The 70,795-nt window shown below is 46.8% G+C and overlaps 1 long non-coding RNA gene across 1 annotated transcript; it reads left to right on the forward strand.

Annotated features, from left to right (window-relative positions):
- Window positions 1-17,150: 17,150 nt before the first annotated feature.
- On the forward strand, window positions 17,151-30,582 carry LOC309621781. The gene is made up of 3 exons (XR_014240273.1): window positions 17,151-20,309; window positions 26,648-29,974; window positions 30,553-30,582. It is a non-coding gene; the product is annotated as an uncharacterized lncRNA (long non-coding RNA).
- The last annotated feature ends 40,213 nt before the right edge of the window (window positions 30,583-70,795 follow it).

Below are 70,795 nucleotides of genomic sequence, written 5' to 3' on the forward strand. Positions count from 1 at the left end.
CAAGTGAGTTTCTAGGAAAGAAACTCGGAGTGTGCCATTCTTTGCTGGTGCTCGTCCTTTGGTAATCTTCAGTGAATTGGCAATCCCGTTTGACCACTAGCCTCAAGCTAACGTTCCTCTTGTATCATGCCACTTGTTGGCATGCAGCAGAATCCATGTAGCGTTATGCAGTGTGGTTCTTGAGCTCTAGGAAGCATTCCAGGTCTCTTAGTACTGGCGGGTCGGCGAGAGGATAAGAAACGTACCAGAAGGACGGCCTGTGTGTTTGGGCCTTTGTGAGCAATGCAGCGTTGGGAACAGCTAGATGCCGAGCCAGGGGCAGTGAAGGGCTTATTTGGTTAAACCTCTAGATTGTGGCAAGTTGAAACAACGGAAGTATCTCACTTCTAAAGCACCTTTAACGGGTACAAAATAGAGAAAGAACTAGCAGGGCTAAGGTCTGAGGACCCTTTTGAAATAAGGCTTGAAGGGAAACTTTATTTTCCTCTTCGGGATTTAGAGAGTTGTGGGCTCAATTCCCCCTGAGAGACTCTTTAGTTGCACATGTTCTCTTCATAGCACAATTGCCTTTGTGATGACAAGTGAGTTTCTAGGAAAGAAACATGGAGGTTGCCATTCTTTGGTAGCTGCTCATCCTTCCGTATTCTGTAGTGAATGGGCGACCCCATTGAACACTAGCCTCGAGCTAAAGTTCCTCTTGTGTCATGCCACTTGTTGGCATGCTGCAGAATCTTTGTAGCCTTATTCAGTGTGGTTCTGGAGCTCTAGGAAGCATTCCAGGTCTCTTAGTACCGGCGGATCTGCTCTAGGATGAGAAACGTACAAGAAGGACGGCCTGTGTGTTTGGGGAGTGGTGAGCAGTGCACCCTTGGGAACAGCTAGATGCCGAGACATGGGAGGAGAAGGGCTTCTTTTGTGAAACCTGTAGAATGTGGCAACTTGAAACAACTCAAGTCTCTCCCTTCTAAAGCACGTTGGAGGTACTAAATAGAGAAAGAAACATCAGAGTCAGGGCTCTGCGGGCCATTTTGAATATAAGGCTGATGGGAATCTTTATTTTCCTCATTGGCATGTAGAGAGTTGTGGGCTCAGTTCTCCCTGAGAAACTCTTTACTTGTACATGTTCTCTTCATAGCACAATTGGCTTAGTGATGACAAGTGAGTTGCTAGGAAAGAAACTCGGAGTGTGCCATTCTTTGGTAGCTGCTCATCCTTCAGTAATCTGTCGTGAATTGGCGAGCCCATTGAACACTATCCTCAAGCTAACGTTCCTCTTGTTTCGTGCCACAGGGTGGCATGCAGCAGAATCCATGTAGCGTTATGCAGTGTGGTTCTTGAGCTCTAGGAAGCATTCCAGGTCTCTTAGTACTGGCGGGTCGGCGCGAGGATGAGTAACGTACCAGAAGGACGGCCTGTGTGTTTGGGCCTTTGTGAGCAATGCAGCATTGGGAACAGCTAGATGCCGAGCCAGGGGCAGTGAAGGGCTTATTTGGTTAAAGGCCTAGATTGTAGCAAGTTGAAACAACGGAAGTATCTCCCTTCTAAAGCACCTTTAAGGTACAAAATAGAGAAAGAACGAGCAGGGTTAAGGCTCTGAAGACCCTTTTGAAATAAGGCTTGAAGGGAAACTTTATTTTCCTCTTCGGGATTTAGAGAGTTGTGGGCTCAATTCCCCCTGAGAGAATCTTTAGTTGCACATGTTCTCTTCATAGCACAATTGCCTTTGTGATGACAAGTGAGTTTCTAGGAAAGAAACATGGAGGTTGCCATTCTTTGGTAGCTGCTCATCCTTCCGTATTCTGTAGTGAATGGGCGACCCCATTGAACACTAGCCTCGAGCTAAAGTTCCTCTTGTGTCATGCCACTTGTTGGCATGCTGCAGAATCTTTGTAGCCTTATGCAGTGTGGTTCTGGAGCTCTAGGAAGCATTCCAGGTCTCTTAGTACCGGCGGATCTACTCTAGGATGAGAAACGTACAAGAAGGACGGCCTGTGTGTTTGGGGAGTGGTGAGCAGTGCACCCTTGGGAACAGCTAGATGCCGAGACATGGGAGGAGAAGGGCTTCTTTTGTGAAACCTGTAGAATGTGGCAACTTGAAACAACTCAGGTCTCTCCCTTCTAAAGCACGTTGGAGGTACTAAATAGAGAAAGAAACATCAGAGTCAGGGCTCTGCGGGCCATTTTGAATATAAGGCTGAAGGGAATCTTTATTTTCCTCATTGGCATGTAGAGAGTTGTGGGCTCAGTTCTCCCTGAGAAACTCTTTACTTGTACATGTTCTCTTCATAGCACAATTGGCTTAGTGATGACAAGTGAGTTGCAAGGAAAGAAACTTGGAGGTTGCCCTTCTATGGTAGCTGCTCATCCTTCAGTAATCTGTCGTGAATTGGCGAGCCCATTGAACACTATCCTCAAGCTAACGTTCCTCTTGTATCGTGCCACAGGGTGGCATGCAGCAGAATCCATGTAGCGTTATGCAGTGTGGTTCTTGAGCTCTAGGAAGCACTCCAGGTCCCTTAGTACTGGCGGGTCGGCGCGAGGATGAGTAACGTACCAGAAGGACGGCCTGTGTGTTTGGGCCTTTGTGAGCAATGCAGCGTTGGGAACAGCTAGATGCCGAGCCAGGGGCAGTGAAGGGCTTATTTGGTTAAACCTCTAGATTGTGGCAAGTTGAAACAACGGAAGTATCTCACTTCTAAAGCACCTTTAAGGTACAAAATAGAGAAAGAACGAGCAGGGCTAAGGTCTGAGGACCCTTTTGAAATAAGGCTTGAAGGAAACTTTATTTTCCTCTTCGGGATTTAGAGAGTTGTGGGCTCAATTCCCCCTGAGAGACTCTTTAGTTGCACATGTTCTCTTCATAGCACAATTGCCTTTGTGATGACAAGTGAGTTTCTAGGAAAGAAACATGGAGGTTGCCATTCTTTGGTAGCTGCTCATCCTTCCGTATTCTGTAGTGAATGGGCGACCCCATTGAACTCTAGCCTCAAGCTAACGTTCCTCTTGTATCGTGCCACAGGTTGGCATGCAGCAGAATCCATGTAGCGTTATGCAGTGTGGTTCTGGAGCTCTAGGAAGCATTCCAGGTCTCTTAGTACCGGCGGATCTGCTCTAGGATGAGAAACGTACAAGAAGGACGGCTTGTGTGTTTGGGGAGTGGTGAGCAGTGCACCCTTGGGAACAGCTAGATGCCGAGACATGGGAGGAGAAGGGCTTCTTTTGTGAAACCTGTAGAATGTGGCAACTTGAAACAACTCAGGTCTCTCCCTTCTAAAGCACGTTGGAGGTACTAAATAGAGAAAGAAACATCAGAGTCAGGGCTCTGCGGGCCATTTTGAATATAAGGCTGAAGGGAATCTTTATTTTCCTCATTGGCATGTAGAGAGTTGTGGGCTCAGTTCTCCCTGAGAAACTCTTTACTTGTACATGTTCTCTTCATCGCATAATTGGCTTAGTGATGACAAGTGAGTTGCTAGGAAAGAAACTTGGAGGTTGCCATTCTTTGGTAGCTGCTCATCCTTCAGTAATCTGTCGTGAATTGGCGAGCCCTTTGAACACTAGCCTCAAGCTAACGTTCCTCTTGTATCAGGCCGCTGGTTGCAGGCAGCAGAATCCATGTAGTGTTATTCATTGTGGTTCTTGAGCTCTGGGTAGCATTCCAGGTCTCAGTACTGGCGGGTCAACACTAGGATGAGCAACGTACTAGAAGGACGGCCTGTGTGTTTGGGCCTTTGTGAGCAATGCAGCGTTGGGAGGAGCTAGATGCCGAGTCAGAGGCTGTGAAGGGCTTCTTTGGTTAAACCTCTACATTTTTGCAAGTTGAAAGAACTCATGTATCTCCCTTCTAAAGCACCTTGGAGGTACAAAGTAGAGAAAGAATCAGCAAGGTCAATGCTCTGCTGGCCCCTTTGAAAATAAGTCTTGAAGGGAAACTTCATTTTCCTCATTGGGATTGAGAGAGTTGGGGCCTCACTTCTCCCTGAGAAAGACTGTAGTTGCACGAGTTCCCTTCATAGCACAATTGCCTTTGTGACGACAAGTGAGTTTCTAGGAAAGAAACTCGGAGTGTGCCATTCTTTGCTGGTGCTCGTCCTTTGGTAATCTTCAGTGAATTGGCAATCCCGTTTGACCACTAGCCTCAAGCTAACGTTCCTCTTGTATCATGCCACTTGTTGGCATGCAGCAGAATCCATGTAGCGTTATGCAGTGTGGTTCTTGAGCTCTAGGAAGCATTCCAGGTCTCTTAGTACTGGCGGGTCGGCGAGAGGATAAGAAACGTACCAGAAGGACGGCCTGTGTGTTTGGGCCTTTGTGAGCAATGCAGCGTTGGGAACAGCTAGATGCCGAGCCAGGGGCAGTGAAGGGCTTATTTGGTTAAACCTCTAGATTGTGGCAAGTTGAAACAACGGAAGTATCTCACTTCTAAAGCACCTTTAACGGGTACAAAATAGAGAAAGAACTAGCAGGGCTAAGGTCTGAGGACCCTTTTGAAATAAGGCTTGAAGGGAAACTTTATTTTCCTCTTCGGGATTTAGAGAGTTGTGGGCTCAATTCCCCCTGAGAGACTCTTTAGTTGCACATGTTCTCTTCATAGCACAATTGCCTTTGTGATGACAAGTGAGTTTCTAGGAAAGAAACATGGAGGTTGCCATTCTTTGGTAGCTGCTCATCCTTCCGTATTCTGTAGTGAATGGGCGACCCCATTGAACACTAGCCTCGAGCTAAAGTTCCTCTTGTGTCATGCCACTTGTTGGCATGCTGCAGAATCTTTGTAGCCTTATTCAGTGTGGTTCTGGAGCTCTAGGAAGCATTCCAGGTCTCTTAGTACCGGCGGATCTGCTCTAGGATGAGAAACGTACAAGAAGGACGGCCTGTGTGTTTGGGGAGTGGTGAGCAGTGCACCCTTGGGAACAGCTAGATGCCGAGACATGGGAGGAGAAGGGCTTCTTTTGTGAAACCTGTAGAATGTGGCAACTTGAAACAACTCAAGTCTCTCCCTTCTAAAGCACGTTGGAGGTACTAAATAGAGAAAGAAACATCAGAGTCAGGGCTCTGCGTGCCATTTTGAATATAAGGCTGATGGGAATCTTTATTTTCCTCATTGGCATGTAGAGAGTTGTGGGCTCAGTTCTCCCTGAGAAACTCTTTACTTGTACATGTTCTCTTCATAGCACAATTGGCTTAGTGATGACAAGTGAGTTGCTAGGAAAGAAACTCGGAGTGTGCCATTCTTTGGTAGCTGCTCATCCTTCAGTAATCTGTCGTGAATTGGCGAGCCCATTGAACACTATCCTCAAGCTAACGTTCCTCTTGTTTCGTGCCACAGGGTGGCATGCAGCAGAATCCATGTAGCGTTATGCAGTGTGGTTCTTGAGCTCTAGGAAGCATTCCAGGTCTCTTAGTACTGGCGGGTCGGCGCGAGGATGAGTAACGTACCAGAAGGACGGCCTGTGTGTTTGGGCCTTTGTGAGCAATGCAGCATTGGGAACAGCTAGATGCCGAGCCAGGGGCAGTGAAGGGCTTATTTGGTTAAAGGCCTAGATTGTAGCAAGTTGAAACAACGGAAGTATCTCCCTTCTAAAGCACCTTTAAGGTACAAAATAGAGAAAGAACGAGCAGGGTTAAGGCTCTGAAGACCCTTTTGAAATAAGGCTTGAAGGGAAACTTTATTTTCCTCTTCGGGATTTAGAGAGTTGTGGGCTCAATTCCCCCTGAGAGACTCTTTAGTTGCACATGTTCTCTTCATAGCACAATTGCCTTTGTGATGACAAGTGAGTTTCTAGGAAAGAAACATGGAGGTTGCCATTCTTTGGTAGCTGCTCATCCTTCCGTATTCTGTAGTGAATGGGCGACCCCATTGAACACTAGCCTCGAGCTAAAGTTCCTCTTGTGTCATGCCACTTGTTGGCATGCTGCAGAATCTTTGTAGCCTTATGCAGTGTGGTTCTGGAGCTCTAGGAAGCATTCCAGGTCTCTTAGTACCGGCGGATCTACTCTAGGATGAGAAACGTACAAGAAGGACGGCCTGTGTGTTTGGGGAGTGGTGAGCAGTGCACCCTTGGGAACAGCTAGATGCCGAGACATGGGAGGAGAAGGGCTTCTTTTGTGAAACCTGTAGAATGTGGCAACTTGAAACAACTCAGGTCTCTCCCTTCTAAAGCACGTTGGAGGTACTAAATAGAGAAAGAAACATCAGAGTCAGGGCTCTGCGGGCCATTTTGAATATAAGGCTGAAGGGAATCTTTATTTTCCTCATTGGCATGTAGAGAGTTGTGGGCTCAGTTCTCCCTGAGAAACTCTTTACTTGTACATGTTCTCTTCATAGCACAATTGGCTTAGTGATGACAAGTGAGTTGCAAGGAAAGAAACTTGGAGGTTGCCCTTCTATGGTAGCTGCTCATCCTTCAGTAATCTGTCGTGAATTGGCGAGCCCATTGAACACTATCCTCAAGCTAACGTTCCTCTTGTATCGTGCCACAGGGTGGCATGCAGCAGAATCCATGTAGCGTTATGCAGTGTGGTTCTTGAGCTCTAGGAAGCACTCCAGGTCCCTTAGTACTGGCGGGTCGGCGCGAGGATGAGTAACGTACCAGAAGGACGGCCTGTGTGTTTGGGCCTTTGTGAGCAATGCAGCGTTGGGAACAGCTAGATGCCGAGCCAGGGGCAGTGAAGGGCTTATTTGGTTAAACCTCTAGATTGTGGCAAGTTGAAACAACGGAAGTATCTCACTTCTAAAGCACCTTTAAGGTACAAAATAGAGAAAGAACGAGCAGGGCTAAGGTCTGAGGACCCTTTTGAAATAAGGCTTGAAGGAAACTTTATTTTCCTCTTCGGGATTTAGAGAGTTGTGGGCTCAATTCCCCCTGAGAGACTCTTTAGTTGCACATGTTCTCTTCATAGCACAATTGCCTTTGTGATGACAAGTGAGTTTCTAGGAAAGAAACATGGAGGTTGCCATTCTTTGGTAGCTGCTCATCCTTCCGTATTCTGTAGTGAATGGGCGACCCCATTGAACTCTAGCCTCAAGCTAACGTTCCTCTTGTATCGTGCCACAGGTTGGCATGCAGCAGAATCCATGTAGCGTTATGCAGTGTGGTTCTGGAGCTCTAGGAAGCATTCCAGGTCTCTTAGTACCGGCGGATCTGCTCTAGGATGAGAAACGTACAAGAAGGACGGCTTGTGTGTTTGGGGAGTGGTGAGCAGTGCACCCTTGGGAACAGCTAGATGCCGAGACATGGGAGGAGAAGGGCTTCTTTTGTGAAACCTGTAGAATGTGGCAACTTGAAACAACTCAGGTCTCTCCCTTCTAAAGCACGTTGGAGGTACTAAATAGAGAAAGAAACATCAGAGTCAGGGCTCTGCGGGCCATTTTGAATATAAGGCTGAAGGGAATCTTTATTTTCCTCATTGGCATTTAGAGAGTTGTGGGCTCAGTTCTCCCTGAGAAACTCTTTACTTGTACATGTTCTCTTCATCGCATAATTGGCTTAGTGATGACAAGTGAGTTGCTAGGAAAGAAACTTGGAGGTTGCCATTCTTTGGTAGCTGCTCATCCTTCAGTAATCTGTCGTGAATTGACGAGCCCTTTGAACACTAGCCTCAAGCTAACGTTCCTCTTGTATCAGGCCGCTGGTTGCAGGCAGCAGAATCCATGTAGCGTTATTCATTGTGGTTCTTGAGCTCTGGGTAGCATTCCAGGTCTCAGTACTGGCGGGTCAACACTAGGATGAGCAACGTACTAGAAGGACGGCCTGTGTGTTTGGGCCTTTGTGAGCAATGCAGCGTTGGGAAGAGCTAGATGCCGAGTCAGAGGCTGTGAAGGGCTTCTTTGGTTAAACCTCTACATTTTTGCAAGTTGAAAGAACTCATGTATCTCCCTTCTAAAGCACCTTGGAGGTACAAAGTAGAGAAAGAAACCACAGGGTCAATGCTCTGCAGGCCCTTTGGAAAATAAGGCTTGAAGGGAAACTTTATTTTCCTCATTGGGATTTAGAGAGTTGCGGGCTCAATTCTCCCTGAGAAACACTGTAGTTGCACGAGTTCTCTTCATAGCACAATTGCCTTTGTGATGACAAGTGAGTTTCTAGGAAAGAAACTTGGAGGTTGCCATTGTTTGGGAGGTGCTCATCCTTCGGTAATCTTCAGTGAAATGGCGACCCCATTTGACGACTAGCCTCAAGCTAACATTCCTCCTGTATCATGCCACAGGTTGACATGCAGCAGAATCCATGTAGCCTTATTCAGTGTGGTTCTTGAGCTTTAGGAAGCATTCCAGGTCTCTTAAAACTGGCGGGTCTCCACTAGGGTGAGACACGTACAAGAAGGACTGCCTGTGATTTCGAGGAATTGTGAGCAATGCACCTTTGGCAAGAGCTAGATGCCGAGTCATGGGCAGTGAAGGGCTTCTTTTTTTAAACCTCTAGAATGTGGTAAGTTGCACCAACTCAAATATCTCACTTGTAAGCACATTGGAGGTGCCAAAATGAGAAAGAAACAGCAGGGTCAATGCTCTGTGAGCCCTTTGGAGAATAAGGCTTGAAGGGAAACTTTATTTACCTCCTTGGGATTTAGAGAGTGTCGGGCTCAATTCTCCCTGAGAAACACTGTAATTGCACATGTTCTCTTCATAGCACAAATGGCTTTGCCCTGACAAGTGAGTTTCTAGGAAGGAAACTTGGAGGTTGCCATTCTTTAGTAGGTGCTCATCCTTCAGTAATCGTCAGTGAATTGGCGATCCCATTTGACCATTAACCTCAAGCTGACATTCCTCTTGTATCATGTCACAGGTTGTTATGCAGCAGAAACCATGTGGACTTATTCAGTGTGGTTGTTGAGCTGTGGGAAGCATTCCAGGTCTCCTAGGACTCGGGGGTCTTCACTAGATCTGATACGTACAGAAAGGACAGCCTGTGTCTTCGGGGCGTTGTGAGCAATGCACCGTTGGGAAGAGCTAGTTGCCGAATCATCGGCAGTGAAGGGTTTCGTTGGATAAACGCCTAGATTGCGACAGCTTGAAAACACCTAGCTCTCAGCGTTCTGTTCATTCCTTCGTGCCAAACGTGTCTGCTTTTCTGCCTATCCCCGAGCACACGAAAAATATAATGATCCTACCCTTCCTTCTGGGAACCCACACGTGATGGAATCTACCCCAGGCAAGCCAGTGGACTTTAAGTGCAGCCTGAAAAATTACAGATTTTCCCTTGAAAGCTAGGTATTCCGGAGATACATTTTACACCCAATCCTCACTAACCTATGACTCTGTAATCCTTTCAGCACACTCACTACTCGCTGTATCGCAAAGTTTACTCACTAAAAGGTCTACTTGGTCACCTGAATGTCCAACAGGTACTCAGAAACTGCAGCATAAGATGCTGTGCCCTCCCCTTGGAGATTGAGGCTTGATGGGAAGTTGATTTTCCACATTGGAATGTCGACACTTGTGGCCTCTGTGTTACATGATAAACAGTGTAGTTGCCCATCTTCTCTTCATTGCAGGATTGCCTTTTCAGGAGAAGTGATTTTCCGTGAAACAAACGTTGCCTTTCAATTCCTGCTAGGTGCTCCTCACTCAGCAATTGTTAGTGAATATGCTGAGCGCATGGGACGACTGGCCTCAAGCTAACGTTCTGCTTTTGTCGTCACAATGGTAAGCAGGCAGCAGGTTCAATGCAGCTTTTGTCAAAGCAGTGCTTTTACTCTAGGAAGCATTTCTGGTGTCTTAGGACACGCGGGTGTGCACTAGGATCCAAGATGCACACGAGGGACTGCCAGTCTCTTCTGGGACTTGGGAGCGACGTTCAGTTGAGGACAACTCTATGCCAAAAAAGGGCAGTGAAAGGCTTCTTTTGTTAAACCTCTAGAATGTGGTAAGTTGAAACAACTCAAGTATCTCCCTTCTAACGCACCATGGAGGTACAAACTAGAGAAAGAAAGAGCAGGTCAATGTTCGGTGGTCCCTTCTGAACATAAGGCATGAAGGGATACTTTATTTACCTCCTTGGGATTTAGAGAGTTGCAGGCTCAATTCTCCCTGAGAAACACTATACTTGCACATCTTCCCTTCATAGCACATTTGCCATTGTGATGACGAGAGTTTCTAGGAAAGAAACTTGGAGGTTGCCGTTCCTTGGTAGTGGCTCATCCCTCGGGAATCTTCAGGGAATGGGCCACCCACATGGGACATCTAGCCTCAAGTTTACGTTCAGCTTTTCTCATGACAGCGGTAGGCATTCAACAGATTCCATGCAACCTTAGTGCCTGTGGTTCTTGAACTCTAGGAAGCATATCCGGTCTCTTTTGGCTCGCGGGTCTGCACTAGGTTTTGAAACGTACTAAATGGACTGCCTGTGTCTTTGGGCAGTTGTGAACAGTCTACCGTTGGGAACAACTAGATGCCAAGTGATGGGCAGTGAAGGGCTTCGTTGGTTACACACCTAGATTGCGATAGCTTGAAAGCAACACCGTTCTCAACGTTCCATGCCTTCCTTCATGCAAAGCGTGTCTACATTCTTGAGGAAACCTGAGCTGCACTGAAAAGCACAATTAGCCTACCGTTGCTTCTGGGAACTAATCCGTGCAGTCTGTCTACCTCAATCAGCAACTACACTTCACGTCCAGCTTCAAAAATTACAGGGTTTCCCTTAACTGAGAGGTAGTCCAGAGAAACATTGCCACCTAGGCCCCACTAAGCCATCAGCTTGAAATCCTTACACCACAATCACGACTCCCAGCATGGCAATGGTAACCAACGTCATGGTCCATTGTGTCCACTGGATGTGCCATAAGAGAGTCAGAAACGCCAGGGGAATATTCTGCTTCGTCGCCATGTATATTGAGGCTTCCTGGGAAAGTTTATTTTCCTCATTGCAAAGCGGAGAGTTGCGGCCTCAGTGTTACCTGGTAAACACTGTTGTTGCCCATCTTCTCTTAATTGCACAATGGTCTAGGTGAGGACAAGTGATTTTCCAAGAAAGAAACTTGGAGCTTGCCATTCCTTGGTAGGTGCTCATCCTTCGGTAATCTACAGTGAATTGGCGAGCCCGTTTGAGCTCTAGCCTCAAGCTAACGTTCCTCTTGTATCATGCCACAGGTTTGCAGGCAGCAGAATCCATGTAGCCTTACTCAGTGTGGTTCTTGGGCTCTAGGAAGGATTCCAGACCTCTCAGTACTAGCGGGTCTGCACCAGGAAGAGAAACGTACAAGAAGGACGGCCTGTGTGTTTGGGCCTTTGTGAGCAATGCAGCGTTGGGAACAGCTAGATGCCGAGTCATGGGCAGTGAAGGGCTTCTTTGGTTAAACCTCTAGATTTTGGCAAGTTGAAACAAGTCAAGTATCTCCCTTCTAAAGCACCTTAGAGGTACAAAATAGAGAAAGAAACAGCAGGGTCAATGCTCTTTTGGCCCTTTGGAAAATAAGGCTTGAAGGGAAACTTTATTTTCCTCATTGGGATTTAGAGAGTTGCGTGCTCAATTCTCCCTGAGAAACACTGTAGTTGCACATGTTCCATTCATAGCACAATTGCCTTTGTGATGACAAGTGAGTTTCTAGGAAAGAAACTTGGAGGTTACCATTCCTTGGTAGGTGCTCATCCTTCGGTAATGTTCAGTGAATTGGCGAACCCGTTTGACCTCTAGCCTCAAGCAAACGTTCCTCTGCTATCATGCAACAGCTTGGCATGCAGCAGAATACATGTAGCCTCATTCAGGTTGGTTCCTCAGCTCTGGGAAGCATTCCAGGTCTCTTAGTACTGGCAGGTCTGCACTAGGATGAGAAACGTACAAGAAGGATGGCCTGTGTCTTTGGGGTGTTGTGAGCAGTGCAGCGTTGGGAACAGCTAGATTCCGAGTCCTGGGAGGTGAAGGGCTTCTTTCTTAAACTCTAGAACGTAGTAAGTTGGAACAACTCAAGTATCTCCCTTCTAAAGCACCTTGGAAGTACAAAATAGAGAAAGAAACAGCAGGGTCAATGCTCTGTGGGCGCTTTTGAATATAAGGCTTGAAGGGAAACTTTATTTTCCTCATTGGGATTTAGAGAGTTGCGGGATCAATTCTCACTGAGAAACAATCTAGTTGCACATGGTCCCTTCATGGCACAGTTGCCTTTTTGATGACGAGAGAACTTCTAAGAAAGAAATTTGGAGGTTGCCATTCTTTGGTAGGTGCTCATCCTTCAGTAATCTTTAGTGAATGGGCGACCCCATTGAACACTAGCCACAGCTAACGTTCCTCTTGTATCATGACACAGATTGGCATGCAGCCGAATCTTATTCAGTGTGGTTCTTGAGCTCTAGGAAGGATTCCAGGTCTCTTAGTACTGGCGGGTATTCACTAGGATGAGCAACGTACGAGAATGACGGCCTGTGTGTTTGGGCCTTTGTGAGCAATGTAGCGTTGGGAACAGCTAGCTGCCGAGTCATGGGCAGTGAAGGGCTTCTTTGGTTAAACCTCTAGATTGTGGCAAGTTGAAACAACTGAAGTATCGCCCTTCTAAAGCACCTTTCTAGTACAAAAGAAGGAAAGAAATGGGAGGGTCAAGACTCTGTGGACCCTTTTGAAAATAAGGTAAGGCTTGAAGGGAAACTTTATTTTCCTCATTGGGGTTTAGAGAGTTTTGGGCCCAATTCTACCTGAGAAACACTGTACTTACACATGTTCCTTTCAGTGCACCATTGCCTTTGTGATGACAAGTGAGTTTCTAGGAAAGAAACTTGGAGGTTGCCATTCTTTGGTAGCTGCTCATCCTTCAGTAATCTGTCGTGAATTGGCGAGCCCTTTGAACACTAGCCTCAAGCTAACGTTCCTCTTGTATCAGGCCGCTGGTTGCAGGCAGCAGAATCCATGTAGTGTTATTCATTGTGGTTCTTCAGCTCTGGGTAGCATTCCAGGTCTCAGTACTGGCGGGTCAACACTAGGATGAGCAACGTACTAGAAGGACGGCCTGTGTGTTTGGGCCTTTGTGAGCAATGCAGCGTTGGGAGGAGCTAGATGCCGAGTCAGAGGCTGTGAAGGGCTTCTTTGGTTAAACCTCTACATTTTTGCAAGTTGAAAGAACTCATGTATCTCCCTTCTAAAGCACCTTGGAGGTACAAAGTAGAGAAAGAATCAGCAAGGTCAATGCTCTGCTGGCCCCTTTGAAAATAAGTCTTGAAGGGAAACTTCATTTTCCTCATTGGGATTGAGAGAGTTGGGGCCTCACTTCTCCCTGAGAAAGACTGTAGTTGCACGAGTTCCCTTCATAGCACAATTGCCTTTGTGACGACAAGTGAGTTTCTAGGAAAGAAACTCGGAGTGTGCCATTCTTTGCTGGTGCTCGTCCTTTGGTAATCTTCAGTGAATTGGCAATCCCGTTTGACCACTAGCCTCAAGCTAACGTTCCTCTTGTATCATGCCACTTGTTGGCATGCAGCAGAATCCATGTAGCGTTATGCAGTGTGGTTCTTGAGCTCTAGGAAGCATTCCAGGTCTCTTAGTACTGGCGGGTCGGCGAGAGGATAAGAAACGTACCAGAAGGACGGCCTGTGTGTTTGGGCCTTTGTGAGCAATGCAGCGTTGGGAACAGCTAGATGCCGAGCCAGGGGCAGTGAAGGGCTTATTTGGTTAAACCTCTAGATTGTGGCAAGTTGAAACAACGGAAGTATCTCCCTTCTAAAGCACCTTTAAGGGTTACAAAATAGAGAAAGAACGAGCAGGGTTAAGGTCTGAGGAACCTTTTGAAATAAGGCTTGAAGGGAAACTTTATTTTCCTCTTTGGGATTTAGAGAGTTGTGGGCTCAATTCCCCCTGAGAGACTCTTTAGTTGCACATGTTCTCTTCATAGCACAATTGCCTTTGTGATGACAAGTGAGTTTCTAGGAAAGAAACATGGAGGTTGCCATTCTTTGGTAGCTGCTCATCCTTCCGTATTCTGTAGTGAATGGGCGACCCCATTGAACACTAGCCTCAAGCTAACGTTCCTCTTGTATCGTGCCACAGGTTGGCATGCAGCAGAATCCATGTAGCGTTATGCAGTGTGGTTCTGGAGCTCTAGGAAGCATTCCAGGTCTCTTAGTACCGGCGGATCTGCTCTAGGATGAGAAACGTACAAGAAGGACGGCCTGTGTGTTTGGGGAGTGGTGAGCACTGCACCCTTGGGAACAGCTAGATGCCGAGACATGGGAGGAGAAGGGCTTCTTTTGTGAAACCTGTAGAATGTGGCAACTTGAACAACTCAAGTCTCTCCCTTCTAAAGCACGTTGGAGGTACTAAATAGAGAAAGAAACATCAGAGTCAGGGCTCTGCGGGCCATTTTGAATATAAGGCTGAAGGGAATCTTTATTTTCCTCATTGGCATTTAGAGAGTTGTGGGCTCAGTTCTCCCTGAGAAACTCTTTACTTGTACATGTTCTCTTCATAGCACAATTGGCTTAGTGATGACAAGTGAGTTGCTAGGAAAGAAACTCGGAGTGTGCCATTCTTTGGTAGCTGCTCATCCTTCAGTAATCTGTCGTGAATTGGCGAGCCCATTGAACACTATCCTCAAGCTAACGTTCCTCTTGTTTCGTGCCACAGGGTGGCATGCAGCAGAATCCATGTAGCGTTATGCAGTGTGGTTCTTGAGCTCTAGGAAGCATTCCAGGTCTCTTAGTACTGGCGGGTCGGCGCGAGGATGAGTAACGTACCAGAAGGACGGCCTGTGTGTTTGGGCCTTTGTGAGCAATGCAGCATTGGGAACAGCTAGATGCCGAGCCAGGGGCAGTGAAGGGCTTATTTGGTTAAAGGCCTAGATTGTAGCAAGTTGAAACAACGGAAGTATCTCCCTTCTAAAGCACCTTTAAGGTACAAAATAGAGAAAGAACGAGCAGGGTTAAGGCTCTGAAGACCCTTTTGAAATAAGGCTTGAAGGGAAACTTTATTTTCCTCTTCGGGATTTAGAGAGTTGTGGGCTCAATTCCCCCTGAGAGACTCTTTAGTTGCACATGTTCTCTTCATAGCACAATTGCCTTTGTGATGACAAGTGAGTTTCTAGGAAAGAAACATGGAGGTTGCCATTCTTTGGTAGCTGCTCATCCTTCCGTATTCTGTAGTGAATGGGCGACCCCATTGAACACTAGCCTCGAGCTAAAGTTCCTCTTGTGTCATGCCACTTGTTGGCATGCTGCAGAATCTTTGTAGCCTTATGCAGTGTGGTTCTGGAGCTCTAGGAAGCATTCCAGGTCTCTTAGTACCGGCGGATCTACTCTAGGATGAGAAACGTACAAGAAGGACGGCCTGTGTGTTTGGGGAGTGGTGAGCAGTGCACCCTTGGGAACAGCTAGATGCCGAGACATGGGAGGAGAAGGGCTTCTTTTGTGAAACCTGTAGAATGTGGCAACTTGAAACAACTCAGGTCTCTCCCTTCTAAAGCACGTTGGAGGTACTAAATAGAGAAAGAAACATCAGAGTCAGGGCTCTGCGGGCCATTTTGAATATAAGGCTGAAGGGAATCTTTATTTTCCTCATTGGCATGTAGAGAGTTGTGGGCTCAGTTCTCCCTGAGAAACTCTTTACTTGTACATGTTCTCTTCATAGCACAATTGGCTTAGTGATGACAAGTGAGTTGCAAGGAAAGAAACTTGGAGGTTGCCCTTCTATGGTAGCTGCTCATCCTTCAGTAATCTGTCGTGAATTGGCGAGCCCATTGAACACTATCCTCAAGCTAACGTTCCTCTTGTATCGTGCCACAGGGTGGCATGCAGCAGAATCCATGTAGCGTTATGCAGTGTGGTTCTTGAGCTCTAGGAAGCACTCCAGGTCCCTTAGTACTGGCGGGTCGGCGCGAGGATGAGTAACGTACCAGAAGGACGGCCTGTGTGTTTGGGCCTTTGTGAGCAATGCAGCGTTGGGAACAGCTAGATGCCGAGCCAGGGGCAGTGAAGGGCTTATTTGGTTAAACCTCTAGATTGTGGCAAGTTGAAACAACGGAAGTATCTCACTTCTAAAGCACCTTTAAGGTACAAAATAGAGAAAGAACGAGCAGGGCTAAGGTCTGAGGACCCTTTTGAAATAAGGCTTGAAGGAAACTTTATTTTCCTCTTCGGGATTTAGAGAGTTGTGGGCTCAATTCCCCCTGAGAGACTCTTTAGTTGCACATGTTCTCTTCATAGCACAATTGCCTTTGTGATGACAAGTGAGTTTCTAGGAAAGAAACATGGAGGTTGCCATTCTTTGGTAGCTGCTCATCCTTCCGTATTCTGTAGTGAATGGGCGACCCCATTGAACTCTAGCCTCAAGCTAACGTTCCTCTTGTATCGTGCCACAGGTTGGCATGCAGCAGAATCCATGTAGCGTTATGCAGTGTGGTTCTGGAGCTCTAGGAAGCATTCCAGGTCTCTTAGTACCGGCGGATCTGCTCTAGGATGAGAAACGTACAAGAAGGACGGCTTGTGTGTTTGGGGAGTGGTGAGCAGTGCACCCTTGGGAACAGCTAGATGCCGAGACATGGGAGGAGAAGGGCTTCTTTTGTGAAACCTGTAGAATGTGGCAACTTGAAACAACTCAGGTCTCTCCCTTCTAAAGCACGTTGGAGGTACTAAATAGAGAAAGAAACATCAGAGTCAGGGCTCTGCGGGCCATTTTGAATATAAGGCTGAAGGGAATCTTTATTTTCCTCATTGGCATTTAGAGAGTTGTGGGCTCAGTTCTCCCTGAGAAACTCTTTACTTGTACATGTTCTCTTCATCGCATAATTGGCTTAGTGATGACAAGTGAGTTGCTAGGAAAGAAACTTGGAGGTTGCCATTCTTTGGTAGCTGCTCATCCTTCAGTAATCTGTCGTGAATTGACGAGCCCTTTGAACACTAGCCTCAAGCTAACGTTCCTCTTGTATCAGGCCGCTGGTTGCAGGCAGCAGAATCCATGTAGCGTTATTCATTGTGGTTCTTGAGCTCTGGGTAGCATTCCAGGTCTCAGTACTGGCGGGTCAACACTAGGATGAGCAACGTACTAGAAGGACGGCCTGTGTGTTTGGGCCTTTGTGAGCAATGCAGCGTTGGGAAGAGCTAGATGCCGAGTCAGAGGCTGTGAAGGGCTTCTTTGGTTAAACCTCTACATTTTTGCAAGTTGAAAGAACTCATGTATCTCCCTTCTAAAGCACCTTGGAGGTACAAAGTAGAGAAAGAAACCACAGGGTCAATGCTCTGCAGGCCCTTTGGAAAATAAGGCTTGAAGGGAAACTTTATTTTCCTCATTGGGATTTAGAGAGTTGCGGGCTCAATTCTCCCTGAGAAACACTGTAGTTGCACGAGTTCTCTTCATAGCACAATTGCCTTTGTGATGACAAGTGAGTTTCTAGGAAAGAAACTTGGAGGTTGCCATTGTTTGGGAGGTGCTCATCCTTCGGTAATCTTCAGTGAAATGGCGACCCCATTTGACGACTAGCCTCAAGCTAACATTCCTCCTGTATCATGCCACAGGTTGACATGCAGCAGAATCCATGTAGCCTTATTCAGTGTGGTTCTTGAGCTTTAGGAAGCATTCCAGGTCTCTTAAAACTGGCGGGTCTCCACTAGGGTGAGACACGTACAAGAAGGACTGCCTGTGATTTCGAGGAATTGTGAGCAATGCACCTTTGGCAAGAGCTAGATGCCGAGTCATGGGCAGTGAAGGGCTTCTTTTTTTAAACCTCTAGAATGTGGTAAGTTGCACCAACTCAAATATCTCACTTGTAAGCACATTGGAGGTGCCAAAATGAGAAAGAAACAGCAGGGTCAATGCTCTGTGAGCCCTTTGGAGAATAAGGCTTGAAGGGAAACTTTATTTACCTCCTTGGGATTTAGAGAGTGTCGGGCTCAATTCTCCCTGAGAAACACTGTAATTGCACATGTTCTCTTCATAGCACAAATGGCTTTGCCCTGACAAGTGAGTTTCTAGGAAGGAAACTTGGAGGTTGCCATTCTTTAGTAGGTGCTCATCCTTCAGTAATCGTCAGTGAATTGGCGATCCCATTTGACCATTAACCTCAAGCTGACATTCCTCTTGTATCATGTCACAGGTTGTTATGCAGCAGAAACCATGTGGACTTATTCAGTGTGGTTGTTGAGCTGTGGGAAGCATTCCAGGTCTCCTAGGACTCGGGGGTCTTCACTAGATCTGATACGTACAGAAAGGACAGCCTGTGTCTTCGGGGCGTTGTGAGCAATGCACCGTTGGGAAGAGCTAGTTGCCGAATCATCGGCAGTGAAGGGTTTCGTTGGATAAACGCCTAGATTGCGACAGCTTGAAAACACCTAGCTCTCAGCGTTCTGTTCATTCCTTCGTGCCAAACGTGTCTGCTTTTCTGCCTATCCCCGAGCACACGAAAAATATAATGATCCTACCCTTCCTTCTGGGAACCCACACGTGATGGAATCTACCCCAGGCAAGCCAGTGGACTTTAAGTGCAGCCTGAAAAATTACAGATTTTCCCTTGAAAGCTAGGTATTCCGGAGATACATTTTACACCCAATCCTCACTAACCTATGACTCTGTAATCCTTTCAGCACACTCACTACTCGCTGTATCGCAAAGTTTACTCACTAAAAGGTCTACTTGGTCACCTGAATGTCCAACAGGTACTCAGAAACTGCAGCATAAGATGCTGTGCCCTCCCCTTGGAGATTGAGGCTTGATGGGAAGTTGATTTTCCACATTGGAATGTCGACACTTGTGGCCTCTGTGTTACATGATAAACAGTGTAGTTGCCCATCTTCTCTTCATTGCAGGATTGCCTTTTCAGGAGAAGTGATTTTCCGTGAAACAAACGTTGCCTTTCAATTCCTGCTAGGTGCTCCTCACTCAGCAATTGTTAGTGAATATGCTGAGCGCATGGGACGACTGGCCTCAAGCTAACGTTCTGCTTTTGTCGTCACAATGGTAAGCAGGCAGCAGGTTCAATGCAGCTTTTGTCAAAGCAGTGCTTTTACTCTAGGAAGCATTTCTGGTGTCTTAGGACACGCGGGTGTGCACTAGGATCCAAGATGCACACGAGGGACTGCCAGTCTCTTCTGGGACTTGGGAGCGACGTTCAGTTGAGGACAACTCTATGCCAAAAAAGGGCAGTGAAAGGCTTCTTTTGTTAAACCTCTAGAATGTGGTAAGTTGAAACAACTCAAGTATCTCCCTTCTAACGCACCATGGAGGTACAAACTAGAGAAAGAAAGAGCAGGTCAATGTTCGGTGGTCCCTTCTGAACATAAGGCATGAAGGGATACTTTATTTACCTCCTTGGGATTTAGAGAGTTGCAGGCTCAATTCTCCCTGAGAAACACTATACTTGCACATCTTCCCTTCATAGCACATTTGCCATTGTGATGACGAGAGTTTCTAGGAAAGAAACTTGGAGGTTGCCGTTCCTTGGTAGTGGCTCATCCCTCGGGAATCTTCAGGGAATGGGCCACCCACATGGGACATCTAGCCTCAAGTTTACGTTCAGCTTTTCTCATGACAGCGGTAGGCATTCAACAGATTCCATGCAACCTTAGTGCCTGTGGTTCTTGAACTCTAGGAAGCATATCCGGTCTCTTTTGGCTCGCGGGTCTGCACTAGGTTTTGAAACGTACTAAATGGACTGCCTGTGTCTTTGGGCAGTTGTGAACAGTCTACCGTTGGGAACAACTAGATGCCAAGTGATGGGCAGTGAAGGGCTTCGTTGGTTACACACCTAGATTGCGATAGCTTGAAAGCAACACCGTTCTCAACGTTCCATGCCTTCCTTCATGCAAAGCGTGTCTACATTCTTGAGGAAACCTGAGCTGCACTGAAAAGCACAATTAGCCTACCGTTGCTTCTGGGAACTAATCCGTGCAGTCTGTCTACCTCAATCAGCAACTACACTTCACGTCCAGCTTCAAAAATTACAGGGTTTCCCTTAACTGAGAGGTAGTCCAGAGAAACATTGCCACCTAGGCCCCACTAAGCCATCAGCTTGAAATCCTTACACCACAATCACGACTCCCAGCATGGCAATGGTAACCAACGTCATGGTCCATTGTGTCCACTGGATGTGCCATAAGAGAGTCAGAAACGCCAGGGGAATATTCTGCTTCGTCGCCATGTATATTGAGGCTTCCTGGGAAAGTTTATTTTCCTCATTGCAAAGCGGAGAGTTGCGGCCTCAGTGTTACCTGGTAAACACTGTTGTTGCCCATCTTCTCTTAATTGCACAATGGTCTAGGTGAGGACAAGTGATTTTCCAAGAAAGAAACTTGGAGCTTGCCATTCCTTGGTAGGTGCTCATCCTTCGGTAATCTACAGTGAATTGGCGAGCCCGTTTGAGCTCTAGCCTCAAGCTAACGTTCCTCTTGTATCATGCCACAGGTTTGCAGGCAGCAGAATCCATGTAGCCTTACTCAGTGTGGTTCTTGGGCTCTAGGAAGGATTCCAGACCTCTCAGTACTAGCGGGTCTGCACCAGGAAGAGAAACGTACAAGAAGGACGGCCTGTGTGTTTGGGCCTTTGTGAGCAATGCAGCGTTGGGAACAGCTAGATGCCGAGTCATGGGCAGTGAAGGGCTTCTTTGGTTAAACCTCTAGATTTTGGCAAGTTGAAACAAGTCAAGTATCTCCCTTCTAAAGCACCTTAGAGGTACAAAATAGAGAAAGAAACAGCAGGGTCAATGCTCTTTTGGCCCTTTGGAAAATAAGGCTTGAAGGGAAACTTTATTTTCCTCATTGGGATTTAGAGAGTTGCGTGCTCAATTCTCCCTGAGAAACACTGTAGTTGCACATGTTCCATTCATAGCACAATTGCCTTTGTGATGACAAGTGAGTTTCTAGGAAAGAAACTTGGAGGTTACCATTCCTTGGTAGGTGCTCATCCTTCGGTAATGTTCAGTGAATTGGCGAACCCGTTTGACCTCTAGCCTCAAGCAAACGTTCCTCTGCTATCATGCAACAGCTTGGCATGCAGCAGAATACATGTAGCCTCATTCAGGTTGGTTCCTCAGCTCTGGGAAGCATTCCAGGTCTCTTAGTACTGGCAGGTCTGCACTAGGATGAGAAACGTACAAGAAGGATGGCCTGTGTCTTTGGGGTGTTGTGAGCAGTGCAGCGTTGGGAACAGCTAGATTCCGAGTCCTGGGAGGTGAAGGGCTTCTTTCTTAAACTCTAGAACGTAGTAAGTTGGAACAACTCAAGTATCTCCCTTCTAAAGCACCTTGGAAGTACAAAATAGAGAAAGAAACAGCAGGGTCAATGCTCTGTGGGCGCTTTTGAATATAAGGCTTGAAGGGAAACTTTATTTTCCTCATTGGGATTTAGAGAGTTGCGGGATCAATTCTCACTGAGAAACAATCTAGTTGCACATGGTCCCTTCATGGCACAGTTGCCTTTTTGATGACGAGAGAACTTCTAAGAAAGAAATTTGGAGGTTGCCATTCTTTGGTAGGTGCTCATCCTTCAGTAATCTTTAGTGAATGGGCGACCCCATTGAACACTAGCCACAGCTAACGTTCCTCTTGTATCATGACACAGATTGGCATGCAGCCGAATCTTATTCAGTGTGGTTCTTGAGCTCTAGGAAGGATTCCAGGTCTCTTAGTACTGGCGGGTATTCACTAGGATGAGCAACGTACGAGAATGACGGCCTGTGTGTTTGGGCCTTTGTGAGCAATGTAGCGTTGGGAACAGCTAGCTGCCGAGTCATGGGCAGTGAAGGGCTTCTTTGGTTAAACCTCTAGATTGTGGCAAGTTGAAACAACTGAAGTATCGCCCTTCTAAAGCACCTTTCTAGTACAAAAGAAGGAAAGAAATGGGAGGGTCAAGACTCTGTGGACCCTTTTGAAAATAAGGTAAGGCTTGAAGGGAAACTTTATTTTCCTCATTGGGGTTTAGAGAGTTTTGGGCCCAATTCTACCTGAGAAACACTGTACTTACACATGTTCCTTTCAGTGCACCATTGCCTTTGTGATGACAAGTGAGTTTCTAGGAAAGAAACTTGGAGGTTGCCATTCTTTGGTAGCTGCTCATCCTTCAGTAATCTGTCTGAATTGGCGAGCCCTTTGAACACTAGCCTCAAGCTAACGTTCCTCTTGTATCAGGCCGCTGGTTGCAGGCAGCAGAATCCATGTAGTGTTATTCATTGTGGTTCTTCAGCTCTGGGTAGCATTCCAGGTCTCAGTACTGGCGGGTCAACACTAGGATGAGCAACGTACTAGAAGGACGGCCTGTGTGTTTGGGCCTTTGTGAGCAATGCAGCGTTGGGAGGAGCTAGATGCCGAGTCAGAGGCTGTGAAGGGCTTCTTTGGTTAAACCTCTACATTTTTGCAAGTTGAAAGAACTCATGTATCTCCCTTCTAAAGCACCTTGGAGGTACAAAGTAGAGAAAGAATCAGCAAGGTCAATGCTCTGCTGGCCCCTTTGAAAATAAGTCTTGAAGGGAAACTTCATTTTCCTCATTGGGATTGAGAGAGTTGGGGCCTCACTTCTCCCTGAGAAAGACTGTAGTTGCACGAGTTCCCTTCATAGCACAATTGCCTTTGTGACGACAAGTGAGTTTCTAGGAAAGAAACTCGGAGTGTGCCATTCTTTGCTGGTGCTCGTCCTTTGGTAATCTTCAGTGAATTGGCAATCCCGTTTGACCACTAGCCTCAAGCTAACGTTCCTCTTGTATCATGCCACTTGTTGGCATGCAGCAGAATCCATGTAGCGTTATGCAGTGTGGTTCTTGAGCTCTAGGAAGCATTCCAGGTCTCTTAGTACTGGCGGGTCGGCGAGAGGATAAGAAACGTACCAGAAGGACGGCCTGTGTGTTTGGGCCTTTGTGAGCAATGCAGCGTTGGGAACAGCTAGATGCCGAGCCAGGGGCAGTGAAGGGCTTATTTGGTTAAACCTCTAGATTGTGGCAAGTTGAAACAACGGAAGTATCTCCCTTCTAAAGCACCTTTAAGGGTTACAAAATAGAGAAAGAACGAGCAGGGTTAAGGTCTGAGGAACCTTTTGAAATAAGGCTTGAAGGGAAACTTTATTTTCCTCTTTGGGATTTAGAGAGTTGTGGGCTCAATTCCCCCTGAGAGACTCTTTAGTTGCACATGTTCTCTTCATAGCACAATTGCCTTTGTGATGACAAGTGAGTTTCTAGGAAAGAAACATGGAGGTTGCCATTCTTTGGTAGCTGCTCATCCTTCCGTATTCTGTAGTGAATGGGCGACCCCATTGAACACTAGCCTCAAGCTAACGTTCCTCTTGTATCGTGCCACAGGTTGGCATGCAGCAGAATCCATGTAGCGTTATGCAGTGTGGTTCTGGAGCTCTAGGAAGCATTCCAGGTCTCTTAGTACCGGCGGATCTGCTCTAGGATGAGAAACGTACAAGAAGGACGGCCTGTGTGTTTGGGGAGTGGTGAGCACTGCACCCTTGGGAACAGCTAGATGCCGAGACATGGGAGGAGAAGGGCTTCTTTTGTGAAACCTGTAGAATGTGGCAACTTGAACAACTCAAGTCTCTCCCTTCTAAAGCACGTTGGAGGTACTAAATAGAGAAAGAAACATCAGAGTCAGGGCTCTGCGGGCCATTTTGAATATAAGGCTGAAGGGAATCTTTATTTTCCTCATTGGCATTTAGAGAGTTGTGGGCTCAGTTCTCCCTGAGAAACTCTTTACTTGTACATGTTCTCTTCATAGCACAATTGGCTTAGTGATGACAAGTGAGTTGCTAGGAAAGAAACTCGGAGTGTGCCATTCTTTGGTAGCTGCTCATCCTTCAGTAATCTGTCGTGAATTGGCGAGCCCATTGAACACTATCCTCAAGCTAACGTTCCTCTTGTTTCGTGCCACAGGGTGGCATGCAGCAGAATCCATGTAGCGTTATGCAGTGTGGTTCTTGAGCTCTAGGAAGGATTCCAGGTCTCTTAGTACTGGCGGGTCGGCGCGAGGATGAGTAACGTACCAGAAGGACGGCCTGTGTGTTTGGGCCTTTGTGAGCAATGCAGCATTGGGAACAGCTAGATGCCGAGCCAGGGGCAGTGAAGGGCTTATTTGGTTAAAGGCCTAGATTGTAGCAAGTTGAAACAACGGAAGTATCTCCCTTCTAAAGCACCTTTAAGGTACAAAATAGAGAAAGAACGAGCAGGGTTAAGGCTCTGAAGACCCTTTTGAAATAAGGCTTGAAGGGAAACTTTATTTTCCTCTTCGGGATTTAGAGAGTTGTGGGCTCAATTCCCCCTGAGAGACTCTTTAGTTGCACATGTTCTCTTCATAGCACAATTGCCTTTGTGATGACAAGTGAGTTTCTAGGAAAGAAACATGGAGGTTGCCATTCTTTGGTAGCTGCTCATCCTTCCGTATTCTGTAGTGAATGGGCGACCCCATTGAACACTAGCCTCGAGCTAAAGTTCCTCTTGTGTCATGCCACTTGTTGGCATGCTGCAGAATCTTTGTAGCCTTATGCAGTGTGGTTCTGGAGCTCTAGGAAGCATTCCAGGTCTCTTAGTACCGGCGGATCTACTCTAGGATGAGAAACGTACAAGAAGGACGGCCTGTGTGTTTGGGGAGTGGTGAGCAGTGCACCCTTGGGAACAGCTAGATGCCGAGACATGGGAGGAGAAGGGCTTCTTTTGTGAAACCTGTAGAATGTGGCAACTTGAAACAACTCAGGTCTCTCCCTTCTAAAGCACGTTGGAGGTACTAAATAGAGAAAGAAACATCAGAGTCAGGGCTCTGCGGGCCATTTTGAATATAAGGCTGAAGGGAATCTTTATTTTCCTCATTGGCATGTAGAGAGTTGTGGGCTCAGTTCTCCCTGAGAAACTCTTTACTTGTACATGTTCTCTTCATAGCACAATTGGCTTAGTGATGACAAGTGAGTTGCAAGGAAAGAAACTTGGAGGTTGCCCTTCTATGGTAGCTGCTCATCCTTCAGTAATCTGTCGTGAATTGGCGAGCCCATTGAACACTATCCTCAAGCTAACGTTCCTCTTGTATCGTGCCACAGGGTGGCATGCAGCAGAATCCATGTAGCGTTATGCAGTGTGGTTCTTGAGCTCTAGGAAGCACTCCAGGTCCCTTAGTACTGGCGGGTCGGCGCGAGGATGAGTAACGTACCAGAAGGACGGCCTGTGTGTTTGGGCCTTTGTGAGCAATGCAGCGTTGGGAACAGCTAGATGCCGAGCCAGGGGCAGTGAAGGGCTTATTTGGTTAAACCTCTAGATTGTGGCAAGTTGAAACAACGGAAGTATCTCACTTCTAAAGCACCTTTAAGGTACAAAATAGAGAAAGAACGAGCAGGGCTAAGGTCTGAGGACCCTTTTGAAATAAGGCTTGAAGGAAACTTTATTTTCCTCTTCGGGATTTAGAGAGTTGTGGGCTCAATTCCCCCTGAGAGACTCTTTAGTTGCACATGTTCTCTTCATAGCACAATTGCCTTTGTGATGACAAGTGAGTTTCTAGGAAAGAAACATGGAGGTTGCCATTCTTTGGTAGCTGCTCATCCTTCCGTATTCTGTAGTGAATGGGCGACCCCATTGAACTCTAGCCTCAAGCTAACGTTCCTCTTGTATCGTGCCACAGGTTGGCATGCAGCAGAATCCATGTAGCGTTATGCAGTGTGGTTCTGGAGCTCTAGGAAGCATTCCAGGTCTCTTAGTACCGGCGGATCTGCTCTAGGATGAGAAACGTACAAGAAGGACGGCTTGTGTGTTTGGGGAGTGGTGAGCAGTGCACCCTTGGGAACAGCTAGATGCCGAGACATGGGAGGAGAAGGGCTTCTTTTGTGAAACCTGTAGAATGTGGCAACTTGAAACAACTCAGGTCTCTCCCTTCTAAAGCACGTTGGAGGTACTAAATAGAGAAAGAAACATCAGAGTCAGGGCTCTGCGGGCCATTTTGAATATAAGGCTGAAGGGAATCTTTATTTTCCTCATTGGCATTTAGAGAGTTGTGGGCTCAGTTCTCCCTGAGAAACTCTTTACTTGTACATGTTCTCTTCATCGCATAATTGGCTTAGTGATGACAAGTGAGTTGCTAGGAAAGAAACTTGGAGGTTGCCATTCTTTGGTAGCTGCTCATCCTTCAGTAATCTGTCGTGAATTGACGAGCCCTTTGAACACTAGCCTCAAGCTAACGTTCCTCTTGTATCAGGCCGCTGGTTGCAGGCAGCAGAATCCATGTAGCGTTATTCATTGTGGTTCTTGAGCTCTGGGTAGCATTCCAGGTCTCAGTACTGGCGGGTCAACACTAGGATGAGCAACGTACTAGAAGGACGGCCTGTGTGTTTGGGCCTTTGTGAGCAATGCAGCGTTGGGAAGAGCTAGATGCCGAGTCAGAGGCTGTGAAGGGCTTCTTTGGTTAAACCTCTACATTTTTGCAAGTTGAAAGAACTCATGTATCTCCCTTCTAAAGCACCTTGGAGGTACAAAGTAGAGAAAGAAACCACAGGGTCAATGCTCTGCAGGCCCTTTGGAAAATAAGGCTTGAAGGGAAACTTTATTTTCCTCATTGGGATTTAGAGAGTTGCGGGCTCAATTCTCCCTGAGAAACACTGTAGTTGCACGAGTTCTCTTCATAGCACAATTGCCTTTGTGATGACAAGTGAGTTTCTAGGAAAGAAACTTGGAGGTTGCCATTGTTTGGGAGGTGCTCATCCTTCGGTAATCTTCAGTGAAATGGCGACCCCATTTGACGACTAGCCTCAAGCTAACATTCCTCCTGTATCATGCCACAGGTTGACATGCAGCAGAATCCATGTAGCCTTATTCAGTGTGGTTCTTGAGCTTTAGGAAGCATTCCAGGTCTCTTAAAACTGGCGGGTCTCCACTAGGGTGAGACACGTACAAGAAGGACTGCCTGTGATTTCGAGGAATTGTGAGCAATGCACCTTTGGCAAGAGCTAGATGCCGAGTCATGGGCAGTGAAGGGCTTCTTTTTTTAAACCTCTAGAATGTGGTAAGTTGCACCAACTCAAATATCTCACTTGTAAGCACATTGGAGGTGCCAAAATGAGAAAGAAACAGCAGGGTCAATGCTCTGTGAGCCCTTTGGAGAATAAGGCTTGAAGGGAAACTTTATTTACCTCCTTGGGATTTAGAGAGTGTCGGGCTCAATTCTCCCTGAGAAACACTGTAATTGCACATGTTCTCTTCATAGCACAAATGGCTTTGCCCTGACAAGTGAGTTTCTAGGAAGGAAACTTGGAGGTTGCCATTCTTTAGTAGGTGCTCATCCTTCAGTAATCGTCAGTGAATTGGCGATCCCATTTGACCATTAACCTCAAGCTGACATTCCTCTTGTATCATGTCACAGGTTGTTATGCAGCAGAAACCATGTGGACTTATTCAGTGTGGTTGTTGAGCTGTGGGAAGCATTCCAGGTCTCCTAGGACTCGGGGGTCTTCACTAGATCTGATACGTACAGAAAGGACAGCCTGTGTCTTCGGGGCGTTGTGAGCAATGCACCGTTGGGAAGAGCTAGTTGCCGAATCATCGGCAGTGAAGGGTTTCGTTGGATAAACGCCTAGATTGCGACAGCTTGAAAACACCTAGCTCTCAGCGTTCTGTTCATTCCTTCGTGCCAAACGTGTCTGCTTTTCTGCCTATCCCCGAGCACACGAAAAATATAATGATCCTACCCTTCCTTCTGGGAACCCACACGTGATGGAATCTACCCCAGGCAAGCCAGTGGACTTTAAGTGCAGCCTGAAAAATTACAGATTTTCCCTTGAAAGCTAGGTATTCCGGAGATACATTTTACACCCAATCCTCACTAACCTATGACTCTGTAATCCTTTCAGCACACTCACTACTCGCTGTATCGCAAAGTTTACTCACTAAAAGGTCTACTTGGTCACCTGAATGTCCAACAGGTACTCAGAAACTGCAGCATAAGATGCTGTGCCCTCCCCTTGGAGATTGAGGCTTGATGGGAAGTTGATTTTCCACATTGGAATGTCGACACTTGTGGCCTCTGTGTTACATGATAAACAGTGTAGTTGCCCATCTTCTCTTCATTGCAGGATTGCCTTTTCAGGAGAAGTGATTTTCCGTGAAACAAACGTTGCCTTTCAATTCCTGCTAGGTGCTCCTCACTCAGCAATTGTTAGTGAATATGCTGAGCGCATGGGACGACTGGCCTCAAGCTAACGTTCTGCTTTTGTCGTCACAATGGTAAGCAGGCAGCAGGTTCAATGCAGCTTTTGTCAAAGCAGTGCTTTTACTCTAGGAAGCATTTCTGGTGTCTTAGGACACGCGGGTGTGCACTAGGATCCAAGATGCACACGAGGGACTGCCAGTCTCTTCTGGGACTTGGGAGCGACGTTCAGTTGAGGACAACTCTATGCCAAAAAAGGGCAGTGAAAGGCTTCTTTTGTTAAACCTCTAGAATGTGGTAAGTTGAAACAACTCAAGTATCTCCCTTCTAACGCACCATGGAGGTACAAACTAGAGAAAGAAAGAGCAGGTCAATGTTCGGTGGTCCCTTCTGAACATAAGGCATGAAGGGATACTTTATTTACCTCCTTGGGATTTAGAGAGTTGCAGGCTCAATTCTCCCTGAGAAACACTATACTTGCACATCTTCCCTTCATAGCACATTTGCCATTGTGATGACGAGAGTTTCTAGGAAAGAAACTTGGAGGTTGCCGTTCCTTGGTAGTGGCTCATCCCTCGGGAATCTTCAGGGAATGGGCCACCCACATGGGACATCTAGCCTCAAGTTTACGTTCAGCTTTTCTCATGACAGCGGTAGGCATTCAACAGATTCCATGCAACCTTAGTGCCTGTGGTTCTTGAACTCTAGGAAGCATATCCGGTCTCTTTTGGCTCGCGGGTCTGCACTAGGTTTTGAAACGTACTAAATGGACTGCCTGTGTCTTTGGGCAGTTGTGAACAGTCTACCGTTGGGAACAACTAGATGCCAAGTGATGGGCAGTGAAGGGCTTCGTTGGTTACACACCTAGATTGCGATAGCTTGAAAGCAACACCGTTCTCAACGTTCCATGCCTTCCTTCATGCAAAGCGTGTCTACATTCTTGAGGAAACCTGAGCTGCACTGAAAAGCACAATTAGCCTACCGTTGCTTCTGGGAACTAATCCGTGCAGTCTGTCTACCTCAATCAGCAACTACACTTCACGTCCAGCTTCAAAAATTACAGGGTTTCCCTTAACTGAGAGGTAGTCCAGAGAAACATTGCCACCTAGGCCCCACTAAGCCATCAGCTTGAAATCCTTACACCACAATCACGACTCCCAGCATGGCAATGGTAACCAACGTCATGGTCCATTGTGTCCACTGGATGTGCCATAAGAGAGTCAGAAACGCCAGGGGAATATTCTGCTTCGTCGCCATGTATATTGAGGCTTCCTGGGAAAGTTTATTTTCCTCATTGCAAAGCGGAGAGTTGCGGCCTCAGTGTTACCTGGTAAACACTGTTGTTGCCCATCTTCTCTTAATTGCACAATGGTCTAGGTGAGGACAAGTGATTTTCCAAGAAAGAAACTTGGAGCTTGCCATTCCTTGGTAGGTGCTCATCCTTCGGTAATCTACAGTGAATTGGCGAGCCCGTTTGAGCTCTAGCCTCAAGCTAACGTTCCTCTTGTATCATGCCACAGGTTTGCAGGCAGCAGAATCCATGTAGCCTTACTCAGTGTGGTTCTTGGGCTCTAGGAAGGATTCCAGACCTCTCAGTACTAGCGGGTCTGCACCAGGAAGAGAAACGTACAAGAAGGACGGCCTGTGTGTTTGGGCCTTTGTGAGCAATGCAGCGTTGGGAACAGCTAGATGCCGAGTCATGGGCAGTGAAGGGCTTCTTTGGTTAAACCTCTAGATTTTGGCAAGTTGAAACAAGTCAAGTATCTCCCTTCTAAAGCACCTTAGAGGTACAAAATAGAGAAAGAAACAGCAGGGTCAATGCTCTTTTGGCCCTTTGGAAAATAAGGCTTGAAGGGAAACTTTATTTTCCTCATTGGGATTTAGAGAGTTGCGTGCTCAATTCTCCCTGAGAAACACTGTAGTTGCACATGTTCCATTCATAGCACAATTGCCTTTGTGATGACAAGTGAGTTTCTAGGAAAGAAACTTGGAGGTTACCATTCCTTGGTAGGTGCTCATCCTTCGGTAATGTTCAGTGAATTGGCGAACCCGTTTGACCTCTAGCCTCAAGCAAACGTTCCTCTGCTATCATGCAACAGCTTGGCATGCAGCAGAATACATGTAGCCTCATTCAGGTTGGTTCCTCAGCTCTGGGAAGCATTCCAGGTCTCTTAGTACTGGCAGGTCTGCACTAGGATGAGAAACGTACAAGAAGGATGGCCTGTGTCTTTGGGGTGTTGTGAGCAGTGCAGCGTTGGGAACAGCTAGATTCCGAGTCCTGGGAGGTGAAGGGCTTCTTTCTTAAACTCTAGAACGTAGTAAGTTGGAACAACTCAAGTATCTCCCTTCTAAAGCACCTTGGAAGTACAAAATAGAGAAAGAAACAGCAGGGTCAATGCTCTGTGGGCGCTTTTGAATATAAGGCTTGAAGGGAAACTTTATTTTCCTCATTGGGATTTAGAGAGTTGCGGGATCAATTCTCACTGAGAAACAATCTAGTTGCACATGGTCCCTTCATGGCACAGTTGCCTTTTTGATGACGAGAGAACTTCTAAGAAAGAAATTTGGAGGTTGCCATTCTTTGGTAGGTGCTCATCCTTCAGTAATCTTTAGTGAATGGGCGACCCCATTGAACACTAGCCACAGCTAACGTTCCTCTTGTATCATGACACAGATTGGCATGCAGCCGAATCTTATTCAGTGTGGTTCTTGAGCTCTAGGAAGGATTCCAGGTCTCTTAGTACTGGCGGGTATTCACTAGGATGAGCAACGTACGAGAATGACGGCCTGTGTGTTTGGGCCTTTGTGAGCAATGTAGCGTTGGGAACAGCTAGCTGCCGAGTCATGGGCAGTGAAGGGCTTCTTTGGTTAAACCTCTAGATTGTGGCAAGTTGAAACAACTGAAGTATCGCCCTTCTAAAGCACCTTTCTAGTACAAAAGAAGGAAAGAAATGGGAGGGTCAAGACTCTGTGGACCCTTTTGAAAATAAGGTAAGGCTTGAAGGGAAACTTTATTTTCCTCATTGGGGTTTAGAGAGTTTTGGGCCCAATTCTACCTGAGAAACACTGTACTTACACATGTTCCTTTCAGTGCACCATTGCCTTTGTGATGACAAGTGAGTTTCTAGGAAAGAAACTTGGAGGTTGCCATTCTTTGGTAGCTGCTCATCCTTCAGTAATCTGTCTGAATTGGCGAGCCCTTTGAACACTAGCCTCAAGCTAACGTTCCTCTTGTATCAGGCCGCTGGTTGCAGGCAGCAGAATCCATGTAGTGTTATTCATTGTGGTTCTTCAGCTCTGGGTAGCATTCCAGGTCTCAGTACTGGCGGGTCAACACTAGGATGAGCAACGTACTAGAAGGACGGCCTGTGTGTTTGGGCCTTTGTGAGCAATGCAGCGTTGGGAGGAGCTAGATGCCGAGTCAGAGGCTGTGAAGGGCTTCTTTGGTTAAACCTCTACATTTTTGCAAGTTGAAAGAACTCATGTATCTCCCTTCTAAAGCACCTTGGAGGTACAAAGTAGAGAAAGAATCAGCAAGGTCAATGCTCTGCTGGCCCCTTTGAAAATAAGTCTTGAAGGGAAACTTCATTTTCCTCATTGGGATTGAGAGAGTTGGGGCCTCACTTCTCCCTGAGAAAGACTGTAGTTGCACGAGTTCCCTTCATAGCACAATTGCCTTTGTGACGACAAGTGAGTTTCTAGGAAAGAAACTCGGAGTGTGCCATTCTTTGCTGGTGCTCGTCCTTTGGTAATCTTCAGTGAATTGGCAATCCCGTTTGACCACTAGCCTCAAGCTAACGTTCCTCTTGTATCATGCCACTTGTTGGCATGCAGCAGAATCCATGTAGCGTTATGCAGTGTGGTTCTTGAGCTCTAGGAAGCATTCCAGGTCTCTTAGTACTGGCGGGTCGGCGAGAGGATAAGAAACGTACCAGAAGGACGGCCTGTGTGTTTGGGCCTTTGTGAGCAATGCAGCGTTGGGAACAGCTAGATGCCGAGCCAGGGGCAGTGAAGGGCTTATTTGGTTAAACCTCTAGATTGTGGCAAGTTGAAACAACGGAAGTATCTCCCTTCTAAAGCACCTTTAAGGGTTACAAAATAGAGAAAGAACGAGCAGGGTTAAGGTCTGAGGACCCTTTTGAAATAAGGCTTGAAGGGAAACTTTATTTTCCTCTTTGGGATTTAGAGAGTTGTGGGCTCAATTCCCCCTGAGAGACTCTTTAGTTGCACATGTTCTCTTCATAGCACAATTGCCTTTGTGATGACAAGTGAGTTTCTAGGAAAGAAACATGGAGGTTGCCATTCTTTGGTAGCTGCTCATCCTTCCGTATTCTGTAGTGAATGGGCGACCCCATTGAACACTAGCCTCAAGCTAACGTTCCTCTTGTATCGTGCCACAGGTTGGCATGCAGCAGAATCCATGTAGCGTTATGCAGTGTGGTTCTGGAGCTCTAGGAAGCATTCCAGGTCTCTTAGTACCGGCGGATCTGCTCTAGGATGAGAAACGTACAAGAAGGACGGCCTGTGTGTTTGGGGAGTGGTGAGCACTGCACCCTTGGGAACAGCTAGATGCCGAGACATGGGAGGAGAAGGGCTTCTTTTGTGAAACCTGTAGAATGTGGCAACTTGAACAACTCAAGTCTCTCCCTTCTAAAGCACGTTGGAGGTACTAAATAGAGAAAGAAACATCAGAGTCAGGGCTCTGCGGGCCATTTTGAATATAAGGCTGAAGGGAATCTTTATTTTCCTCATTGGCATTTAGAGAGTTGTGGGCTCAGTTCTCCCTGAGAAACTCTTTACTTGTACATGTTCTCTTCATAGCACAATTGGCTTAGTGATGACAAGTGAGTTGCAAGGAAAGAAACTTGGAGGTTGCCCTTCTTTGGTAGCTGCTCATCCTTCAGTAATCTGTCGTGAATTGGCGAGCCCATTGAACACTATCCTCAAGCTAACGTTCCTCTTGTATCGTGCCACAGGGTGGCATGCAGCAGAATCCATGTAGCGTTATGCAGTGTGGTTCTTGAGCTCTAGGAAGCACTCCAGGTCCCTTAGTACTGGCGGGTCGGCGCGAGGATGAGTAACGTACCAGAAGGACGGCCTGTGTGTTTGGGCCTTTGTGAGCAATGCAGCGTTGGGAACAGCTAGATGCCGAGCCAGGGGCAGTGAAGGGCTTATTTGGTTAAAGGCCTAGATTGTAGCAAGTTGAAACAACGGAAGTATCTCCCTTCTAAAGCACCTTTAAGGTACAAAATAGAGAAAGAACGAGCAGGGTTAAGGCTCTGAGGACCCTTTTGAAATAAGGCTTGAAGGGAAACTTTATTTTCCTCTTCGGGATTTAGAGAGTTGTGGGCTCAATTCCCCCTGAGAGACTCTTTAGTTGCACATGTTCTCTTCATAGCACAATTGCCTTTGTGATGACAAGTGAGTTTCTAGGAAAGAAACATGGAGGTTGCCATTCTTTGGTAGCTGCTCATCCTTCCGTATTCTGTAGTGAATGGGCGACCCCATTGAACACTAGCCTCAAGCTAACGTTCCTCTTGTATCGTGCCACAGGTTGGCATGCAGCAGAATCCATGTAGCGTTATGCAGTGTGGTTCTGGAGCTCTAGGAAGCATTCCAGGTCTCTTAGTACCGGCGGATCTGCTCTAGGATGAGAAACGTACAAGAAGGACGGCTTGTGTGTTTGGGGAGTGGTGAGCAGTGCACCCTTGGGAACAGCTAGATGCCGAGACATGGGAGGAGAAGGGCTTCTTTTGTGAAACCTGTAGAATGTGGCAACTTGAAACAACTCAAGTCTCTCCCTTCTAAAGCACGTTGGAGGTACTAAATAGAGAAAGAAACATCAGAGTCAGGGCTCTGCGGGCCATTTTGAATATAAGGCTGATGGGAATCTTTATTTTCCTCATTGGCATGTAGAGAGTTGTGGGCTCAGTTCTCCCTGAGAAACTCTTTACTTGTACATGTTCTCTTCATCGCATAATTGGCTTAGTGATGAGAAGTGAGTTGCTAGGAAAGAAACTTGGAGGTTGCTATTCTTTGGTAGCTGCTCATCCTTCAGTAATCTGTCGTGAATTGGTGAGCCCTTTGAACACTAGCCTCAAGCTAACGTTCCTCTTGTATCAGGCCGCTGGTTGCAGGCAGCAGAATCCATGTAGTGTTATTCATTGTGGTTCTTCAGCTCTGGGTAGCATTCCAGGTCTCAGTACTGGCGGGTCAACACTAGGATGAGCAACGTACTAGAAGGACGGCCTGTGTGTTTGGGCCTTTGTGAGCAATGCAGCGTTGGGAGGAGCTAGATGCCGAGTCAGAGGCTGTGAAGGGCTTCTTTGGTTAAACCTCTACATTTTTGCAAGTTGAAAGAACTCATGTATCTCCCTTCTAAAGCACCTTGGAGGTACAAAGTAGAGAAAGAATCAGCAAGGTCAATGCTCTGCTGGCCCCTTTGAAAATAAGTCTTGAAGGGAAACTTCATTTTCCTCATTGGGATTGAGAGAGTTGGGGCCTCACTTCTCCCTGAGAAAGACTGTAGTTGCACGAGTTCCCTTCATAGCACAATTGCCTTTGTGACGACAAGTGAGTTTCTAGGAAAGAAACTCGGAGTGTGCCATTCTTTGCTGGTGCTCGTCCTTTGGTAATCTTCAGTGAATTGGCAATCCCGTTTGACCACTAGCCTCAAGCTAACGTTCCTCTTGTATCATGCCACTTGTTGGCATGCAGCAGAATCCATGTAGCGTTATGCAGTGTGGTTCTTGAGCTCTAGGAAGCATTCCAGGTCTCTTAGTACTGGCGGGTCGGCGCGAGGATGAGTAACGTACCAGAAGGACGGCCTGTGTGTTTGGGCCTTTGTGAGCAATGCAGCGTTGGGAACAGCTAGATGCCGAGCCAGGGGCAGTGAAGGGCTTATTTGGTTAAAGGCCTAGATTGTAGCAAGTTGAAACAACGGAAGTATCTCCCTTCTAAAGCACCTTTAAGGTACAAAATAGAGAAAGAACGAGCAGGGTTAAGGCTCTGAGGACCCTTTTGAAATAAGGCTTGAAGGGAAACTTTATTTTCCTCTTCGGGATTTAGAGAGTTGTGGGCTCAATTCCCCCTGAGAGACTCTTTAGTTGCACATGTTCTCTTCATAGCACAATTGCCTTTGTGATGACAAGTGAGTTTCTAGGAAAGAAACATGGAGGTTGCCATTCTTTGGTAGCTGCTTATCCTTCCGTATTCTGTAGTGAATGGGCGACCCCATTGAATACTAGCCTCAAGCTAACGTTCCTCTTGTATCGTGCCACAGGTTGGCATGCAGCAGAATCCATGTAGCGTTATGCAGTGTGGTTCTGGAGCTCTAGGAAGCATTCCAGGTCTCTTAGTACCGGCGGATCTGCTCTAGGATGAGAAACGTACAAGAAGGACGGCTTGTGTGTTTGGGGAGTGGTGAGCAGTGCACCCTTGGGAACAGCTAGATGCCGAGACATGGGAGGAGAAGGGCTTCTTTTGTGAAACCTGTAGAATGTGGCAACTTGAAACAACTCAGGTCTCTCCCTTCTAAAGCACGTTGGAGGTACTAAATAGAGAAAGAAACATCAGAGTCAGGGCTCTGCGGGCCATTTTGAATATAAGGCTGAAGGGAATCTTTATTTTCCTCATTGGCATGTAGAGAGTTGTGGGCTCAGTTCTCCCTGAAAAACTCTTTACTTGTACATGTTCTCTTCATCGCATAATTGGCTTAGTGATGACAAGTGAGTTGCTAGGAAAGAAACTTGGAGGTTGCCCTTCTTTGGTAGCTGCTCATCCTTCAGTAATCTGTCGTGAATTGGCGAGCCCTTTGAACACTAGCCTCAAGCTAACGTTCCTCTTGTATCAGGCCGCTGGTTGCAGGCAGCAGAATCCATGTAGCGTTATTCATTGTGGTTCTTGAGCTCTGGGTAGCATTCCAGGTCTCAGTACTGGCGGGTCAACACTAGGATGAGCAACGTACTAGAAGGACGGCCTGTGTGTTTGGGCCTTTGTGAGCAATGCAGCGTTGGGAGGAGCTAGATGCCGAGTCAGAGGCTGTGAAGGGCTTCTTTGGTTAAACCTCTACATTTTTGCAAGTTGAAAGAACTCATGTATCTCCCTTCTAAAGCACCTTGGAGGTACAAAGTAGAGAAAGAATCAGCAAGGTCAATGCTCTGCTGGCCCCTTTGAAAATAAGTCTTGAAGGGAAACTTCATTTTCCTCATTGGGATTGAGAGAGTTGTGGGCTCAGTTCTCCCTGAGAAACTCTTTACTTGTACATGTTCTCTTCATAGCACAATTGGCTTAGTGATGACAAGTGAGTTGCAAGGAAAGAAACTTGGAGGTTGCCCTTCTTTGGTAGCTGCTCATCCTTCAGTAATCTGTCGTGAATTGGCGAGCCCATTGAACACTATCCTCAAGCTAACGTTCCTCTTGTATCGTGCCACAGGGTGGCATGCAGCAGAATCCATGTAGCGTTATGCAGTGTGGTTCTTGAGCTCTAGGAAGCACTCCAGGTCCCTTAGTACTGGCGGGTCGGCGCGAGGATGAGTAACGTACCAGAAGGACGGCCTGTGTGTTTGGGCCTTTGTGAGCAATGCAGCGTTGGGAACAGCTAGATGCCGAGCCAGGGGCAGTGAAGGGCTTATTTGGTTAAAGGCCTAGATTGTAGCAAGTTGAAACAACGGAAGTATCTCCCTTCTAAAGCACCTTTAAGGTACAAAATAGAGAAAGAACGAGCAGGGTTAAGGCTCTGAGGACCCTTTTGAAATAAGGCTTGAAGGGAAACTTTATTTTCCTCTTCGGGATTTAGAGAGTTGTGGGCTCAATTCCCCCTGAGAGACTCTTTAGTTGCACATGTTCTCTTCATAGCACAATTGCCTTTGTGATGACAAGTGAGTTTCTAGGAAAGAAACATGGAGGTTGCCATTCTTTGGTAGCTGCTCATCCTTCCGTATTCTGTAGTGAATGGGCGACCCCATTGAACACTAGCCTCAAGCTAACGTTCCTCTTGTATCGTGCCACAGGTTGGCATGCAGCAGAATCCATGTAGCGTTATGCAGTGTGGTTCTGGAGCTCTAGGAAGCATTCCAGGTCTCTTAGTACCGGCGGATCTGCTCTAGGATGAGAAACGTACAAGAAGGACGGCCTGTGTGTTTGGGGAGTGGTGAGCAGTGCACCCTTGGGAACAGCTAGATGCCGAGACATGGGAGGAGAAGGGCTTCTTTTGTGAAACCTGTAGAATGTGGCAACTTGAAACAACTCAAGTCTCTCCCTTCTAAAGCACGTTGGAGGTACTAAATAGAGAAAGAAACATCAGAGTCAGGGCTCTGCGTGCCATTTTGAATATAAGGCTGAAGGGAATCTTTATTTTCCTCATTGGCATGTAGAGAGTTGTGGGCTCAGTTCTCCCTGAGAAACTCTTTACTTGTACATGTTCTCTTCATCGCATAATTGGCTTAGTGATGAGAAGTGAGTTGCTAGGAAAGAAACTTGGAGGTTGCCATTCTTTGGTAGCTGCTCATCCTTCAGTAATCTGTCGTGAATTGGCGAGCCCTTTGAACACTAGCCTCAAGCTAACGTTCCTCTTGTATCAGGCCGCTGGTTGCAGGCAGCAGAATCCATGTAGTGTTATTCATTGTGGTTCTTCAGCTCTGGGTAGCATTCCAGGTCTCAGTACTGGCGGGTCAACACTAGGATGAGCAACGTACTAGAAGGACGGCCTGTGTGTTTGGGCCTTTGTGAGCAATGCAGCGTTGGGAGGAGCTAGATGCCGAGTCAGAGGCTGTGAAGGGCTTCTTTGGTTAAACCTCTACATTTTTGCAAGTTGAAAGAACTCATGTATCTCCCTTCTAAAGCACCTTGGAGGTACAAAGTAGAGAAAGAATCAGCAAGGTCAATGCTCTGCTGGCCCCTTTGAAAATAAGTCTTGAAGGGAAACTTCATTTTCCTCATTGGGATTGAGAGAGTTGGGGCCTCACTTCTCCCTGAGAAAGACTGTAGTTGCACGAGTTCCCTTCATAGCACAATTGCCTTTGTGACGACAAGTGAGTTTCTAGGAAAGAAACTCGGAGTGTGCCATTCTTTGCTGGTGCTCGTCCTTTGGTAATCTTCAGTGAATTGGCAATCCCGTTTGACCACTAGCCTCAAGCTAACGTTCCTCTTGTATCATGCCACTTGTTGGCATGCAGCAGAATCCATGTAGCGTTATGCAGTGTGGTTCTTGAGCTCTAGGAAGCATTCCAGGTCTCTTAGTACTGGCGGGTCGGCGCGAGGATGAGTAACGTACCAGAAGGACGGCCTGTGTGTTTGGGCCTTTGTGAGCAATGCAGCGTTGGGAACAGCTAGATGCCGAGCCAGGGGCAGTGAAGGGCTTATTTGGTTAAAGGCCTAGATTGTAGCAAGTTGAAAAAACGGAAGTATCTCCCTTCTAAAGCACCTTTAAGGTACAAAATAGAGAAAGAACGAGCAGGGTTAAGGCTCTGAGGACCCTTTTGAAATAAGGCTTGAAGGGAAACTTTATTTTCCTCTTCGGGATTTAGAGAGTTGTGGGCTCAATTCCCCCTGAGAGACTCTTTAGTTGCACATGTTCTCTTCATAGCACAATTGCCTTTGTGATGACAAGTGAGTTTCTAGGAAAGAAACATGGAGGTTGCCATTCTTTGGTAGCTGCTTATCCTTCCGTATTCTGTAGTGAATGGGCGACCCCATTGAATACTAGCCTCAAGGTAACGTTCCTCTTGTATCGTGCCACAGGTTGGCATGCAGCAGAATCCATGTAGCGTTATGCAGTGTGGTTCTGGAGCTCTAGGAAGCATTCCAGGTCTCTTAGTACCGGCGGATCTGCTCTAGGATGAGAAACGTACAAGAAGGACGGCTTGTGTGTTTGGGGAGTGGTGAGCAGTGCACCCTTGGGAACAGCTAGATGCCGAGACATGGGAGGAGAAGGGCTTCTTTTGTGAAACCTGTAGAATGTGGCAACTTGAAACAACTCAGGTCTCTCCCTTCTAAAGCACGTTGGAGGTACTAAATAGAGAAAGAAACATCAGAGTCAGGGCTCTGCGGGCCATTTTGAATATAAGGCTGAAGGGAATCTTTATTTTCCTCATTGGCATGTAGAGAGTTGTGGGCTCAGTTCTCCCTGAAAAACTCTTTACTTGTACATGTTCTCTTCATCGCATAATTGGCTTAGTGATGACAAGTGAGTTGCTAGGAAAGAAACTTGGAGGTTGCCATTCTTTGGTAGCTGCTCATCCTTCAGTAATCTGTCGTGAATTGGCGAGCCCTTTGAACACTAGCCTCAAGCTAACGTTCCTCTTGTATCAGGCCGCTGGTTGCAGGCAGCAGAATCCATGTAGCGTTATTCATTGTGGTTCTTGAGCTCTGGGTAGCATTCCAGGTCTCAGTACTGGCGGGTCAACACTAGGATGAGCAACGTACTAGAAGGACGGCCTGTGTGTTTGGGCCTTTGTGAGCAATGCAGCGTTGGGAGGAGCTAGATGCCGAGTCAGAGGCTGTGAAGGGCTTCTTTGGTTAAACCTCTACATTTTTGCAAGTTGAAAGAACTCATGTATCTCCCTTCTAAAGCACCTTGGAGGTACAAAGTAGAGAAAGAATCAGCAAGGTCAATGCTCTGCTGGCCCCTTTGAAAATAAGTCTTGAAGGGAAACTTCATTTTCCTCATTGGGATTGAGAGAGTTGTGGGCTCAGTTCTCCCTGAGAAACTCTTTACTTGTACATGTTCTCTTCATAGCACAATTGGCTTAGTGATGACAAGTGAGTTGCTAGGAAAGAAACTCGGAGTGTGCCATTCTTTGGTAGCTGCTCATCCTTCAGTAATCTGTCGTGAATTGGCGAGCCCATTGAACACTATCCTCAAGCTAACGTTCCTCTTGTTTCGTGCCACAGGGTGGCATGCAGCAGAATCCATGTAGCGTTATGCAGTGTGGTTCTTGAGCTCTAGGAAGCATTCCAGGTCTCTTAGTACTGGCGGGTCGGCGCGAGGATGAGTAACGTACCAGAAGGACGGCCTGTGTGTTTGGGCCTTTGTGAGCAATGCAGCGTTGGGAACAGCTAGATGCCGAGCCAGGGGCAGTGAAGGGCTTATTTGGTTAAAGGCCTAGATTGTAGCAAGTTGAAACAACGGAAGTATCTCCCTTCTAAAGCACCTTTAAGGTACAAAATAGAGAAAGAACGAGCAGGGTTAAGGCTCTGAGGACCCTTTTGAAATAAGGCTTGAAGGGAAACTTTATTTTCCTCTTCGGGATTTAGAGAGTTGTGGGCTCAATTCCCCCTGAGAAACTCTTTAGTTGCACATGTTCTCTTCATAGCACAATTGCCTTTGTGATGACAAGTGAGTTTCTAGGAAAGAAACATGGAGGTTGCCATTCTTTGGTAGCTGCTCATCCTTCCGTATTCTGTAGTGAATGGGCGACCCCATTGAACACTAGCCTCAAGCTAACGTTCCTCTTGTATCGTGCCACAGGTTGGCATGCAGCAGAATCCATGTAGCGTTATGCAGTGTGGTTCTGGAGCTCTAGGAAGCATTCCAGGTCTCTTAGTACCGGCGGATCTGCTCTAGGATGAGAAACGTACAAGAAGGACGGCCTGTGTGTTTGGGGAGTGGTGAGCAGTGCACCCTTGGGAACAGCTAGATGCCGAGACATGGGAGGAGAAGGGCTTCTTTTGTGAAACCTGTAGAATGTGGCAACTTGAAACAACTCAAGTCTCTCCCTTCTAAAGCACGTTGGAGGTACTAAATAGAGAAAGAAACATCAGAGTCAGGGCTCTGCGTGCCATTTTGAATATAAGGCTGATGGGAATCTTTATTTTCCTCATTGGCATGTAGAGAGTTGTGGGCTCAGTTCTCCCTGAGAAACTCTTTACTTGTACATGTTCTCTTCATCGCATAATTGGCTTAGTGATGACAAGTGAGTTGCTAGGAAAGAAACTTGGAGGTTGCCATTCTTTGGTAGCTGCTCATCCTTCAGTAATCTGTCGTGAATTGGCGAGCCCTTTGAACACTAGCCTCAAGCTAACGTTCCTCTTGTATCAGGCCGCTGGTTGCAGGCAGCAGAATCCATGTAGTGTTATTCATTGTGGTTCTTCAGCTCTGGGTAGCATTCCAGGTCTCAGTACTGGCGGGTCAACACTAGGATGAGCAACGTACTAGAAGGACGGCCTGTGTGTTTGGGCCTTTGTGAGCAATGCAGCGTTGGGAGGAGCTAGATGCCGAGTCAGAGGCTGTGAAGGGCTTCTTTGGTTAAACCTCTACATTTTTGCAAGTTGAAAGAACTCATGTATCTCCCTTCTAAAGCACCTTGGAGGTACAAAGTAGAGAAAGAATCAGCAAGGTCAATGCTCTGCTGGCCCCTTTGAAAATAAGTCTTGAAGGGAAACTTCATTTTCCTCATTGGGATTGAGAGAGTTGGGGCCTCACTTCTCCCTGAGAAAGACTGTAGTTGCACGAGTTCCCTTCATAGCACAATTGCCTTTGTGACGACAAGTGAGTTTCTAGGAAAGAAACTCGGAGTGTGCCATTCTTTGCTGGTGCTCGTCCTTTGGTAATCTTCAGTGAATTGGCAATCCCGTTTGACCACTAGCCTCAAGCTAACGTTCCTCTTGTATCATGCCACTTGTTGGCATGCAGCAGAATCCATGTAGCGTTATGCAGTGTGGTTCTTGAGCTCTAGGAAGCATTCCAGGTCTCTTAGTACTGGCGGGTCGGCGAGAGGATAAGAAACGTACCAGAAGGACGGCCTGTGTGTTTGGGCCTTTGTGAGCAATGCAGCGTTGGGAACAGCTAGATGCCGAGCCAGGGGCAGTGAAGGGCTTATTTGGTTAAACCTCTAGATTGTGGCAAGTTGAAACAACGGAAGTATCTCACTTCTAAAGCACCTTTAAGGGGTACAAAATAGAGAAAGAACGAGCAGGGCTAAGGTCTGAGGACCCTTTTGAAATAAGGCTTGAAGGGAAACTTTATTTTCCTCTTCGGGATTTAGAGAGTTGTGGGCTCAATTCCCCCTGAGAGACTCTTTAGTTGCACATGTTCTCTTCATAGCACAATTGCCTTTGTGATGACAAGTGAGTTTCTAGGAAAGAAACATGGAGGTTGCCATTCTTTGGTAGCTGCTCATCCTTCCGTATTCTGTAGTGAATGGGCGACCCCATTGAACACTAGCCTCGAGCTAAAGTTCCTCTTGTGTCATGCCACTTGTTGGCATGCTGCAGAATCTTTGTAGCCTTATTCAGTGTGGTTCTGGAGCTCTAGGAAGCATTCCAGGTCTCTTAGTACCGGCGGATCTGCTCTAGGATGAGAAACGTACAAGAAGGACGGCCTGTGTGTTTGGGGAGTGGTGAGCAGTGCACCCTTGGGAACAGCTAGATGCCGAGACATGGGAGGAGAAGGGCTTCTTTTGTGAAACCTGTAGAATGTGGCAACTTGAAACAACTCAAGTCTCTCCCTTCTAAAGCACGTTGGAGGTACTAAATAGAGAAAGAAACATCAGAGTCAGGGCTCTGCGGGCCATTTTGAATATAAGGCTGATGGGAATCTTTATTTTCCTCATTGGCATTTAGAGAGTTGTGGGCTCAGTTCTCCCTGAGAAACTCTTTACTTGTACATGTTCTCTTCATAGCACAATTGGCTTAGTGATGACAAGTGAGTTGCAAGGAAAGAAACTTGGAGGTTGCCCTTCTATGGTAGCTGCTCATCCTTCAGTAATCTGTCGTGAATTGGCGAGCCCATTGAACACTATCCTCAAGCTAACGTTCCTCTTGTATCGTGCCACAGGGTGGCATGCAGCAGAATCCATGTAGCGTTATGCAGTGTGGTTCTTGAGCTCTAGGAAGCACTCCAGGTCCCTTAGTACTGGCGGGTCGGCGCGAGGATGAGTAACGTACCAGAAGGACGGCCTGTGTGTTTGGGCCTTTGTGAGCAATGCAGCGTTGGGAACAGCTAGATGCCGAGCCAGGGGCAGTGAAGGGCTTATTTGGTTAAACCTCTAGATTGTGGCAAGTTGAAACAACGGAAGTATCTCACTTCTAAAGCACCTTTAAGGTACAAAATAGAGAAAGAACGAGCAGGGCTAAGGTCTGAGGACCCTTTTGAAATAAGGCTTGAAGGAAACTTTATTTTCCTCTTCGGGATTTAGAGAGTTGTGGGCTCAATTCCCCCTGAGAGACTCTTTAGTTGCACATGTTCTCTTCATAGCACAATTGCCTTTGTGATGACAAGTGAGTTTCTAGGAAAGAAACATGGAGGTTGCCATTCTTTGGTAGCTGCTCATCCTTCCGTATTCTGTAGTGAATGGGCGACCCCATTGAACACTAGCCTCAAGCTAACGTTCCTCTTGTATCGTGCCACAGGTTGGCATGCAGCAGAATCCATGTAGCGTTATGCAGTGTGGTTCTGGAGCTCTAGGAAGCATTCCAGGTCTCTTAGTACCGGCGGATCTGCTCTAGGATGAGAAACGTACAAGAAGGACGGCTTGTGTGTTTGGGGAGTGGTGAGCAGTGCACCCTTGGGAACAGCTAGATGCCGAGACATGGGAGGAGAAGGGCTTCTTTTGTGAAACCTGTAGAATGTGGCAACTTGAAACAACTCAGGTCTCTCCCTTCTAAAGCACGTTGGAGGTACTAAATAGAGAAAGAAACATCAGAGTCAGGGCTCTGCGGGCCATTTTGAATATAAGGCTGAAGGGAATCTTTATTTTCCTCATTGGCATTTAGAGAGTTGTGGGCTCAGTTCTCCCTGAGAAACTCTTTACTTGTACATGTTCTCTTCATCGCATAATTGGCTTAGTGATGACAAGTGAGTTGCTAGGAAAGAAACTTGGAGGTTGCCATTCTTTGGTAGCTGCTCATCCTTCAGTAATCTGTCGTGAATTGACGAGCCCTTTGAACACTAGCCTCAAGCTAACGTTCCTCTTGTATCAGGCCGCTGGTTGCAGGCAGCAGAATCCATGTAGCGTTATTCATTGTGGTTCTTGAGCTCTGGGTAGCATTCCAGGTCTCAGTACTGGCGGGTCAACACTAGGATGAGCAACGTACTAGAAGGACGGCCTGTGTGTTTGGGCCTTTGTGAGCAATGCAGCGTTGGGAAGAGCTAGATGCCGAGTCAGAGGCTGTGAAGGGCTTCTTTGGTTAAACCTCTACATTTTTGCAAGTTGAAAGAACTCATGTATCTCCCTTCTAAAGCACCTTGGAGGTACAAAGTAGAGAAAGAAACCACAGGGTCAATGCTCTGCAGGCCCTTTGGAAAATAAGGCTTGAAGGGAAACTTTATTTTCCTCATTGGGATTTAGAGAGTTGCGGGCTCAATTCTCCCTGAGAAACACTGTAGTTGCACGAGTTCTCTTCATAGCACAATTGCCTTTGTGATGACAAGTGAGTTTCTAGGAAAGAAACTTGGAGGTTGCCATTGTTTGGGAGGTGCTCATCCTTCGGTAATCTTCAGTGAAATGGCGACCCCATTTGACGACTAGCCTCAAGCTAACATTCCTCCTGTATTATGCCACAGGTTGACATGCAGCAGAATCCATGTAGCCTTATTCAGTGTGGTTCTTGAGCTTTAGGAAGCATTCCAGGTCTCTTAAAACTGGCGGGTCTCCACTAGGGTGAGACACGTACAAGAAGGACTGCCTGTGATTTCGAGGAATTGTGAGCAATGCACCTTTGGCAAGAGCTAGATGCCGAGTCATGGGCAGTGAAGGGCTTCTTTTTTTAAACCTCTAGAATGTGGTAAGTTGCACCAACTCAAATATCTCACTTGTAAGCACATTGGAGGTGCCAAAATGAGAAAGAAACAGCAGGGTCAATGCTCTGTGAGCCCTTTGGAGAATAAGGCTTGAAGGGAAACTTTATTTACCTCCTTGGGATTTAGAGAGTGTCGGGCTCAATTCTCCCTGAGAAACACTGTAATTGCACATGTTCTCTTCATAGCACAAATGGCTTTGCCCTGACAAGTGAGTTTCTAGGAAGGAAACTTGGAGGTTGCCATTCTTTAGTAGGTGCTCATCCTTCAGTAATCGTCAGTGAATTGGCGATCCCATTTGACCATTAACCTCAAGCTGACATTCCTCTTGTATCATGTCACAGGTTGTTATGCAGCAGAAACCATGTGGACTTATTCAGTGTGGTTGTTGAGCTGTGGGAAGCATTCCAGGTCTCCTAGGACTCGGGGGTCTTCACTAGATCTGATACGTACAGAAAGGACAGCCTGTGTCTTCGGGGCGTTGTGAGCAATGCACCGTTGGGAAGAGCTAGTTGCCGAATCATCGGCAGTGAAGGGTTTCGTTGGATAAACGCCTAGATTGCGACAGCTTGAAAACACCTAGCTCTCAGCGTTCTGTTCATTCCTTCGTGCCAAACGTGTCTGCTTTTCTGCCTATCCCCGAGCACACGAAAAATATAATGATCCTACCCTTCCTTCTGGGAACCCACACGTGATGGAATCTACCCCAGGCAAGCCAGTGGACTTTAAGTGCAGCCTGAAAAATTACAGATTTTCCCTTGAAAGCTAGGTATTCCGGAGATACATTTTACACCCAATCCTCACTAACCTATGACTCTGTAATCCTTTCAGCACACTCACTACTCGCTGTATCGCAAAGTTTACTCACTAAAAGGTCTACTTGGTCACCTGAATGTCCAACAGGTACTCAGAAACTGCAGCATAAGATGCTGTGCCCTCCCCTTGGAGATTGAGGCTTGATGGGAAGTTGATTTTCCACATTGGAATGTCGACACTTGTGGCCTCTGTGTTACATGATAAACAGTGTAGTTGCCCATCTTCTCTTCATTGCAGGATTGCCTTTTCAGGAGAAGTGATTTTCCGTGAAACAAACGTTGCCTTTCAATTCCTGCTAGGTGCTCCTCACTCAGCAATTGTTAGTGAATATGCTGAGCGCATGGGACGACTGGCCTCAAGCTAACGTTCTGCTTTTGTCGTCACAATGGTAAGCAGGCAGCAGGTTCAATGCAGCTTTTGTCAAAGCAGTGCTTTTACTCTAGGAAGCATTTCTGGTGTCTTAGGACACGCGGGTGTGCACTAGGATCCAAGATGCACACGAGGGACTGCCAGTCTCTTCTGGGACTTGGGAGCGACGTTCAGTTGAGGACAACTCTATGCCAAAAAAGGGCAGTGAAAGGCTTCTTTTGTTAAACCTCTAGAATGTGGTAAGTTGAAACAACTCAAGTATCTCCCTTCTAACGCACCATGGAGGTACAAACTAGAGAAAGAAAGAGCAGGTCAATGTTCGGTGGTCCCTTCTGAACATAAGGCATGAAGGGATACTTTATTTACCTCCTTGGGATTTAGAGAGTTGCAGGCTCAATTCTCCCTGAGAAACACTATACTTGCACATCTTCCCTTCATAGCACATTTGCCATTGTGATGACGAGAGTTTCTAGGAAAGAAACTTGGAGGTTGCCGTTCCTTGGTAGTGGCTCATCCCTCGGGAATCTTCAGGGAATGGGCCACCCACATGGGACATCTAGCCTCAAGTTTACGTTCAGCTTTTCTCATGACAGCGGTAGGCATTCAACAGATTCCATGCAACCTTAGTGCCTGTGGTTCTTGAACTCTAGGAAGCATATCCGGTCTCTTTTGGCTCGCGGGTCTGCACTAGGTTTTGAAACGTACTAAATGGACTGCCTGTGTCTTTGGGCAGTTGTGAACAGTCTACCGTTGGGAACAACTAGATGCCAAGTGATGGGCAGTGAAGGGCTTCGTTGGTTACACACCTAGATTGCGATAGCTTGAAAGCAACACCGTTCTCAACGTTCCATGCCTTCCTTCATGCAAAGCGTGTCTACATTCTTGAGGAAACCTGAGCTGCACTGAAAAGCACAATTAGCCTACCGTTGCTTCTGGGAACTAATCCGTGCAGTCTGTCTACCTCAATCAGCAACTACACTTCACGTCCAGCTTCAAAAATTACAGGGTTTCCCTTAACTGAGAGGTAGTCCAGAGAAACATTGCCACCTAGGCCCCACTAAGCCATCAGCTTGAAATCCTTACACCACAATCACGACTCCCAGCATGGCAATGGTAACCAACGTCATGGTCCATTGTGTCCACTGGATGTGCCATAAGAGAGTCAGAAACGCCAGGGGAATATTCTGCTTCGTCGCCATGTATATTGAGGCTTCCTGGGAAAGTTTATTTTCCTCATTGCAAAGCGGAGAGTTGCGGCCTCAGTGTTACCTGGTAAACACTGTTGTTGCCCATCTTCTCTTAATTGCACAATGGTCTAGGTGAGGACAAGTGATTTTCCAAGAAAGAAACTTGGAGCTTGCCATTCCTTGGTAGGTGCTCATCCTTCGGTAATCTACAGTGAATTGGCGAGCCCGTTTGAGCTCTAGCCTCAAGCTAACGTTCCTCTTGTATCATGCCACAGGTTTGCAGGCAGCAGAATCCATGTAGCCTTACTCAGTGTGGTTCTTGGGCTCTAGGAAGGATTCCAGACCTCTCAGTACTAGCGGGTGTGCACCAGGAAGAGAAACGTACAAGAAGGACGGCCTGTGTGTTTGGGCCTTTGTGAGCAATGCAGCGTTGGGAACAGCTAGATGCCGAGTCATGGGCAGTGAAGGGCTTCTTTGGTTAAACCTCTAGATTTTGGCAAGTTGAAACAAGTCAAGTATCTCCCTTCTAAAGCACCTTAGAGGTACAAAATAGAGAAAGAAACAGCAGGGTCAATGCTCTTTTGGCCCTTTGGAAAATAAGGCTTGAAGGGAAACTTTATTTTCCTCATTGGGATTTAGAGAGTTGCGTGCTCAATTCTCCCTGAGAAACACTGTAGTTGCACATGTTCCATTCATAGCACAATTGCCTTTGTGATGACAAGTGAGTTTCTAGGAAAGAAACTTGGAGGTTACCATTCCTTGGTAGGTGCTCATCCTTCGGTAATGTTCAGTGAATTGGCGAACCCGTTTGACCTCTAGCCTCAAGCAAACGTTCCTCTGCTATCATGCAACAGCTTGGCATGCAGCAGAATACATGTAGCCTCATTCAGGTTGGTTCCTCAGCTCTGGGAAGCATTCCAGGTCTCTTAGTACTGGCAGGTCTGCACTAGGATGAGAAACGTACAAGAAGGATGGCCTGTGTCTTTGGGGTGTTGTGAGCAGTGCAGCGTTGGGAACAGCTAGATTCCGAGTCCTGGGAGGTGAAGGGCTTCTTTCTTAAACTCTAGAACGTAGTAAGTTGGAACAACTCAAGTATCTCCCTTCTAAAGCACCTTGGAAGTACAAAATAGAGAAAGAAACAGCAGGGTCAATGCTCTGTGGGCGCTTTTGAATATAAGGCTTGAAGGGAAACTTTATTTTCCTCATTGGGATTTAGAGAGTTGCGGGATCAATTCTCACTGAGAAACAATCTAGTTGCACATGGTCCCTTCATGGCACAGTTGCCTTTTTGATGACGAGAGAACTTCTAAGAAAGAAATTTGGAGGTTGCCATTCTTTGGTAGGTGCTCATCCTTCAGTAATCTTTAGTGAATGGGCGACCCCATTGAACACTAGCCACAGCTAACGTTCCTCTTGTATCATGACACAGATTGGCATGCAGCCGAATCTTATTCAGTGTGGTTCTTGAGCTCTAGGAAGGATTCCAGGTCTCTTAGTACTGGCGGGTATTCACTAGGATGAGCAACGTACGAGAATGACGGCCTGTGTGTTTGGGCCTTTGTGAGCAATGTAGCGTTGGGAACAGCTAGCTGCCGAGTCATGGGCAGTGAAGGGCTTCTTTGGTTAAACCTCTAGATTGTGGCAAGTTGAAACAACTGAAGTATCGCCCTTCTAAAGCACCTTTCTAGTACAAAAGAAGGAAAGAAATGGGAGGGTCAAGACTCTGTGGACCCTTTTGAAAATAAGGTAAGGCTTGAAGGGAAACTTTATTTTCCTCATTGGGGTTTAGAGAGTTTTGGGCCCAATTCTACCTGAGAAACACTGTACTTACACATGTTCCTTTCAGTGCACCATTGCCTTTGTGATGACAAGTGAGTTTCTAGGAAAGAAACTTGGAGGTTGCCATTCTTTGGTAGCTGCTCATCCTTCAGTAATCTGTCTGAATTGGCGAGCCCTTTGAACACTAGCCTCAAGCTAACGTTCCTCTTGTATCAGGCCGCTGGTTGCAGGCAGCAGAATCCATGTAGTGTTATTCATTGTGGTTCTTCAGCTCTGGGTAGCATTCCAGGTCTCAGTACTGGCGGGTCAACACTAGGATGAGCAACGTACTAGAAGGACGGCCTGTGTGTTTGGGCCTTTGTGAGCAATGCAGCATTGGGAGGAGCTAGATGCCGAGTCAGAGGCTGTGAAGGGCTTCTTTGGTTAAACCTCTACATTTTTGCAAGTTGAAAGAACTCATGTATCTCCCTTCTAAAGCACCTTGGAGGTACAAAGTAGAGAAAGAATCAGCAAGGTCAATGCTCTGCTGGCCCCTTTGAAAATAAGTCTTGAAGGGAAACTTCATTTTCCTCATTGGGATTGAGAGAGTTGGGGCCTCACTTCTCCCTGAGAAAGACTGTAGTTGCACGAGTTCCCTTCATAGCACAATTGCCTTTGTGACGACAAGTGAGTTTCTAGGAAAGAAACTCGGAGTGTGCCATTCTTTGCTGGTGCTCGTCCTTTGGTAATCTTCAGTGAATTGGCAATCCCGTTTGACCACTAGCCTCAAGCTAACGTTCCTCTTGTATCATGCCACTTGTTGGCATGCAGCAGAATCCATGTAGCGTTATGCAGTGTGGTTCTTGAGCTCTAGGAAGCATTCCAGGTCTCTTAGTACTGGCGGGTCGGCGAGAGGATAAGAAACGTACCAGAAGGACGGCCTGTGTGTTTGGGCCTTTGTGAGCAATGCAGCGTTGGGAACAGCTAGATGCCGAGCCAGGGGCAGTGAAGGGCTTATTTGGTTAAACCTCTAGATTGTGGCAAGTTGAAACAACGGAAGTATCTCCCTTCTAAAGCACCTTTAAGGGTTACAAAATAGAGAAAGAACGAGCAGGGTTAAGGTCTGAGGACCCTTTTGAAATAAGGCTTGAAGGGAAACTTTATTTTCCTCTTTGGGATTTAGAGAGTTGTGGGCTCAATTCCCCCTGAGAGACTCTTTAGTTGCACATGTTCTCTTCATAGCACAATTGCCTTTGTGATGACAAGTGAGTTTCTAGGAAAGAAACATGGAGGTTGCCATTCTTTGGTAGCTGCTCATCCTTCCGTATTCTGTAGTGAATGGGCGACCCCATTGAACACTAGCCTCAAGCTAACGTTCCTCTTGTATCGTGCCACAGGTTGGCATGCAGCAGAATCCATGTAGCGTTATGCAGTGTGGTTCTGGAGCTCTAGGAAGCATTCCAGGTCTCTTAGTACCGGCGGATCTGCTCTAGGATGAGAAACGTACAAGAAGGACGGCCTGTGTGTTTGGGGAGTGGTGAGCACTGCACCCTTGGGAACAGCTAGATGCCGAGACATGGGAGGAGAAGGGCTTCTTTTGTGAAACCTGTAGAATGTGGCAACTTGAACAACTCAAGTCTCTCCCTTCTAAAGCACGTTGGAGGTACTAAATAGAGAAAGAAACATCAGAGTCAGGGCTCTGCGGGCCATTTTGAATATAAGGCTGAAGGGAATCTTTATTTTCCTCATTGGCATTTAGAGAGTTGTGGGCTCAGTTCTCCCTGAGAAACTCTTTACTTGTACATGTTCTCTTCATAGCACAATTGGCTTAGTGATGACAAGTGAGTTGCAAGGAAAGAAACTTGGAGGTTGCCCTTCTTTGGTAGCTGCTCATCCTTCAGTAATCTGTCGTGAATTGGCGAGCCCATTGAACACTATCCTCAAGCTAACGTTCCTCTTGTATCGTGCCACAGGGTGGCATGCAGCAGAATCCATGTAGCGTTATGCAGTGTGGTTCTTGAGCTCTAGGAAGCACTCCAGGTCCCTTAGTACTGGCGGGTCGGCGCGAGGATGAGTAACGTACCAGAAGGACGGCCTGTGTGTTTGGGCCTTTGTGAGCAATGCAGCGTTGGGAACAGCTAGATGCCGAGCCAGGGGCAGTGAAGGGCTTATTTGGTTAAAGGCCTAGATTGTAGCAAGTTGAAACAACGGAAGTATCTCCCTTCTAAAGCACCTTTAAGGTACAAAATAGAGAAAGAACGAGCAGGGTTAAGGCTCTGAGGACCCTTTTGAAATAAGGCTTGAAGGGAAACTTTATTTTCCTCTTCGGGATTTAGAGAGTTGTGGGCTCAATTCCCCCTGAGAGACTCTTTAGTTGCACATGTTCTCTTCATAGCACAATTGCCTTTGTGATGACAAGTGAGTTTCTAGGAAAGAAACATGGAGGTTGCCATTCTTTGGTAGCTGCTCATCCTTCCGTATTCTGTAGTGAATGGGCGACCCCATTGAACACTAGCCTCAAGCTAACGTTCCTCTTGTATCGTGCCACAGGTTGGCATGCAGCAGAATCCATGTAGCGTTATGCAGTGTGGTTCTGGAGCTCTAGGAAGCATTCCAGGTCTCTTAGTACCGGCGGATCTGCTCTAGGATGAGAAACGTACAAGAAGGACGGCTTGTGTGTTTGGGGAGTGGTGAGCAGTGCACCCTTGGGAACAGCTAGATGCCGAGACATGGGAGGAGAAGGGCTTCTTTTGTGAAACCTGTAGAATGTGGCAACTTGAAACAACTCAAGTCTCTCCCTTCTAAAGCACGTTGGAGGTACTAAATAGAGAAAGAAACATCAGAGTCAGGGCTCTGCGTGCCATTTTGAATATAAGGCTGATGGGAATCTTTATTTTCCTCATTGGCATGTAGAGAGTTGTGGGCTCAGTTCTCCCTGAGAAACTCTTTACTTGTACATGTTCTCTTCATCGCATAATTGGCTTAGTGATGAGAAGTGAGTTGCTAGGAAAGAAACTTGGAGGTTGCTATTCTTTGGTAGCTGCTCATCCTTCAGTAATCTGTCGTGAATTGGTGAGCCCTTTGAACACTAGCCTCAAGCTAACGTTCCTCTTGTATCAGGCCGCTGGTTGCAGGCAGCAGAATCCATGTAGTGTTATTCATTGTGGTTCTTCAGCTCTGGGTAGCATTCCAGGTCTCAGTACTGGCGGGTCAACACTAGGATGAGCAACGTACTAGGAGGACGGCCTGTGTGTTTGGGCCTTTGTGAGCAATGCAGCGTTGGGAGGAGCTAGATGCCGAGTCAGAGGCTGTGAAGGGCTTCTTTGGTTAAACCTCTACATTTTTGCAAGTTGAAAGAACTCATGTATCTCCCTTCTAAAGCACCTTGGAGGTACAAAGTAGAGAAAGAATCAGCAAGGTCAATGCTCTGCTGGCCCCTTTGAAAATAAGTCTTGAAGGGAAACTTCATTTTCCTCATTGGGATTGAGAGAGTTGGGGCCTCACTTCTCCCTGAGAAAGACTGTAGTTGCACGAGTTCCCTTCATAGCACAATTGCCTTTGTGACGACAAGTGAGTTTCTAGGAAAGAAACTCGGAGTGTGCCATTCTTTGCTGGTGCTCGTCCTTTGGTAATCTTCAGTGAATTGGCAATCCCGTTTGACCACTAGCCTCAAGCTAACGTTCCTCTTGTATCATGCCACTTGTTGGCATGCAGCAGAATCCATGTAGCGTTATGCAGTGTGGTTCTTGAGCTCTAGGAAGCATTCCAGGTCTCTTAGTACTGGCGGGTCGGCGCGAGGATGAGTAACGTACCAGAAGGACGGCCTGTGTGTTTGGGCCTTTGTGAGCAATGCAGCGTTGGGAACAGCTAGATGCCGAGCCAGGGGCAGTGAAGGGCTTATTTGGTTAAAGGCCTAGATTGTAGCAAGTTGAAACAACGGAAGTATCTCCCTTCTAAAGCACCTTTAAGGTACAAAATAGAGAAAGAACGAGCAGGGTTAAGGCTCTGAGGACCCTTTTGAAATAAGGCTTGAAGGGAAACTTTATTTTCCTCTTCGGGATTTAGAGAGTTGTGGGCTCAATTCCCCCTGAGAGACTCTTTAGTTGCACATGTTCTCTTCATAGCACAATTGCCTTTGTGATGACAAGTGAGTTTCTAGGAAAGAAACATGGAGGTTGCCATTCTTTGGTAGCTGCTTATCCTTCCGTATTCTGTAGTGAATGGGCGACCCCATTGAATACTAGCCTCAAGCTAACGTTCCTCTTGTATCGTGCCACAGGTTGGCATGCAGCAGAATCCATGTAGCGTTATGCAGTGTGGTTCTGGAGCTCTAGGAAGCATTCCAGGTCTCTTAGTACCGGCGGATCTGCTCTAGGATGAGAAACGTACAAGAAGGACGGCTTGTGTGTTTGGGGAGTGGTGAGCAGTGCACCCTTGGGAACAGCTAGATGCCGAGACATGGGAGGAGAAGGGCTTCTTTTGTGAAACCTGTAGAATGTGGCAACTTGAAACAACTCAGGTCTCTCCCTTCTAAAGCACGTTGGAGGTACTAAATAGAGAAAGAAACATCAGAGTCAGGGCTCTGCGGGCCATTTTGAATATAAGGCTGAAGGGAATCTTTATTTTCCTCATTGGCATGTAGAGAGTTGTGGGCTCAGTTCTCCCTGAAAAACTCTTTACTTGTACATGTTCTCTTCATCGCATAATTGGCTTAGTGATGACAAGTGAGTTGCTAGGAAAGAAACTTGGAGGTTGCCCTTCTTTGGTAGCTGCTCATCCTTCAGTAATCTGTCGTGAATTGGCGAGCCCTTTGAACACTAGCCTCAAGCTAACGTTCCTCTTGTATCAGGCCGCTGGTTGCAGGCAGCAGAATCCATGTAGCGTTATTCATTGTGGTTCTTGAGCTCTGGGTAGCATTCCAGGTCTCAGTACTGGCGGGTCAACACTAGGATGAGCAACGTACTAGAAGGACGGCCTGTGTGTTTGGGCCTTTGTGAGCAATGCAGCGTTGGGAGGAGCTAGATGCCGAGTCAGAGGCTGTGAAGGGCTTCTTTGGTTAAACCTCTACATTTTTGCAAGTTGAAAGAACTCATGTATCTCCCTTCTAAAGCACCTTGGAGGTACAAAGTAGAGAAAGAATCAGCAAGGTCAATGCTCTGCTGGCCCCTTTGAAAATAAGTCTTGAAGGGAAACTTCATTTTCCTCATTGGGATTGAGAGAGTTGTGGGCTCAGTTCTCCCTGAGAAACTCTTTACTTGTACATGTTCTCTTCATAGCACAATTGGCTTAGTGATGACAAGTGAGTTGCAAGGAAAGAAACTTGGAGGTTGCCCTTCTTTGGTAGCTGCTCATCCTTCAGTAATCTGTCGTGAATTGGCGAGCCCATTGAACACTATCCTCAAGCTAACGTTCCTCTTGTATCGTGCCACAGGGTGGCATGCAGCAGAATCCATGTAGCGTTATGCAGTGTGGTTCTTGAGCTCTAGGAAGCACTCCAGGTCCCTTAGTACTGGCGGGTCGGCGCGAGGATGAGTAACGTACCAGAAGGACGGCCTGTGTGTTTGGGCCTTTGTGAGCAATGCAGCGTTGGGAACAGCTAGATGCCGAGCCAGGGGCAGTGAAGGGCTTATTTGGTTAAAGGCCTAGATTGTAGCAAGTTGAAACAACGGAAGTATCTCCCTTCTAAAGCACCTTTAAGGTACAAAATAGAGAAAGAACGAGCAGGGTTAAGGCTCTGAGGACCCTTTTGAAATAAGGCTTGAAGGGAAACTTTATTTTCCTCTTCGGGATTTAGAGAGTTGTGGGCTCAATTCCCCCTGAGAGACTCTTTAGTTGCACATGTTCTCTTCATAGCACAATTGCCTTTGTGATGACAAGTGAGTTTCTAGGAAAGAAACATGGAGGTTGCCATTCTTTGGTAGCTGCTCATCCTTCCGTATTCTGTAGTGAATGGGCGACCCCATTGAACACTAGCCTCAAGCTAACGTTCCTCTTGTATCGTGCCACAGGTTGGCATGCAGCAGAATCCATGTAGCGTTATGCAGTGTGGTTCTGGAGCTCTAGGAAGCATTCCAGGTCTCTTAGTACCGGCGGATCTGCTCTAGGATGAGAAACGTACAAGAAGGACGGCCTGTGTGTTTGGGGAGTGGTGAGCAGTGCACCCTTGGGAACAGCTAGATGCCGAGACATGGGAGGAGAAGGGCTTCTTTTGTGAAACCTGTAGAATGTGGCAACTTGAAACAACTCAAGTCTCTCCCTTCTAAAGCACGTTGGAGGTACTAAATAGAGAAAGAAACATCAGAGTCAGGGCTCTGCGTGCCATTTTGAATATAAGGCTGAAGGGAATCTTTATTTTCCTCATTGGCATGTAGAGAGTTGTGGGCTCAGTTCTCCCTGAGAAACTCTTTACTTGTACATGTTCTCTTCATCGCATAATTGGCTTAGTGATGAGAAGTGAGTTGCTAGGAAAGAAACTTGGAGGTTGCCATTCTTTGGTAGCTGCTCATCCTTCAGTAATCTGTCGTGAATTGGCGAGCCCTTTGAACACTAGCCTCAAGCTAACGTTCCTCTTGTATCAGGCCGCTGGTTGCAGGCAGCAGAATCCATGTAGTGTTATTCATTGTGGTTCTTCAGCTCTGGGTAGCATTCCAGGTCTCAGTACTGGCGGGTCAACACTAGGATGAGCAACGTACTAGAAGGACGGCCTGTGTGTTTGGGCCTTTGTGAGCAATGCAGCGTTGGGAGGAGCTAGATGCCGAGTCAGAGGCTGTGAAGGGCTTCTTTGGTTAAACCTCTACATTTTTGCAAGTTGAAAGAACTCATGTATCTCCCTTCTAAAGCACCTTGGAGGTACAAAGTAGAGAAAGAATCAGCAAGGTCAATGCTCTGCTGGCCCCTTTGAAAATAAGTCTTGAAGGGAAACTTCATTTTCCTCATTGGGATTGAGAGAGTTGGGGCCTCACTTCTCCCTGAGAAAGACTGTAGTTGCACGAGTTCCCTTCATAGCACAATTGCCTTTGTGACGACAAGTGAGTTTCTAGGAAAGAAACTCGGAGTGTGCCATTCTTTGCTGGTGCTCGTCCTTTGGTAATCTTCAGTGAATTGGCAATCCCGTTTGACCACTAGCCTCAAGCTAACGTTCCTCTTGTATCATGCCACTTGTTGGCATGCAGCAGAATCCATGTAGCGTTATGCAGTGTGGTTCTTGAGCTCTAGGAAGCATTCCAGGTCTCTTAGTACTGGCGGGTCGGCGCGAGGATGAGTAACGTACCAGAAGGACGGCCTGTGTGTTTGGGCCTTTGTGAGCAATGCAGCGTTGGGAACAGCTAGATGCCGAGCCAGGGGCAGTGAAGGGCTTATTTGGTTAAAGGCCTAGATTGTAGCAAGTTGAAACAACGGAAGTATCTCCCTTCTAAAGCACCTTTAAGGTACAAAATAGAGAAAGAACGAGCAGGGTTAAGGCTCTGAGGACCCTTTTGAAATAAGGCTTGAAGGGAAACTTTATTTTCCTCTTCGGGATTTAGAGAGTTGTGGGCTCAATTCCCCCTGAGAGACTCTTTAGTTGCACATGTTCTCTTCATAGCACAATTGCCTTTGTGATGACAAGTGAGTTTCTAGGAAAGAAACATGGAGGTTGCCATTCTTTGGTAGCTGCTTATCCTTCCGTATTCTGTAGTGAACGGGCGACCCCATTGAATACTAGCCTCAAGCTAACGTTCCTCTTGTATCGTGCCACAGGTTGGCATGCAGCAGAATCCATGTAGCGTTATGCAGTGTGGTTCTGGAGCTCTAGGAAGCATTCCAGGTCTCTTAGTACCGGCGGATCTGCTCTAGGATGAGAAACGTACAAGAAGGACGGCTTGTGTGTTTGGGGAGTGGTGAGCAGTGCACCCTTGGGAACAGCTAGATGCCGAGACATGGGAGGAGAAGGGCTTCTTTTGTGAAACCTGTAGAATGTGGCAACTTGAAACAACTCAGGTCTCTCCCTTCTAAAGCACGTTGGAGGTACTAAATAGAGAAAGAAACATCAGAGTCAGGGCTCTGCGGGCCATTTTGAATATAAGGCTGAAGGGAATCTTTATTTTCCTCATTGGCATGTAGAGAGTTGTGGGCTCAGTTCTCCCTGAAAAACTCTTTACTTGTACATGTTCTCTTCATCGCATAATTGGCTTAGTGATGACAAGTGAGTTGCTAGGAAAGAAACTTGGAGGTTGCCATTCTTTGGTAGCTGCTCATCCTTCAGTAATCTGTCGTGAATTGGCGAGCCCTTTGAACACTAGCCTCAAGCTAACGTTCCTCTTGTATCAGGCCGCTGGTTGCAGGCAGCAGAATCCATGTAGCGTTATTCATTGTGGTTCTTGAGCTCTGGGTAGCATTCCAGGTCTCAGTACTGGCGGGTCAACACTAGGATGAGCAACGTACTAGAAGGACGGCCTGTGTGTTTGGGCCTTTGTGAGCAATGCAGCGTTGGGAGGAGCTAGATGCCGAGTCAGAGGCTGTGAAGGGCTTCTTTGGTTAAACCTCTACATTTTTGCAAGTTGAAAGAACTCATGTATCTCCCTTCTAAAGCACCTTGGAGGTACAAAGTAGAGAAAGAATCAGCAAGGTCAATGCTCTGCTGGCCCCTTTGAAAATAAGTCTTGAAGGGAAACTTCATTTTCCTCATTGGGATTGAGAGAGTTGTGGGCTCAGTTCTCCCTGAGAAACTCTTTACTTGTACATGTTCTCTTCATAGCACAATTGGCTTAGTGATGACAAGTGAGTTGCTAGGAAAGAAACTCGGAGTGTGCCATTCTTTGGTAGCTGCTCATCCTTCAGTAATCTGTCGTGAATTGGCGAGCCCATTGAACACTATCCTCAAGCTAACGTTCCTCTTGTTTCGTGCCACAGGGTGGCATGCAGCAGAATCCATGTAGCGTTATGCAGTGTGGTTCTTGAGCTCTAGGAAGCATTCCAGGTCTCTTAGTACTGGCGGGTCGGCGCGAGGATGAGTAACGTACCAGAAGGACGGCCTGTGTGTTTGGGCCTTTGTGAGCAATGCAGCGTTGGGAACAGCTAGATGCCGAGCCAGGGGCAGTGAAGGGCTTATTTGGTTAAAGGCCTAGATTGTAGCAAGTTGAAACAACGGAAGTATCTCCCTTCTAAAGCACCTTTAAGGTACAAAATAGAGAAAGAACGAGCAGGGTTAAGGCTCTGAGGACCCTTTTGAAATAAGGCTTGAAGGGAAACTTTATTTTCCTCTTCGGGATTTAGAGAGTTGTGGGCTCAATTCCCCCTGAGAGACTCTTTAGTTGCACATGTTCTCTTCATAGCACAATTGCCTTTGTGATGACAAGTGAGTTTCTAGGAAAGAAACATGGAGGTTGCCATTCTTTGGTAGCTGCTTATCCTTCCGTATTCTGTAGTGAACGGTCGACCCCATTGAATACTAGCCTCAAGCTAACGTTCCTCTTGTATCGTGCCACAGGTTGGCATGCAGCAGAATCCATGTAGCGTTATGCAGTGTGGTTCTGGAGCTCTAGGAAGCATTCCAGGTCTCTTAGTACCGGCGGATCTGCTCTAGGATGAGAAACGTACAAGAAGGACGGCTTGTGTGTTTGGGGAGTGGTGAGCAGTGCACCCTTGGGAACAGCTAGATGCCGAGACATGGGAGGAGAAGGGCTTCTTTTGTGAAACCTGTAGAATGTGGCAACTTGAAACAACTCAGGTCTCTCCCTTCTAAAGCACGTTGGAGGTACTAAATAGAGAAAGAAACATCAGAGTCAGGGCTCTGCGGGCCATTTTGAATATAAGGCTGAAGGGAATCTTTATTTTCCTCATTGGCATGTAGAGAGTTGTGGGCTCAGTTCTCCCTGAAAAACTCTTTACTTGTACATGTTCTCTTCATCGCATAATTGGCTTAGTGATGACAAGTGAGTTGCTAGGAAAGAAACTTGGAGGTTGCCATTCTTTGGTAGCTGCTCATCCTTCAGTAATCTGTCGTGAATTGGCGAGCCCTTTGAACACTAGCCTCAAGCTAACGTTCCTCTTGTATCAGGCCGCTGGTTGCAGGCAGCAGAATCCATGTAGCGTTATTCATTGTGGTTCTTGAGCTCTGGGTAGCATTCCAGGTCTCAGTACTGGCGGGTCAACACTAGGATGAGCAACGTACTAGAAGGACGGCCTGTGTGTTTGGGCCTTTGTGAGCAATGCAGCGTTGGGAGGAGCTAGATGCCGAGTCAGAGGCTGTGAAGGGCTTCTTTGGTTAAACCTCTACATTTTTGCAAGTTGAAAGAACTCATGTATCTCCCTTCTAAAGCACCTTGGAGGTACAAAGTAGAGAAAGAATCAGCAAGGTCAATGCTCTGCTGGCCCCTTTGAAAATAAGTCTTGAAGGGAAACTTCATTTTCCTCATTGGGATTGAGAGAGTTGTGGGCTCAGTTCTCCCTGAGAAACTCTTTACTTGTACATGTTCTCTTCATAGCACAATTGGCTTAGTGATGACAAGTGAGTTGCTAGGAAAGAAACTCGGAGTGTGCCATTCTTTGGTAGCTGCTCATCCTTCAGTAATCTGTCGTGAATTGGCGAGCCCATTGAACACTATCCTCAAGCTAACGTTCCTCTTGTTTCGTGCCACAGGGTGGCATGCAGCAGAATCCATGTAGCGTTATGCAGTGTGGTTCTTGAGCTCTAGGAAGCATTCCAGGTCTCTTAGTACTGGCGGGTCGGCGCGAGGATGAGTAACGTACCAGAAGGACGGCCTGTGTGTTTGGGCCTTTGTGAGCAATGCAGCGTTGGGAACAGCTAGATGCCGAGCCAGGGGCAGTGAAGGGCTTATTTGGTTAAAGGCCTAGATTGTAGCAAGTTGAAACAACGGAAGTATCTCCCTTCTAAAGCACCTTTAAGGTACAAAATAGAGAAAGAACGAGCAGGGTTAAGGCTCTGAGGACCCTTTTGAAATAAGGCTTGAAGGGAAACTTTATTTTCCTCTTTGGGATTTAGAGAGTTGTGGGCTCAATTCCCCCTGAGAAACTCTTTAGTTGCACATGTTCTCTTCATAGCACAATTGCCTTTGTGATGACAAGTGAGTTTCTAGGAAAGAAACATGGAGGTTGCCATTCTTTGGTAGCTGCTCATCCTTCCGTATTCTGTAGTGAATGGGCGACCCCATTGAACACTAGCCTCAAGCTAACGTTCCTCTTGTATCGTGCCACAGGTTGGCATGCAGCAGAATCCATGTAGCGTTATGCAGTGTGGTTCTGGAGCTCTAGGAAGCATTCCAGGTCTCTTAGTACCGGCGGATCTGCTCTAGGATGAGAAACGTACAAGAAGGACGGCCTGTGTGTTTGGGGAGTGGTGAGCAGTGCACCCTTGGGAACAGCTAGATGCCGAGACATGGGAGGAGAAGGGCTTCTTTTGTGAAACCTGTAGAATGTGGCAACTTGAAACAACTCAAGTCTCTCCCTTCTAAAGCACGTTGGAGGTACTAAATAGAGAAAGAAACATCAGAGTCAGGGCTCTGCGTGCCATTTTGAATATAAGGCTGATGGGAATCTTTATTTTCCTCATTGGCATGTAGAGAGTTGTGGGCTCAGTTCTCCCTGAGAAACTCTTTACTTGTACATGTTCTCTTCATCGCATAATTGGCTTAGTGATGACAAGTGAGTTGCTAGGAAAGAAACTTGGAGGTTGCCATTCTTTGGTAGCTGCTCATCCTTCAGTAATCTGTCGTGAATTGGCGAGCCCTTTGAACACTAGCCTCAAGCTAACGTTCCTCTTGTATCAGGCCGCTGGTTGCAGGCAGCAGAATCCATGTAGTGTTATTCATTGTGGTTCTTGAGCTCTGGGTAGCATTCCAGGTCTCAGTACTGGCGGGTCAACACTAGGATGAGCAACGTACTAGAAGGACGGCCTGTGTGTTTGGGCCTTTGTGAGCAATGCAGCGTTGGGAGGAGCTAGATGCCGAGTCAGAGGCTGTGAAGGGCTTCTTTGGTTAAACCTCTACATTTTTGCAAGTTGAAAGAACTCATGTATCTCCCTTCTAAAGCACCTTGGAGGTACAAAGTAGAGAAAGAATCAGCAAGGTCAATGCTCTGCTGGCCCCTTTGAAAATAAGTCTTGAAGGGAAACTTCATTTTCCTCATTGGGATTGAGAGAGTTGGGGCCTCACTTCTCCCTGAGAAAGACTGTAGTTGCACGAGTTCCCTTCATAGCACAATTGCCTTTGTGACGACAAGTGAGTTTCTAGGAAAGAAACTCGGAGTGTGCCATTCTTTGCTGGTGCTCGTCCTTTGGTAATCTTCAGTGAATTGGCAATCCCGTTTGACCACTAGCCTCAAGCTAACGTTCCTCTTGTATCATGCCACTTGTTGGCATGCAGCAGAATCCATGTAGCGTTATGCAGTGTGGTTCTTGAGCTCTAGGAAGCATTCCAGGTCTCTTAGTACTGGCGGGTCGGCGAGAGGATAAGAAACGTACCAGAAGGACGGCCTGTGTGTTTGGGCCTTTGTGAGCAATGCAGCGTTGGGAACAGCTAGATGCCGAGCCAGGGGCAGTGAAGGGCTTATTTGGTTAAACCTCTAGATTGTGGCAAGTTGAAACAACGGAAGTATCTCACTTCTAAAGCACCTTTAAGGGGTACAAAATAGAGAAAGAACGAGCAGGGCTAAGGTCTGAGGACCCTTTTGAAATAAGGCTTGAAGGGAAACTTTATTTTCCTCTTCGGGATTTAGAGAGTTGTGGGCTCAATTCCCCCTGAGAGACTCTTTAGTTGCACATGTTCTCTTCATAGCACAATTGCCTTTGTGATGACAAGTGAGTTTCTAGGAAAGAAACATGGAGGTTGCCATTCTTTGGTAGCTGCTCATCCTTCCGTATTCTGTAGTGAATGGGCGACCCCATTGAACACTAGCCTCGAGCTAAAGTTCCTCTTGTGTCATGCCACTTGTTGGCATGCTGCAGAATCTTTGTAGCCTTATTCAGTGTGGTTCTGGAGCTCTAGGAAGCATTCCAGGTCTCTTAGTACCGGCGGATCTGCTCTAGGATGAGAAACGTACAAGAAGGACGGCCTGTGTGTTTGGGGAGTGGTGAGCAGTGCACCCTTGGGAACAGCTAGATGCCGAGACATGGGAGGAGAAGGGCTTCTTTTGTGAAACCTGTAGAATGTGGCAACTTGAAACAACTCAAGTCTCTCCCTTCTAAAGCACGTTGGAGGTACTAAATAGAGAAAGAAACATCAGAGTCAGGGCTCTGCGGGCCATTTTGAATATAAGGCTGATGGGAATCTTTATTTTCCTCATTGGCATTTAGAGAGTTGTGGGCTCAGTTCTCCCTGAGAAACTCTTTACTTGTACATGTTCTCTTCATAGCACAATTGGCTTAGTGATGACAAGTGAGTTGCAAGGAAAGAAACTTGGAGGTTGCCCTTCTATGGTAGCTGCTCATCCTTCAGTAATCTGTCGTGAATTGGCGAGCCCATTGAACACTATCCTCAAGCTAACGTTCCTCTTGTATCGTGCCACAGGGTGGCATGCAGCAGAATCCATGTAGCGTTATGCAGTGTGGTTCTTGAGCTCTAGGAAGCACTCCAGGTCCCTTAGTACTGGCGGGTCGGCGCGAGGATGAGTAACGTACCAGAAGGACGGCCTGTGTGTTTGGGCCTTTGTGAGCAATGCAGCGTTGGGAACAGCTAGATGCCGAGCCAGGGGCAGTGAAGGGCTTATTTGGTTAAACCTCTAGATTGTGGCAAGTTGAAACAACGGAAGTATCTCACTTCTAAAGCACCTTTAAGGTACAAAATAGAGAAAGAACGAGCAGGGCTAAGGTCTGAGGACCCTTTTGAAATAAGGCTTGAAGGAAACTTTATTTTCCTCTTCGGGATTTAGAGAGTTGTGGGCTCAATTCCCCCTGAGAGACTCTTTAGTTGCACATGTTCTCTTCATAGCACAATTGCCTTTGTGATGACAAGTGAGTTTCTAGGAAAGAAACATGGAGGTTGCCATTCTTTGGTAGCTGCTCATCCTTCCGTATTCTGTAGTGAATGGGCGACCCCATTGAACACTAGCCTCAAGCTAACGTTCCTCTTGTATCGTGCCACAGGTTGGCATGCAGCAGAATCCATGTAGCGTTATGCAGTGTGGTTCTGGAGCTCTAGGAAGCATTCCAGGTCTCTTAGTACCGGCGGATCTGCTCTAGGATGAGAAACGTACAAGAAGGACGGCTTGTGTGTTTGGGGAGTGGTGAGCAGTGCACCCTTGGGAACAGCTAGATGCCGAGACATGGGAGGAGAAGGGCTTCTTTTGTGAAACCTGTAGAATGTGGCAACTTGAAACAACTCAGGTCTCTCCCTTCTAAAGCACGTTGGAGGTACTAAATAGAGAAAGAAACATCAGAGTCAGGGCTCTGCGGGCCATTTTGAATATAAGGCTGAAGGGAATCTTTATTTTCCTCATTGGCATTTAGAGAGTTGTGGGCTCAGTTCTCCCTGAGAAACTCTTTACTTGTACATGTTCTCTTCATCGCATAATTGGCTTAGTGATGACAAGTGAGTTGCTAGGAAAGAAACTTGGAGGTTGCCATTCTTTGGTAGCTGCTCATCCTTCAGTAATCTGTCGTGAATTGACGAGCCCTTTGAACACTAGCCTCAAGCTAACGTTCCTCTTGTATCAGGCCGCTGGTTGCAGGCAGCAGAATCCATGTAGCGTTATTCATTGTGGTTCTTGAGCTCTGGGTAGCATTCCAGGTCTCAGTACTGGCGGGTCAACACTAGGATGAGCAACGTACTAGAAGGACGGCCTGTGTGTTTGGGCCTTTGTGAGCAATGCAGCGTTGGGAAGAGCTAGATGCCGAGTCAGAGGCTGTGAAGGGCTTCTTTGGTTAAACCTCTACATTTTTGCAAGTTGAAAGAACTCATGTATCTCCCTTCTAAAGCACCTTGGAGGTACAAAGTAGAGAAAGAAACCACAGGGTCAATGCTCTGCAGGCCCTTTGGAAAATAAGGCTTGAAGGGAAACTTTATTTTCCTCATTGGGATTTAGAGAGTTGCGGGCTCAATTCTCCCTGAGAAACACTGTAGTTGCACGAGTTCTCTTCATAGCACAATTGCCTTTGTGATGACAAGTGAGTTTCTAGGAAAGAAACTTGGAGGTTGCCATTGTTTGGGAGGTGCTCATCCTTCGGTAATCTTCAGTGAAATGGCGACCCCATTTGACGACTAGCCTCAAGCTAACATTCCTCCTGTATCATGCCACAGGTTGACATGCAGCAGAATCCATGTAGCCTTATTCAGTGTGGTTCTTGAGCTTTAGGAAGCATTCCAGGTCTCTTAAAACTGGCGGGTCTCCACTAGGGTGAGACACGTACAAGAAGGACTGCCTGTGATTTCGAGGAATTGTGAGCAATGCACCTTTGGCAAGAGCTAGATGCCGAGTCATGGGCAGTGAAGGGCTTCTTTTTTAAAACCTCTAGAATGTGGTAAGTTGCACCAACTCAAATATCTCACTTGTAAGCACATTGGAGGTGCCAAAATGAGAAAGAAACAGCAGGGTCAATGCTCTGTGAGCCCTTTGGAGAATAAGGCTTGAAGGGAAACTTTATTTACCTCCTTGGGATTTAGAGAGTGTCGGGCTCAATTCTCCCTGAGAAACACTGTAATTGCACATGTTCTCTTCATAGCACAAATGGCTTTGCCCTGACAAGTGAGTTTCTAGGAAGGAAACTTGGAGGTTGCCATTCTTTAGTAGGTGCTCATCCTTCAGTAATCGTCAGTGAATTGGCGATCCCATTTGACCATTAACCTCAAGCTGACATTCCTCTTGTATCATGTCACAGGTTGTTATGCAGCAGAAACCATGTGGACTTATTCAGTGTGGTTGTTGAGCTGTGGGAAGCATTCCAGGTCTCCTAGGACTCGGGGGTCTTCACTAGATCTGATACGTACAGAAAGGACAGCCTGTGTCTTCGGGGCGTTGTGAGCAATGCACCGTTGGGAAGAGCTAGTTGCCGAATCATCGGCAGTGAAGGGTTTCGTTGGATAAACGCCTAGATTGCGACAGCTTGAAAACACCTAGCTCTCAGCGTTCTGTTCATTCCTTCGTGCCAAACGTGTCTGCTTTTCTGCCTATCCCCGAGCACACGAAAAATATAATGATCCTACCCTTCCTTCTGGGAACCCACACGTGATGGAATCTACCCCAGGCAAGCCAGTGGACTTTAAGTGCAGCCTGAAAAATTACAGATTTTCCCTTGAAAGCTAGGTATTCCGGAGATACATTTTACACCCAATCCTCACTAACCTATGACTCTGTAATCCTTTCAGCACACTCACTACTCGCTGTATCGCAAAGTTTACTCACTAAAAGGTCTACTTGGTCACCTGAATGTCCAACAGGTACTCAGAAACTGCAGCATAAGATGCTGTGCCCTCCCCTTGGAGATTGAGGCTTGATGGGAAGTTGATTTTCCACATTGGAATGTCGACACTTGTGGCCTCTGTGTTACATGATAAACAGTGTAGTTGCCCATCTTCTCTTCATTGCAGGATTGCCTTTTCAGGAGAAGTGATTTTCCGTGAAACAAACGTTGCCTTTCAATTCCTGCTAGGTGCTCCTCACTCAGCAATTGTTAGTGAATATGCTGAGCGCATGGGACGACTGGCCTCAAGCTAACGTTCTGCTTTTGTCGTCACAATGGTAAGCAGGCAGCAGGTTCAATGCAGCTTTTGTCAAAGCAGTGCTTTTACTCTAGGAAGCATTTCTGGTGTCTTAGGACACGCGGGTGTGCACTAGGATCCAAGATGCACACGAGGGACTGCCAGTCTCTTCTGGGACTTGGGAGCGACGTTCAGTTGAGGACAACTCTATGCCAAAAAAGGGCAGTGAAAGGCTTCTTTTGTTAAACCTCTAGAATGTGGTAAGTTGAAACAACTCAAGTATCTCCCTTCTAACGCACCATGGAGGTACAAACTAGAGAAAGAAAGAGCAGGTCAATGTTCGGTGGTCCCTTCTGAACATAAGGCATGAAGGGATACTTTATTTACCTCCTTGGGATTTAGAGAGTTGCAGGCTCAATTCTCCCTGAGAAACACTATACTTGCACATCTTCCCTTCATAGCACATTTGCCATTGTGATGACGAGAGTTTCTAGGAAAGAAACTTGGAGGTTGCCGTTCCTTGGTAGTGGCTCATCCCTCGGGAATCTTCAGGGAATGGGCCACCCACATGGGACATCTAGCCTCAAGTTTACGTTCAGCTTTTCTCATGACAGCGGTAGGCATTCAACAGATTCCATGCAACCTTAGTGCCTGTGGTTCTTGAACTCTAGGAAGCATATCCGGTCTCTTTTGGCTCGCGGGTCTGCACTAGGTTTTGAAACGTACTAAATGGACTGCCTGTGTCTTTGGGCAGTTGTGAACAGTCTACCGTTGGGAACAACTAGATGCCAAGTGATGGGCAGTGAAGGGCTTCGTTGGTTACACACCTAGATTGCGATAGCTTGAAAGCAACACCGTTCTCAACGTTCCATGCCTTCCTTCATGCAAAGCGTGTCTACATTCTTGAGGAAACCTGAGCTGCACTGAAAAGCACAATTAGCCTACCGTTGCTTCTGGGAACTAATCCGTGCAGTCTGTCTACCTCAATCAGCAACTACACTTCACGTCCAGCTTCAAAAATTACAGGGTTTCCCTTAACTGAGAGGTAGTCCAGAGAAACATTGCCACCTAGGCCCCACTAAGCCATCAGCTTGAAATCCTTACACCACAATCACGACTCCCAGCATGGCAATGGTAACCAACGTCATGGTCCATTGTGTCCACTGGATGTGCCATAAGAGAGTCAGAAACGCCAGGGGAATATTCTGCTTCGTCGCCATGTATATTGAGGCTTCCTGGGAAAGTTTATTTTCCTCATTGCAAAGCGGAGAGTTGCGGCCTCAGTGTTACCTGGTAAACACTGTTGTTGCCCATCTTCTCTTAATTGCACAATGGTCTAGGTGAGGACAAGTGATTTTCCAAGAAAGAAACTTGGAGCTTGCCATTCCTTGGTAGGTGCTCATCCTTCGGTAATCTACAGTGAATTGGCGAGCCCGTTTGAGCTCTAGCCTCAAGCTAACGTTCCTCTTGTATCATGCCACAGGTTTGCAGGCAGCAGAATCCATGTAGCCTTACTCAGTGTGGTTCTTGGGCTCTAGGAAGGATTCCAGACCTCTCAGTACTAGCGGGTGTGCACCAGGAAGAGAAACGTACAAGAAGGACGGCCTGTGTGTTTGGGCCTTTGTGAGCAATGCAGCGTTGGGAACAGCTAGATGCCGAGTCATGGGCAGTGAAGGGCTTCTTTGGTTAAACCTCTAGATTTTGGCAAGTTGAAACAAGTCAAGTATCTCCCTTCTAAAGCACCTTAGAGGTACAAAATAGAGAAAGAAACAGCAGGGTCAATGCTCTTTTGGCCCTTTGGAAAATAAGGCTTGAAGGGAAACTTTATTTTCCTCATTGGGATTTAGAGAGTTGCGTGCTCAATTCTCCCTGAGAAACACTGTAGTTGCACATGTTCCATTCATAGCACAATTGCCTTTGTGATGACAAGTGAGTTTCTAGGAAAGAAACTTGGAGGTTACCATTCCTTGGTAGGTGCTCATCCTTCGGTAATGTTCAGTGAATTGGCGAACCCGTTTGACCTCTAGCCTCAAGCAAACGTTCCTCTGCTATCATGCAACAGCTTGGCATGCAGCAGAATACATGTAGCCTCATTCAGGTTGGTTCCTCAGCTCTGGGAAGCATTCCAGGTCTCTTAGTACTGGCAGGTCTGCACTAGGATGAGAAACGTACAAGAAGGATGGCCTGTGTCTTTGGGGTGTTGTGAGCAGTGCAGCGTTGGGAACAGCTAGATTCCGAGTCCTGGGAGGTGAAGGGCTTCTTTCTTAAACTCTAGAACGTAGTAAGTTGGAACAACTCAAGTATCTCCCTTCTAAAGCACCTTGGAAGTACAAAATAGAGAAAGAAACAGCAGGGTCAATGCTCTGTGGGCGCTTTTGAATATAAGGCTTGAAGGGAAACTTTATTTTCCTCATTGGGATTTAGAGAGTTGCGGGATCAATTCTCACTGAGAAACAATCTAGTTGCACATGGTCCCTTCATGGCACAGTTGCCTTTTTGATGACGAGAGAACTTCTAAGAAAGAAATTTGGAGGTTGCCATTCTTTGGTAGGTGCTCATCCTTCAGTAATCTTTAGTGAATGGGCGACCCCATTGAACACTAGCCACAGCTAACGTTCCTCTTGTATCATGACACAGATTGGCATGCAGCCGAATCTTATTCAGTGTGGTTCTTGAGCTCTAGGAAGGATTCCAGGTCTCTTAGTACTGGCGGGTATTCACTAGGATGAGCAACGTACGAGAATGACGGCCTGTGTGTTTGGGCCTTTGTGAGCAATGTAGCGTTGGGAACAGCTAGCTGCCGAGTCATGGGCAGTGAAGGGCTTCTTTGGTTAAACCTCTAGATTGTGGCAAGTTGAAACAACTGAAGTATCGCCCTTCTAAAGCACCTTTCTAGTACAAAAGAAGGAAAGAAATGGGAGGGTCAAGACTCTGTGGACCCTTTTGAAAATAAGGTAAGGCTTGAAGGGAAACTTTATTTTCCTCATTGGGGTTTAGAGAGTTTTGGGCCCAATTCTACCTGAGAAACACTGTACTTACACATGTTCCTTTCAGTGCACCATTGCCTTTGTGATGACAAGTGAGTTTCTAGGAAAGAAACTTGGAGGTTGCCATTCTTTGGTAGCTGCTCATCCTTCAGTAATCTGTCTGAATTGGCGAGCCCTTTGAACACTAGCCTCAAGCTAACGTTCCTCTTGTATCAGGCCGCTGGTTGCAGGCAGCAGAATCCATGTAGTGTTATTCATTGTGGTTCTTCAGCTCTGGGTAGCATTCCAGGTCTCAGTACTGGCGGGTCAACACTAGGATGAGCAACGTACTAGAAGGACGGCCTGTGTGTTTGGGCCTTTGTGAGCAATGCAGCGTTGGGAGGAGCTAGATGCCGAGTCAGAGGCTGTGAAGGGCTTCTTTGGTTAAACCTCTACATTTTTGCAAGTTGAAAGAACTCATGTATCTCCCTTCTAAAGCACCTTGGAGGTACAAAGTAGAGAAAGAATCAGCAAGGTCAATGCTCTGCTGGCCCCTTTGAAAATAAGTCTTGAAGGGAAACTTCATTTTCCTCATTGGGATTGAGAGAGTTGGGGCCTCACTTCTCCCTGAGAAAGACTGTAGTTGCACGAGTTCCCTTCATAGCACAATTGCCTTTGTGACGACAAGTGAGTTTCTAGGAAAGAAACTCGGAGTGTGCCATTCTTTGCTGGTGCTCGTCCTTTGGTAATCTTCAGTGAATTGGCAATCCCGTTTGACCACTAGCCTCAAGCTAACGTTCCTCTTGTATCATGCCACTTGTTGGCATGCAGCAGAATCCATGTAGCGTTATGCAGTGTGGTTCTTGAGCTCTAGGAAGCATTCCAGGTCTCTTAGTACTGGCGGGTCGGCGAGAGGATAAGAAACGTACCAGAAGGACGGCCTGTGTGTTTGGGCCTTTGTGAGCAATGCAGCGTTGGGAACAGCTAGATGCCGAGCCAGGGGCAGTGAAGGGCTTATTTGGTTAAACCTCTAGATTGTGGCAAGTTGAAACAACGGAAGTATCTCCCTTCTAAAGCACCTTTAAGGGGTACAAAATAGAGAAAGAACGAGCAGGGTTAAGGTCTGAGGACCCTTTTGAAATAAGGCTTGAAGGGAAACTTTATTTTCCTCTTTGGGATTTAGAGAGTTGTGGGCTCAATTCCCCCTGAGAGACTCTTTAGTTGCACATGTTCTCTTCATAGCACAATTGCCTTTGTGATGACAAGTGAGTTTCTAGGAAAGAAACATGGAGGTTGCCATTCTTTGGTAGCTGCTCATCCTTCCGTATTCTGTAGTGAATGGGCGACCCCATTGAACACTAGCCTCGAGCTAAAGTTCCTCTTGTGTCATGCCACTTGTTGGCATGCTGCAGAATCTTTGTAGCCTTATTCAGTGTGGTTCTGGAGCTCTAGGAAGCATTCCAGGTCTCTTAGTACCGGCGGATCTGCTCTAGGATGAGAAACGCACAAGAAGGACAGCCTGTGTGTTTGGGGAGTGGTGAGCAGTGCACCCTTGGGAACAGCTAGATGCCGAGACATGGGAGGAGAAGGGCTTCTTTTGTGAAACCTGTAGAATGTGGCAACTTGAAACAACTCAAGTCTCTCCCTTCTAAAGCACGTTGGAGGTACTAAATAGAGAAAGAAACATCAGAGTCAGGGCTCTGCGGGCCATTTTGAATATAAGGCTGAAGGGAATCTTTATTTTCCTCATTGGCATTTAGAGAGTTGTGGGCTCAGTTCTCCCTGAGAAACTCTTTACTTGTACATGTTCTCTTCATAGCACAATTGGCTTAGTGATGACAAGTGAGTTGCAAGGAAAGAAACTTGGAGGTTGCCCTTCTTTGGTAGCTGCTCATCCTTCAGTAATCTGTCGTGAATTGGCGAGCCCATTGAACACTATCCTCAAGCTAACGTTCCTCTTGTATCGTGCCACAGGGTGGCATGCAGCAGAATCCATGTAGCGTTATGCAGTGTGGTTCTTGAGCTCTAGGAAGCACTCCAGGTCCCTTAGTACTGGCGGGTCGGCGCGAGGATGAGTAACGTACCAGAAGGACGGCCTGTGTGTTTGGGCCTTTGTGAGCAATGCAGCGTTGGGAACAGCTAGATGCCGAGCCAGGGGCAGTGAAGGGCTTATTTGGTTAAACCTCTAGATTGTGGCAAGTTGAAACAACGGAAGTATCTCACTTCTAAAGCACCTTTAAGGTACAAAATAGAGAAAGAACGAGCAGGGTTAAGGCTCTGAGGACCCTTTTGAAATAAGGCTTGAAGGGAAACTTTATTTTCCTC

This window comes from Balaenoptera borealis, assembly GCF_965194805.1.
Source record: "Balaenoptera borealis genome assembly, contig: HAP1_SCAFFOLD_1001, whole genome shotgun sequence".
Classification (NCBI taxonomy): domain Eukaryota; kingdom Metazoa; phylum Chordata; class Mammalia; order Artiodactyla; family Balaenopteridae; genus Balaenoptera; species Balaenoptera borealis.